The 72,089-nt window shown below is 37.0% G+C and overlaps 3 protein-coding genes and 1 long non-coding RNA gene across 4 annotated transcripts; 2 read left to right on the forward strand and 2 right to left on the reverse strand.

Moving 5' to 3' along the window:
* Positions 1 to 5,760: 5,760 nt before the first annotated feature.
* On the forward strand, positions 5,761 to 7,093 carry LOC110939159. Its single transcript, XR_002592021.2, has 3 exons — positions 5,761 to 6,180; positions 6,630 to 6,686; positions 6,778 to 7,093. It is a non-coding gene; the product is annotated as an uncharacterized LOC110939159 (long non-coding RNA).
* A 10,617-nt stretch (positions 7,094 to 17,710) lies between these two features.
* LOC118492160 (secreted RxLR effector protein 161-like) lies at positions 17,711 to 18,454 on the reverse strand. Its single transcript, XM_035989974.1, has one exon. The coding sequence runs from the start codon at positions 18,452 to 18,454 to the stop codon at positions 17,711 to 17,713; it is 744 nt and encodes a 247-aa protein (XP_035845867.1).
* Positions 18,455 to 21,219: 2,765 nt separating this feature from the next.
* LOC110943613 lies at positions 21,220 to 21,945 on the reverse strand. Its single transcript, XM_022185352.1, has one exon. The coding sequence runs from the start codon at positions 21,943 to 21,945 to the stop codon at positions 21,220 to 21,222; it is 726 nt and encodes a 241-aa protein (XP_022041044.1).
* A 17,103-nt stretch (positions 21,946 to 39,048) lies between these two features.
* LOC110943612 lies at positions 39,049 to 41,673 on the forward strand. Its single transcript, XM_022185351.1, has 2 exons — positions 39,049 to 40,687; positions 41,129 to 41,673. The coding sequence occupies exons 1-2, from the start codon at positions 39,049 to 39,051 to the stop codon at positions 41,671 to 41,673; spliced, it is 2,184 nt and encodes a 727-aa protein (XP_022041043.1).
* Positions 41,674 to 72,089: the final 30,416 nt, after the last annotated feature.

The raw sequence follows: 72,089 nt of genomic DNA on the forward strand, positions 1-72,089 counted from the left end.
CATGGCCCAAAAGTTGTCATGCACACTAAACGAACTAATAACAAGTGCGAAACGTATAACTCATCGAGGCGAAATAGTAAGGAACTAGATTAGAAGGTTAGACGTTACTAACCTCAAGGGTTCGGGTTGTCACATCATCCCCAACTTAAAAGAAATTTCGTCCCGAAATTTGACAAGTAAACACAAAAGGGTGAAGTGATAAATCAAGATTGTTGCGGATTTTTCTCAGGTGCCACAGATACCACTTTGATCGGTTTTGTTGTTTTGTAGGTTGTGAAGGGAACTAGTTTAAAATGATGAATTCATATTTAATATAACATAAATAATAAATTTTGAAAAATCAAATAAGAAATACTAATTGCACTTGATATTCAAATTGTTTTCTTTGTTTTTGGAGTCAACGAGAAAACAAAACAGAATACTGAACAATTAACTTAATTAAAATTGCAATTGATGTATTTCTAATTAATGTTTTTGTTCTTTTGGAATTTTGTAGAGAATGAAATATAAATGGAGTTCAAAAAGTGTGTTGAAAAATGGTTATACAGAAGTCAAATGGAGCATGTGCAATTAATTGGGTTTTCTATTACTCTTGCCCTAAACAATCATCCATAACCCACAATAGAGTTTATCTTATTGGAATTAATTGATACATGTTGACTAAAAGAAAAAAAGGAACAAAAAGTAACAGCAACACTTCTTTTTGGGAGTTTAAAAAAGTGATCTTGGAGCCACAACACACCACCACTTCATCTTCATCCATTCTCCACCATCCAAACCCTAACCCCTAACCCTCAACTCTCCTTCAAGACTCAAGATTATGGTTCGGTGCTCGTATTCATCCTCCGGTGATCGCGCTTCTTTGACCATGAACGGCTAGTCTCTTCGATTTTATCACGGTATAGATTGTTGTAAGAATTTCTAGGGTTTATGCATTTGTATTTTCATTTGATTTTGTGACAAATTGTTTAGTATTTGAAACCTTTAATAATTGTCGTGCATTTGAATTGAACTTGTGAATTGTCGAATGATTATAAAATTTGACTTTGCAAAATGAATTTTTGCACTTATGCCTTATCGTAGGTTTGGATTTACATGTCCGAGGTAACGAAGTGCATTACGGTCCGTTGTCTATGATGTCGATAGCAATTGGCACCTAAGCTTCGTGATAGTAATCCGTTAATCACTATATGCAATTGAATCAAGTTAAAACATGTAGGAACCCTAGGTCTTGCAATAATCGAACCGGATGTGGAACTTGTCTCTAATTTCTTGCTTTAATCATTTAGTAATTTAGTTGCAATTTTAGTTAATCACAAGTGTTTTAGATAATACCAATTGTCGGGTCACTCCGATTTATTTTCCAACCAAATAAACTTATAAAAAAAATTAGCAATCTTCATAATCACATTGTACATTTTTGTAAATTGTCTAACTAGTCGAACAGGTCGTGCGATACTGACCACATGCTCTTCGTGGATTCGATACCCGACTTACCCTAGCTACCTAGGTTTAATTGGATTTTTGACTGATCGGGACGACACGGTCATGTTACTTGTGACCCAAATCGTGTCATTGCCACGTTTGGTCTTAGGTAACTTGGTAATGAAATCCATAGTTACCATTTCTCACTTCCACGTGGGAATTTCAAGCTGTTGTAGCAGTCCTGACGGTTTTTAATGTTCAACATTAACTTGTGAACACGTCAGACACTTAGCTACATAGGTGGCTATGGATTTCTTAATACCCATCCACCAATAGTTCTTTTTCAAATCCTGATACATTTCGTCACCTCTAGGTTGAACAGAATATTTGGAATTATGCGCTTCCTGAAGGATTAGATCTCTAAGCCCTCCAAAGATTAGAACCCGTATCCTATCAATCAGTTTAAGGATTTCATCCTTTCTAGGTGACAACTGATCAACAGTTCCACCCAATCCTTCATTAGGAATGTTAGCCTCTAATAAGGCTTGCTTTTGCGCATCCAATAGCTTCTCATTTAAGCTAGACCTGAGCTCAATGCTCTTGGCATTAATCCTAATCAGTTTAACCCTTTCTTTGTGACTCAACGCATCGGCAACCACATTTGCCTTTCCTGGATGATTGCGAATCTCGCAATCATAATCATTCAGCGTCTCCATCCAGCGGCGTTGTCTCATATTCAGATCTTTCTAGTTGAACAGATGCTGGAGGCTTTTATAGTCAGTGTATATAATACACTTTGTTCCATACAAGTAGTGTCTCTATAACTTTAGTGCAAATACAACGGCACCGAACTCCAAGTCGTTGGTGGTGTAATTCCTTTCGTGCACCTTTAATTGTCGTGATGCATAAGCAATCACTTTGCCTCTGCATCAGCACACAGCCCATGCCGGTGTGCGAGGCATCACAGTACACGACAAAATCCTCAATACCCTCAGGTAGAGTTTGCACTGGAGCATATCTCAACTTGTGCTTTAGAATCTTGAAATATTCTTGATACTTCGGACCCCAATCAAACTTGACATTCTTACGGTTCAAAGTAGTTAAAGGAGTGGCTATCCTCAAAAAGTTCTCAATGAACCTCCTATAATAACCGGCCAATCCTAAGAAACTACGTATCTCAGAAGGCGACTTTGGTGCTTCCCAATTCATGATGGCTTTTATCTTAGTGAGATCCACCTGGATACCACGCTCACCAATCACCTGTCCAAGAAATTGGACTTCTCGAAGCTAGAATTCGCACTTGGAGACTCTATTCATGTCGTCTATGAAGACAATGATAAACTCATCTAGATACGAATTGTAGACTCTATTCATGAGATCCATGAATGCTACAGGTGCATTTGTGAGCCCAAAAGGCATCACTAGAAACTCGTAGTGTTCGTATCTTGTTCTAAAGGCAGTCTTTCGAACATCTTCATTCTTGACCTTCAGTTAATATATATATATATAGTAAACAATGGAAAAATGTGTATTTGTGTATATCTTGTGTGTTATATGTATTTAGTAGAAAGATGTAGGAAATTATATCTAACTAAATACCAAATAAAATACACCTACAAGGACATGGAATGAAGTATGACAAAGTATATACGTATACACATATATATATATATATATATATATATATATAAAACTACAAGGATACATGGACAATATACACATATATACATATCCATGACAAATACAAGGACAATCAGAGAACTGGACAAGCTACAATCAAATATATATATATATATATATATATATATATATAAAAAGTATAATGTACAAAACGGCTTAACCTACATTAACGTACGCGACAAAAAAGATTTTTTTGATCAACTTAATGTGCGTGATTTTGTATCCCATGCGTGATAATAAAAAAAACTGAATCCATGCGTGATTATGTGTTCCCATGCGTAATTATATGTTCCATGCATGATTATAGCCCTGATCTGAGGGTTACTATTGTCGCGTACGTGAAGTATGATAAGGGCTTTTGTATGTTAACCTAACCCTATATATATATATATATATATATATATATATATATATATATATATAATATAGGGGAAGGTTTATTTGAAAAGAAAATTTAATTGAGAATAAAAAGAACAAAGGGTAATTTTGTAAAACATTAAATAGTTTTTTCACTTATGTCATTTATTATCATTTTTGACTAATTAATTAGTTATAAAGACTATTATCCTCCACACTGATTTTTTTTTGCCTACACACATCAAAAGTTATCCTACATATTTCGAAATTCATCCTACACGTTGAAATTTATCATACACAACTCGTACTTTATCCTACACAACTCGTAATTTATCCTACACTTTAAATTGTTTATTTTTTTTTGAAAGATATATATTTTGAAAATAAGTTACAAATTATTTAATGTAGTTAGTTATTAAAGAGGAAGACTACAAATTAATCTAACTAAATATGTGTTATATGTATTTAGTAGAAAGATGTAGGAAATTATATCTAACTAAATACCAGATAAAATACACCTACAGGGACATGGAATGAAGTATGACAAAGTATATATGTATATATATATATATATATATATATATAACTACAAGGATACATGGACAATATACACATATATATACATATCCATGACAAATACAAGGACAATCAGAGAATCGGGCAAGCTACAATCAACAAATATATATATATATATATATGTAAAGTATAATGTACAAAACGACTTAACCTACATTAACGTACGCGACAAAAAAGATAACGTGCGTGATTATTTTTTGATCAACTTATTGTGCGTGATTTTGTATCCCATGCGTGATAATAAAAAAAACTGAATCCATGCGTGATTATGTGTTCCCATGCGTAATTATATGTTCCATGCATTATTATAGCCCTGATCTGAGGGTTACTATTGTCGCGTACGTGAAGTATGATAAGGGCTTTTGTATGTTAACCTAACCATATATATATATATATATATATATATATATATAATATAGGGGAAGGTTTATTTGAAAAGAAAATTTAATTGAGAATAAAAAGAACAAAGGGTAATTTTGTAAAACATTAAATAGTTTTTTCACTTATGTCATTTATTATCATTTTTGACTAATTAATTAGTCATAAAGACTATTATCCTCCACACTAATTTTTTTTTGCCTACACACATCAAAAGTTATCCTACATATTTCGAAATTCATCCTACACGTTGAAATTTATCATACACAACTCGTACTTTATCCTACACAACTTGTAATTTATCATACACTTTAAATTGTTTATTTTATTTTTTTTGAAAGATATATATTTTGAAAATAAGTTACAAATTATTTAATGTAGTTAGTTATTAAAGAGGAAGACTACAAATTAATGACCTATGTAGATTTACCAATGTACCCTTATAGTGACATTAAATACTTGTATTAAATAAAGTAAAATAAAGCATTATTATTGGCTGAAATTTCTTCTTTTTTCTTCTTACAAAAAAAATTATTCTCATTTGAACTCTCCACTATATATATATATATATATATATATATATATATATATAGGGAAAGGATCATGAGAAAACTACATCTAAATGATAAAACTAGAAAACTAACTAAAAAAGCCTAAAAAACATACCAATTTTTTTTTTTACAATTTTTTTTATAAAAAAATCGCTAATTTTTATATATAAACAAAATTCTCAAAAAAAATATATATTTTGTTGTACTACACATGTGCATTATATCCGTAATAGTGCACATGTGCAATACAACAAAAAAAATTATTTATTTTTTTTAAAATTTTTTTCCATGCATAAAATATAGCGATTTTTTATTAAAAAATGTAAAAAAAAAAAATTGGTATGTTTTTAGGCTTTTTTAGTTAGTTTTTTGGTTTTCTCATTTAAACTAAGTTTTCTCATGATCCATCCCATATATATATATATATATATATATATATATATAGAGAGAGAGAGAGAGAGAGAGAAAGTGTACTGTACAAAATGGCTTAACGGGCTATGTACGATATGTGAAATCGCTTGTTATAAACTAACATGGATGAAATCGCATGTGATAATTTTGATGAAATCGCATGTTGGTTTTTTGTAACAGCTGAGATGATCGCGTACGTAATGTAGGATAAGGGCTCTTGTACGTTAACCTAACTATATATATATATATATACATATATATATATATACATACATATATATATATATACATACATATATATATATATACATACATATATATATATATATACATATATATATATATATAGGATAATGCTCTAGAGAAAACCCCTTATTTTGAGAAAACTTTGAAAACCCATTACAAGGCCTACAATTGGCCACGTGTCCCAGCCATCTCCATCTTTCTTTTTGCTTTTGAGGGCACTTTGGTAAATTCAACATTATACTACCTAACTCTAAAAGATAACTTGACTTTTGTCTACTATGATTTGACAACATTTATTACCCATTTATCTTCCCAATGTATCTTTCTAACTCCATATCTATCATTTTCATTTCTAAGAAAGACCTTCATTAATGTCCTGCACATCTTCATTTACAATTTACTTCTTCATTTATTCCTTTCTCCATTAATGTCCATTGAGACAAATCCATCATATAACCCGTTAATGTCGCCGGGTAGATCTTATACTCATTACTTTCTATTGAAGCCACCAAATCTGAGGATCGAAGCAATTATCGAAGCTCTTCAAGAAAAGAAAGTAAGGTGTTGCTCTCATCACATCTTTAATTCTGTTTTTAGCGAGAGAAAACTGATGTTTTGGAGAGAGAAACAACAATATTCATCTTGTTCATCTGGACACCAAGAACATACGCACAAATGTGTGTGAGAGAAACACGTTTTTTTTGCTATTTATGTAATTTGTTTAAATTTATACTTTTTATGATATTTGATAGATTTAAAATCAGAGCTTCTTTTGTTTATTTAAAAATTTTAAATCAAGACCAAGAAGAAATTTTTGTGTGCCCAATTTCTTTCTTCAAAAATCAGGTCTTCTTAGTTGTTTCAGATCTATATGTGTTTCAAACATATGGGTTTGAAGCAGATTTGATGTTAGATTCATTACTTTTGAGTTTTTTTCTGAGTTCTTTGATTTTCGGTGATGTTATTTTCAATAAAATGTTTGTCTTTTTTTTTCATCCTTACCAGGTGGTGATTCTACTAGATGACATATCCTGTTACTACAACCCGTAGCTACCTTACCAGGTGGTGATTCTACTAGATTTTCTGGCTATGAATGTGTTAATAGTTATGTGTGGTTAACGACTTAACGGTTATCTTATCTTTTTGTTATTAGGATGGTGATGGATACAAGGGAAACAAGATCCAATTCTCGGGTCCGTTGGTTTCGTCAAACGTGGATCAGATGCTTAAGGATCATGACCATGTTTATGTTACAGCACAACACAATTAACACGTGTTATAGTTTGAACTTCAGGACATGCATGTGTTACATGTGACATGAAACCCATGTACAACGTAACACGTATTAGTGCTATGTATTTTTGTTTACTAGTAATATGTAATGTGAGACTCTTCTTGTTTTCTCTAGTACACGATGTTAAAACGGTCTAGACTTAACACATTTTCTGTTGGAGGCGCCCGTATTTGTACCTTTACTGTTACAGTTACTATTGAAGTTTATGCATCCATTCTAGAAGTCTTAACACATGTTATAATAGAGGCTTAACACACGTTATATCAGGTTTACTCTGTTGTTATTAAGTTACTATTGGAGTTTATTCATCCACTGTGGAAGTCTTTACACACGTTATAATAGATGCTTAACACACGTTATACATTTCAGTCGCTTAACACATGTTACAGTATGTATATACACATCATGGTGTTTTGGAAACCAATAGCTTATACTCATGTATTCAGGTATAACAGAGGCTTAACACATTTTATTCAGGTATACGGTGTTACGATATTAACTTGTATGTTCCATGTTAACTTGTTCACGTGTTACGGTCAGTATATGCACATCATGGTGTTTTGCAAACCACTTTCATATACATGAATACAAGTCGGGTTATAATGGATGCTTACATGTTATCATATGTATACAAGTGGGGTTACAACAAGATTACGATATTAACTAAGCTCCCCATTAAACTCATCGCCCCCGTCGACTGTTTTCACCCTTGTCACATGTTAAGCAATTACATGTTCCGAACAGACAAATTGTAACACATGTTAGATCAGTATATACACATCATGGTGTTTTGTAAACCACTAGCTTATACATGAATACAATATTATATATTCCAAAATTACCGGTACATGTGTTACCATAAATGGCTCGTTTCATATTACACGTTACATCATGGTGTTCTGTTACAGCATGAACCACCAACACATGCTATAAATGAACGAAGACATCTTTCCCAAAGGATGTGACTTATTCAATGTCCCCGCATTAACGTCGCCTACATCCATCCAGCTTGTCAATTCAATATCTTTTATGGATCTGTTTCTGTAAATCAACACACATTATATATCATTCTAACAGGTGCTTAACACATGTTATGGGTCTGTCTCTGTAAATCAAGCAACCCAACAAAAAAAAAACAATTATTGTTAAGATCAAAAGCCCCAAACCAACAAAAAAACCCGTTCAAAATCTCATCCTAAAGTTTTGGATTTATTTAAATCCATCAAGCTTGTCAATTGAATATCTTTATGGGTTTGTTTCTATAAATTAACACACGTTATATAAGATTCTAACATGGGGCTTAACACATGTTATGGGCCTGAGTCTGTGAATCAAGCAACCAAAAAAAAAAAACACTTACTGTTCAGATCATAAACCCAAACAAGCAACCCAAACCAACATAAGAACAGCTACTGTTAAGATCAAAAGCCCCTAACAAACAACCAAACCAACAAAAAAAACTCGTTCAAAATTTCATCCTAAAGTTTTTGATTTATTTAAAATACATGAACATTAACCATGGATACCCCATTAACCATTACTAAAACACTTTCAGCACATAAAAACATATTAACAACCATTTCAACAAAAAATCAAGTGTGAAATGATATTTCAAGAACACTTACCGGATCTATACCCGTCCGATGAACACGAAGAAGGGTCTTCAAACCTTCTTCTCTCACACACACTTGAACATTCAAATCTCTCTCTCTCTAAAAAAATAAAGATTATAGATGAACATGATGAAGATTGTTGTTTCTCTCTCTAAAACATCAACTTTCTCTCTCTAAAAACATTTATCTTGTCATCGTTCTCTCTCTAAAGGTTATTGTTTCTCTAATCAACAACACCTGAACACGAAGAAGGGTCTTCAAACCGTCCGGATAAGCTTTTATGGTTGTGGCTATGGTTGTCTTCAAGATCAGGGAAGAAGAAATGGGAAAGAGAAAGAGGAAAGAGAAAGAGGTAAGAGAAAGAGGTAAGAGAAAGAGAAGCTTTTATGGTGATTTGATGTTTATGTTACCTACCGAAAATGCCCTTGGATGGTACAAGTTGGCAGTGTTTTGTATTTCCTTTTATTTTTATTAACACCAAAATAATCATGGCCTTTGATCAACTTAGATGTAAGCTAATCAATGGTTCAGAATGGGTTTCCATAGTTTTCTTAAAAAGAAGGGGTTTCTTATCTAACCAAGCCCTATATATATATATATATATATATGTATATATATATATATATATATATATATATATATATATATATATATATATATATATATATATATATATATATAGTTTCACTAAACAAAGAAATCGTGTGGGACACGAGTACAAGGGGCTAGGCCCCGGACATTACAAGAACAAGTACAAAACAATCGTGTGGGACACGAGGTCGTGCAAGGGGCTAGGCCCGGGCATACATAAACAAAGATACAAATGTATGTAGATACATTACACATATAATCATATAGATAATCAATCACCAACGCGTCTAAACAAACAAAGGTTTTCAACCAAACAAACAAGGTCAAGTCTTAACAAGGTTTACGATGAAAGACCAATTACTTGATCAAACACCTAGACCTAAGTGCCTTAACGAAATTAGGACACTTGCAGTTCAGATACAAACAAGGAAACCAAAGTGATTTCTAGCGTGTGCACGAACACAAATTGTGAGTCACGGCCCCTTGTTTAAATATTTTTACTTTTAAAATTTGGGGGAGATACATGTTACACACTGGTATAATAGTTAGGGAATGAAATCACTTAGATCATGTGCGCATAAGTAGTGTTCCATGAGTAGCCATTAGTCACAATACAGACCGAGGAACAAAAGTGGTAGATCTATCGAGTCTAGGCATTCTCCACTCTTGGTCCCTGAGACCCTACGAGAGTGCTTTTGTGTCCAACAAGTCAGGGCAGCTGCATCATTATAGAGTTAGTGCCCCGGTAACGACAAATAACAATGTTGAGATATGGTTACTATCTTATGTCGGCACGTACATTAATGTCCTAACTACACATTAATTGATCCATGAATTTCGTTGACACTATGCATACCGGTTTTCATACAAAATTATCAGATGATTACAAAATTCATTTGGGTCAAACAAAACCTGTGAACTAACCGACATTGTTGTTGACAAATTTTTTCACATGTATTTTAGGAAAATAAAAGCATTTGCTTGATAGGAAGTCAAGGAACAAGGGATACACGGAAGACGCCAACTTTTGAAGGGGTTGCCGCATATATTTCGCCCCAGTGTGATATATAGGTGTCAAAGCCTTGTTTTATACAAAAAAAAAAAAAAAAAAAAAAAAAAAAACTATATTTTGCCCAATGTCATTTTGTGAACATTAAGACCCCTTTTTGGTTCATGGAATTACCTCGAAATGGAATTGGAATGGAAATTAGTTCCATCTGAAAACTTGTTTGGTTGGTCAAGGAAGGAATTGAGATCAGAATTAATTCCAATGAAATCCCTCAATCATAGGAAATCTAAATTCCTTCACCTAGTTGATGGAAATCAAGACGTTCCAACGGAATGTTTACATGTTACCAAAATACCAATTCTGTTTTCAACAAGAATCGATCATCACCAATAAGCAATCCATAGAATGAACACCAATTTGATTATCACAGAACAAATTCAGCTCAAATAAATAAAAAAAAATTTGGATAATAAAAATCGATCAACACACGTTAAACAACCAAAAACTCAGCCATATAAAAACCATTAAGGCTGTAGACATAATATTGGGTAATGGATACTCAATCTGAAAGTGTGAAAAAATAACTTCACCAATATAAAACCATTTTAAGGCAGTAAAGAATGAATGATGAACTACAACACCATAATATGAATGCTTCAAACTCATTGTTATTTTATGTTAAACCTTAATTAAATACTAAACTATGTTAATCAACAAAGAAGGTGGAGAAATGGAGAGGTCAAATTGGACCAGAAACATACAAGAAAGGTTTGAAGAAGATGAAGATTGAAGTGACTAGAGATGAAGGTTCGCTAATACCAGATTGTTTATGACAGATTCGAAGATGGAGATGGAGCATCTGTTATCCGTGGCTCAGATGGAATGGAATGTGGTTTTAGTGATTTGGAGACAATGATACGAGGATGGAATGACTCTGATGAAGTGATAGGGTATTTGTGTTATTTCATACTTTTCAAATTCTAATCCTTTCCACAAATTTATAAACCTAACACGTTACTCATTAAGTATTTTGGGATATGTTGTGAACAAAACACCTACATCTTGTGTTGTTATTTCAAGTAATATATATATATATATATATAGGGAAAGATTCATGCGAGAACCACCTTTATTGCGAGAACCAATGTCAACCTAAAATAGCTAAAAAACTTACCCCCCCCCCTAGAGGTGTACAAATCGGTTATTTTGGAAAATCGGTTACGGTTAATAACCGGTTCGGTTATTTTCAGAAAAAAAACAACCGGTTTTTTATTAACCGGTTACGGTTAATAACCGGTTTTAACTGGGAAATATTGTAACCGGTCCTAACCGGTTGTAACCGGTTAAAAAAAAACCGGTTTATCTGTCGATTATTAACCGATATGTGTGAAACCGGTTAAAAAAACCGGTTAACAGAAACCGAAAAAAAAAACGGAATAATAACCGGTTGTGCAGAAACATGCAGGAAGTTAACAGAATGTTATTTTTTTCATTTTTTCAGCTATTTGGGCTGTTTTTTTTCAGCTAAATGCAGTTTTTTTATAAAAAAAGTTAACAATAAACTCATAAAAAGTTAAACACATAATAATATCATTAGTCTTGGAACATACGGTTACATAACAATGAAATACGAACGATAAACATAACAAACGAAATGCGTAAACTTAAACTATTAATCCGCAAGAACGTCCACTAATATATATATATTTTTTTAGTGGAACTACAATACTAAAATATATCTTGAGAAGCGTCGTTTAATCTTCTTCGGCCGAACCGAACCCGAACTATTGCGTAGGAATTCATCTAATTCGGCTTCTTCGTCGGTCATTGGGGTTGTCAATTCGGCTTCGACCTCGTCCTCGTAAACTTCTTCTTCGTAATCTAATTCTTCCTCGAGTGAACGTTTGTCTTGAACTCTCTCCGCCGCATCCAAGTAATCTTTTAAGCAAATCGACATCTCAACCGCCTTAGGTGTTAGTCGAGTCCTCCTTATCGAAATCACCCTACCACTAATAGAAAAAGCACTTTCCGAAGCTACCGTAGAAGCTTGGACCGTTAGTAAATCTCGGGCCATTGTGGCTAAGATCGGAAATTGATCTTCCTTACTTTTCAACCAAGCCAACAAATCAAAATTTTTAAAATCTTGTGAACTCATCATTTGTAGAAAGTTCGACCCACCATACCGACCGAGTTCACTACTACTAGTGTTACCACGATGCATTTGACTCGACTCATCATACAATTGGTTATAAACATACAAATCGGTATCTTCCATTTGACTTGAACCTTCACCGAAAGCGGCGTTTCTCATTGACGCGTGAATGTGTGACGAGGTTGAACCATATTTTGTTACATAAACATCAAACAATTTTGAAAGTTGATCGTTGAAACGAGATTTTGCGACTTCACCAAAGTTTGATTCTTGAGTGGTGTTTAAATTCAATTGGTGTGCAATTTTTTCAATCAAAGACCCGGTTCCAAAAATATTAAAACAAGGGTTTAGAGCGGAGGCACAAGTGAAAACCGCCGGTAGTTCTTTAAAATATTTTCTTAATTTTTCCTTCATTGTATCCGCCATGTCACAATATGGTCTACCTCTGACAACTCGTTTACTTTCAAACACATTTTAAACAAATTGTGAAGTACCAATGAACTTGTTGGATAATAAACCCCCGATAAAGTCTTTGTTGATGTTTTAAAAACTTGAAGCACTTGTGTAACATTTTCAATAGTTTCCCAACCCGATGGGTGGTAAGGCGAACACTTTCCACGACTAGCCAAAAGGTTATGAAATTCTATTAAACTTTCTTTTTGCAAAATAGCTTTTTCAAACATAATGCAAGTCGAGTTCCACCTATGAGCAACGTCCCAATTGGGTCCTAAGCATATTCGACCCGCTTCCTTACAAGTTTTAATATATTTTGAATGTTACTAAATATACTTCGTAACATTCTTTTGAAAGCTTCTTTTTGTGTTTCAATAACCTTTAAACCGTCTTGAACGGCCAAATTTATGATGTGTGCAACGCATCGGCTATGGAAAAAAGTACCCTCACAAATCGGATTGTATTTTAATTTTAAACGCATTACCGCGCTCGTGTTGTTTGAGGCGTTATCAAAAGATATTGAAAAAATTTTATTTTCCAATTTGTATGTTGTAATACATTTGTCGATTACTTTATATATAGCTTCACCGGTGTGAGGGTAATCGAACAATTTAAACAAAATCGTGCGTTTCATCATTTGCCACGTCACCGGTTCAATCCAATGGGCGGTGACACAAATATACGAATCGGGTGAACCGTGCGGTGCGGACCAAACGTCGCTAGTCAAGTTAACACCGGTTTCTAATTTTTCAAAATAAGAAATTAATTCTAGTTTAGCTTTTTTCCACAATTTTAAACAATCCCTCCTAAGAGTAGCACGACTTACATGAGTGTATCGTGGTTGGAGAGTTCGTTGAACCATCTTTGTATAGCGTTGGTTGTCGAAGTGGTTGAACGGCAAACTTTCTTGGATTACAAACTTCGCCATTTCATCCCTAACCATATTGAAATTGTAGTTGAAAATATTAGCGCCATCACTTGCCATGGAAGCTTGACCACCAACTTGTTGTTGTTTCAACGCCTTGCAAAACGGTTTTTTCGACGTGTTGCTTCAACGTGGAGTTTGCGGTTTCGGCGTAAAAACGTAGACAATGATGACAACGCGCTTTTCTTTTACCGTTGGCCATCTCGCACAAATCAAAATGTGACCAAATCTCGGGGTTGCGTTTTGTTGGAACAACACGAATCACCGTGTCGGTTGTAGACTCGCCAACATGGACCGAATCATGGGCACTAGACGTTGCCATAGCGTTTTGAGAGTTATCGAACAAGAATGAGGGACTTTTTTAGAGTTTTTGAAGGTTATCAAGTGTTGTGAATGAACCTAAACACCCACCACCCTTTTATACTAAGTTTGAGATGAGTTTTGGTCAAAAAAAAAAAAAACAAAAAAAACGGCTATATCAAGGTTCTAACGGTCATATGACCGTTTTTTATAGCTGGGCAAAAAAAACCGGTTTAACCGGTTATTTTAACCGGTTTTTTTTATATCGTTATCGGTTAACCGGTTTTTAACCGGTTTTTTTAAATAATTGATTTTATAACCGGTTTTTTTATAAACCGGTTTTAAAACCGAACCGGGCCAGAAAATATGTAACTGATTAATAACCGGTCAAACCGGTTGTAACCGAACCGGTTATAAAAAACCGGTTTTTAGAAAAACCGGTTCCGGTTTTTTTTCCGAAACCAGTTTTTCTGTACACCTCTACCCCCCCCCCCTCCCTCAAAAAAAAAACCTAACCCCCAAGCTAAAATGCTAAAAACTAAACCCCAAAAAAACCTAAAAAATAAAAAAAAATCTAAATTTTTTTTTCTTTTAATATTTTTAATGTTAAAATCGCTACTTTTAGTAGCAAAAAAAAATTATTTAAAAAAATTAATTTTTTTTGCTACTAAAAGTAGCGAATTTCTTATAAAAAATACTAAAAAAAAATAAAAAAATTGTTGTGTGTTTTTTAGCTATTTTTAGGCATTTTTGGTTGTGGTCACATTGGTTCTCGCGGTTCTCGCAATAAAAGGTGGTTCCTAAGGATCTTTGTCCTATATATATATATATATATATATATATATATATATATATATAAATAACATTGGCATCATGGTTTATTTTATTCATGTAGATTGTTTACACTATCGAATGCTATGCGAACCTTTCATGATCACACCTATGCGCTTCTGCTACAAGCAGGGTGTGACAGATGGGTATCAAAGCGTCAATTGTAGTGAACTAGGATTTCTTCTTGAGTCTTGACTACAATCATCATGTTAGGATGCTCTCATGAAACGATTTTACAAGAGTGAAAACTTTTCATTGCATTGCACCATACAAGGTCTACTACACGAGTTTCATTTCATGGTAACATTCAAGGTCCACTACATGGTTTAGTCTATAATAATAGACAAGATACATTGAGTTAATCCACTTGAAATAAGTAGGATAACTCACAAGGAATTTATGTGATTTAATATATATATATATATATATATATATATATATATATATATATATATATATATATATATATATATATATATATATATATATATATATATATATATATATATATATATATATATATATATATATATATATATATATATAGGGACCCGTTAAAATAGACATCACCCTCAGTTGTAAGAACCGTGAAAACCACTCTCAACCAATCAGAAAAAGGGGTATTTTAGTTATTTACCCCAATTGTCAAATCAATCCTCTCTCTCTTCATTTAATTCACTAACTTTATAACCTCTCTCCTCTCTCATGTCTCCAATCAAACTCAACAATGAAGAGCACTCAAAATCTCCTATCTGTGATGCTCTTCTTCGCTTTCGGTTTATTTTTAGGTGTCACTCTTACTTTCCACCTAAAAGACATCTCATTCAGTCTCTGATTCACCCAATTCTCTCTCTCTCTCCACCACCACCACCCCCTCCGCCACCTCCACCACCGCCCCTGCCGGAGTAGATTTGGTAGCACCACCGTTGCCGGTTGATTTGGGATTTAAAGGGTTTTTGAAGCCACCAGAACTTATGCACCATATGACCGATGAAGAGTTAATTTGGAGAGCTTACATGTTTCCGGCTGAGGATGAGGTTTCCGGTGGAGTCGGATTTGGCTCGCCGGAGTTCACGGCGGTGGATGAGGTTTCCAGTGGTGGTGGTGGCTGCTGTCCGGCGACATCTTCTGCCTCCCTTTCCTCTCCGCCACACCCATTGAGACTGGTGTTTGGTGGTGGTGGCGTTGGGGTTGGTGGCGGTGGCGTTAGGGATGGTGGTTGAGCCCGGGGGGAAGGCGGTGGCTGAGCCGGTGAAGCCGGATGCAGGTTTGAATTTTGGTTTGATCTGTTAAAAAATGTGGGTTTGAAATTTTTGTGGGTTTAGATCTGTTGTTATTTGATCTGTTGGTATTTCTTTGAAATTTTGTGGTATTGATCTGTTGGTATTTCTTTGAAATTTTGGATAGTGATTTTGGTAGATTTCCAACACTAATTTTTGTTGGGTTTTGTTTGAATTTTTGAATGTTTGAACAGTGATTTTTGGTAGATTCGAACACTGATTTTTGCTGGGTTTGCTGGTGATTTTGAATCTTTGAATCTGTGGGTTTTGCTGGTGCTTTATGGTAGTTTTTCGAACAGTGAACTATGTTGGTATTGATCCGTTTTGGATTCGGGCGGTGATGATGCAAAAAAAAAAAAAACGTATATTTTGATGACGATGACGCGGCACGGTTGGTGGATGGTAGATTTTTGAAACTGCAACCCCACTTTGCAGCCTCTGATTATCGAAAAAAATCTGAGCCAAACCCCTATTTCTCAAGAATCCAAACATTGTTTTTGATTTTTATTGTTGATTTTTTTTCCTAGTCGATGATGATGATAACAATATATCTGAGACACCTACCGAGTTGCGATTTCTGGGTGCGTTCGTTTTTGTGTAAAAAAAAAATTGAAAAGAAAAACGCTAAAACCGTAAACTTTTTACGTAAAACGTAAATTTTTTTAACGTAAAACTTAAAAACTTTAACGTAAAACGTAAAAATTTTAACGTAAAAAGTTTTACGTAAATCGTAAAACGTAAAAATTTTAAAAAGTTTAACGTAAAACCTAAAACGTAAAACGTAAAAAGTTTAACGTAAAACGTAAAAATTTTAACGTAAACCGTAAAACGTACAAAGTTTTACGTAAAACGTAATACGTAAAAAGTTTAACGTAAAATGTAAAACTTTTTCTACTTAAGTTGTAAAACGTAAAAAAACCGTGTGATAAAACGGCGCCTAAAACAAGGGGCGTGAATGCGGCGCATAAAAAACGCCGCGAAAAAAACAGGACGTAAAAAATGCCGTGGTAAAACGGGACGTAAAAAACGGCGCGTTAAAAAAATGACGCTTGAAAAAGCCGAGCGTAAAAAACGGCGTGCAAAAACGACCCGTTAAAAAACGATGCGTGAAAAAGTCGGGCGTAAAAAAGGCGTGCAAAAAACGGCGCACAAAAAAATTTGTCTTTGTTAAAAAAATCTGAATTTAAAAATTGTTTTTAATAATTTTTTAAAAAAAAAATAAAAAGTAATATAATAAAACAAAAAAGTAATAAAAAATAATATAGACAAAAAGACAAAATAGAGTAATTTTACTAAACTACCCTTTTGGATTAAAATATTAAAAACATAATAAGATAAAATCTATTTAATATTAATTTTAGTTACTTTCAATCTTATCAATCCATCTTCTTGATCTAATGGCTAGAAAGTGGTTCTCTCGGTTCTTACAACTGGATGTCTTTTCCTTCTTGTGCCTTGTACCCGATCGGAAATGGTTGTGAGGGAGAGACACACCCTTTCGCAAAGGGTGGTAGTTTCCATCTTTTACTTTGTCAACTTCGGCCCTCGTAGTTTATAACCGCTTAAGTAATATATATTTATTCTAACTATCTAACTATGTACGGGATGTTAAGAGATTAACTGGTTTCATTCACCCCCTTAATCTCGAACATCCATAAGTTGCTTTAAATCTTGAATTCTGAGCAGTTCCCTCATTGTAGCAAACTTGATCCTTGCTAGTGCTTTTGTTAGTATATCTGCTCGTTGTAGTTCTCCACTTATGTGTTCCACAGCGATATCTTCGTTTTCCACACATTCTCTTATGAAGTGATAACGTGTGTCAATGTGCTTGCTTCTTCCATGAAAGACTGGATTTTTCATGAGTGCTATTGCTGAAACATTATCTACTCTGAGTGTTATCTTTTCTTCCTTCCAGCCTGTGATTTCACTTAACAATCTTTTAAGCCATAGTGCTTGACATGCTGCTGCAGTGGCTGCCATGAATTCTGATTCGCATGATGATAGTGCCACTGTTTGTTGCTTCTGTGTACACCAGGTTATTGGTGATTCTCCAAAGTAGAATACCAGACCAGTTGTTCCTTTTCCTTTGTCTGTATTAACTCCAAAACTACTATCACTATAACCTGTGATCTTACATCCTCCTTGTCTTTTGTAGATGATTCCATGCTCTTTAGTTCCTTTGATATAACGTAGTATTTGCTTTACTGCTTTCAGGTGTTGTTCCTTTGGTTCTTGCATGAATCTACTAAGTAGACTGACTGGGTAACATAGATCTGGTCTTGTATGCAATAAGTACCTGAGAGAACCTATCAGGCTTCTGTAATGTGTTGCATCTACTAGATCTCCTTCTTCAGTCTTTGTCAATTGAGTTCCTGGAGTCATGGGTGTCTTCGTGTCATTGCAGGATAACATATCGGCGTCTTTGAGTATCTTGTTGATATATCCTATTTGCTTGATGCCTATCTCACCCCCTGTTTAAATTACTTCTATTCCCAGATAGTATGCTAGCAATCCTAGATCGCTCATATCGAATTTGTTCTTCATCTGAGATTTGAAGATGTCTATCTCATTCTTTGATGTTCCAGTGACTATCAAGTCATCAACGTAGACTCCAACTATTAGTGTAGAAGCTTCACTTGTTCTTGTATAGATTGCGTTCTCTAAAGTGCACTTCTTGAAGTTAAGTGACTTTAGGGTTTGATCTAACTTCGTATTCCAAGCTCTTGGTGCTTGTCTCAATCCATACAGTGCTTTTGATAGTTTGTAAACCTTTCCTTCATTTCCTGGCTTTATAAATCCTTCTGGTTGTGATACATACACTTCCTCTTTGAGGTCTCCGTGTAAGAATGCAGATTTTACATCTAAATGATGTACCTCCCAACCTTGATATGCTGCCAAAGCCAACATTAGTCGTACTGTTTCCATACGTGCTACTGGTGCAAAGACTTCGTCAAAGTCTATTCCGTGTTGCTGAACATATCCTTTTGCGACTAGCCTTGCTTTGTGTCTAACAATGTTCCCGTTTGCATCTTTCTTTGTCTTAAATACCCACTTTAAACCTATTGCCTTGTGATCCCTTGGTAATTCCGTCAAGCTCCAAGTGTTATTCTTGTTTATTGAGTCTAACTCAGCCTTCATTGCTTCAATCCATTTTCTATCACTAGATGCTTCCTTGTAATTCCTTGGTTCTTCTTCAGCGAGTAATAATTCATGTGGATCTATTTGAATTTCTTCTGTCTCTTCATACAGGTCTTCGAGACTTTTTAGTCTTACTGGAGTGTTGCTAATACTTTCTGTTGTACTTTCAGAGGTAGATGGACCTCCACTTGATAAACTGCTTGAACTTCCTGCTGAGTTCTGATTGTATGAATGTGCTGGCGGGGTTACATAGGAGTCTTGTTCTTCTGTCTGACCTACTCCTGAATCGTCATGATGTGACCCGCTACTGCCAGGACTACTTGGTTCATTTTCCTCTAACTCTGGTGGGTTGTCATCATCTTGAATAACAAAGTTTGTCCATTCGGGATTCCCTGAATCTACCGTCTCCATATAACTATTCCAGTTCCATGGTTGACCTTCCATGAACTTCACGTCTCTACTGACACATATCTTGTTCTTTGCTGGATCATATAATCTGTATGCCTTTGATCCTTCTTCTATTCCAAGGTAAACCATAGGTGTACTTCTATCATCTAACTTTTTTTGTTGAAGTGGTAGTACCTTAGCATAAGCAGTGCAGCCAAAAACCTTCAAGTGTTCCAGATTTGGCTTTCTTCCTTTCAATGCTTCATATGGTGTCTTGTTCACCAGGGCTTTTGTTGGAACCCTGTTTAGTACGTATATCGCGTGTCGTATTGCTTCACCCCAAAAGTTCTGTGGCATGTTCATTGCCTTCAGCATACTGCGAGTAGTGGATAACATCGTCCTGTTTCGCCTTTCTACTACTCCATCTTGCTGTGGGGAATATGGTGCTGTAAGCTGTCTTGCTATGCCGTTGGTTTTGCAATACTTATTGAATTCAGCCGATGTGAATTCACCTCCTCTATCCGTCCTTAGCATTTTTAACTTGGTCTGCGCTTCCTTTTCCACCTTTTCTTTGAACTCTTTAAATGTTTCGAATGCTTGATCTTTGGAAGTTAGTAAATATGCCCACATGTAGCGAGTACAGTCGTCTACAAGTAAGTATATATACTTCTTCCCAGCATGTGTTGGTGGAGTTATGGGACCACACAAATCTCCATAGACTAAGTCCAGAGGTTTTAAAGATCTGAACTTTGCCTGATTTGGAAATGGTGCCCTACTATGCTTTCCTAATAAGCATGCGTCACAGACTTGACTAGCATGACTTATTTGGGGAACTCCATGTACCAAGTTCTTACGAGTCATTTCCTTAATAGCGTCGAAGTGTAAATGGCCTAACCTTGCGTGCCATAACCATGCTATGTCTTCGGTCTTTGATAGTAAGTAGATTGGTTTTCCAGTTTTCAATTTGACTTTATACAGCCTGTTCTTCAATCTCTTGACTCGCATTAGTAGTTTTCTATTTCGATCTCGGATAGTAAGTAGATCTCCGTCCATAACCACTTTGCAACCGATTTCTGTAAGTTGTCCGAGGCTCAATATGTTGCTTTTCAGACTTGGAATGTAGTATACTTGTGAAACAATCTTTTGTTCTTGGTTCAGACATTCCAGCAGTATTGAACCTTTGCCTTTAATTTCTACGTGTGACCCATCACCAAACCGTACTTGCCCTGTCACTGTTTCATCTAATTCTTTGAAGTGGCTTCGCACTCCTGTCATGTGGTTGCTGGCCCCGTTGTCTAAGTACCAAAGATTTTCATTTTCTGAGGCGTAGCTTGTTGGTTTTATACGTTCCTCGTTTAGCAGAGCCCTTTCTTGAACATTTTCTTCTTGTATTGCCATTAGCAATACGGGTGCTTCGTCTTCCTCGACGAGGTTTGAATGTTCTTGTACTTCGTCTTTCTCAGAACAGTCCTTCTTGAAGTGTCCAAACTTCTGACACTTAAAACATGGGATCTTACTTAGGTCGGTTCTTGCAAACTTCCTCCAATTTCTAGAACTTCCATTTCTAGGTCTAGATGTGGATCCTTTATGTTTCTGGGACTTTGCCTATTTCCGTTGTTTCATCAATTTCCACGTGTCTGGTTAAATCTACCACGACCGCGGTTTCCAGATTGCCTTCCTTTGGTGTTATCATGATGTGTGAACATAAGCCTATCTTGGCTTTCTCCTTGATTTCCTTTCTTTAACTTGAGTCGTTCTTCATACGTCTTTAGTCTTCCGACCGCTTCTTCTAGTGTCATGGTTTCTAGATCGGAGTATTGTTCCATAGAGGCAACGATTTGAGTAAACTTATCCAGTACGCCATTTAGGAGTTTGCATACTAGACTTGGTTGACTCAGTGTCGTTCCTACTTCAGTTGCCCGGGTAACGATACTATTAATCTTTGCGGTAAACGAATCGATAGTGTCGTCATCCTTCGTTTGCAACAATTCAAATTCTGACAACAGCGTGTGCATACGCGCCTTTTGTACCCGATCAACACCAACGTGTCTAACCTTTAGATTATCCCAAATCTCCTTTGCAGTTTTACAACTTGCAACTTGCAATACAACGTCTTCTGGTATTGCTTGAAACAGATATGCAATTGCAGACTTACCTTTCTTAGTTTCTACCGTTGCATTTTCTGCCGGTTCAATCGTTTCCCACAAACCATTCGCTTCAAGAATTGTCTTGATACGAATAGCCCAAACTGTATAGTTTGTTGGTTTCAGAATCGGACACTGAAACTGGGAAAGAGAATTTCCTTCTTTCTGTATTATTATCGGACTTTGTCCGGATGATCCTGCCATATCTTCCTGCCGAATAATCTTCACTTCTAATAAACTTTCTTTTGGTTTCAATAGATCTCAATAACCCCGATTACCCGAATCGTGTTATAATCAAACAACCGAAACAAACTAATTCGCACTGTACCCCGGAATCAAAACAAACCCTAGATTCCTAACCCTTCGGTTCAACCGATTGTACTAGAACCGAAAATAAAAAAAATTCTGAAATTGAACTTTGCGAATTTAAAACGAAAGTGAAACCTGATCGCGAATTCCCTGCGATGCCTTGCGATTCCAACGCTTAGAGCCTGATGCTCTGATACCAATTTGTTGGCCCGAACTGGATCTTGATCTCTAAATGAGCGTGATAAACTTTGAATAACAATAACTTGTAATAACCGAATGAATGTAATGTATGTACAAATCAAAATGAGTAAGTGATTACAAATGAAAACAATCTATCCTATTTATAGTTTTCTACGGGTACGAGTGAACGGTTGCGTCTCTTCATGAAAGGACACGTCTCTTGGATGTATGGTTGTGATTAAACCTTGAAGAGGTATGTCGAATCTAATCCACTCGATCAATTGGTGCGTCTTTTCCTTCTTGTGCCTTGTACCCGATCGGAAATGGTTGTGAGGGAGAGACACACCCTTTCGCAAAGGGTGGTAGTTTCCATCTTTTACTTTGTCAACTTCGGCCCTCGTAGTTTATAACCGCTTAAGTAATATATTTATTCTAACTATCTAACTATGTACGGGATGTTAAGAGATTAACTGGTTTCAATATTTAATAGGCATCTGGTCCACTTTAGTTTTTTTCTTCTAACACATGTTTTCTGCAGACAGTGGAAATAGGTTATTTCTTATAAGTTTATAACTAGATAAACGTTTTTAAAAGGTATTAAGTTAACTCTCCTAATCATGCTAAAAGTTACTAAAACTAACATATCTATAACATGCACATCGAGTTTTTACGTCGTTGATGCAATATGAAAATTTTAGAGGAAGACTTTGGACTACTAACCTAGTTAAATTTTCATCTTTTTGGAAATTTTTATATATACACCAGCACATATCACTTAGCTATATTATATGTGGCTATTATAGTTTACCCATTATTGTATGCTGGACATAATAAACAACTTCCATTACTAGTACATGTGTATGGTTGCTTGTTTTGATTCTTTTAGCTATATTTTATGTTATATATTTTTTTGAATGGTTAACAGAATCAATCCGGAGCACTCTCGGGGTACCCACTAGACCAAACGAAGTACTCTGAAAGTAACCCGAGTCCACCACCAATTCCGGGGAAAACCTAGTAACTCACCCGCCCGTAGGCACAACGATGAAATTACCGGTAAAACCCGTTTGGCTCAAGGATCGAACACAGGTTTCCCTGTTTCTCCTATCGTTGCCCACCAGTGCCTCATTCTGCACCAAGTGGGAGTTGAACTTGCATCTCTCAAAAGAAATGTAAAGCTTCCACCACTTGATCTAGAGATCATTCACACATTTTATGTTATATTGGTTGATATACTTCAAACTATAAAATAGAAAAGTTTTGGAGCCAATAGTCTTAGTGAGAGCTACCTTCTTATCTTCTATTCACCCTCATCACACCATCACAGACTACCAATAGCGTTGCTTTGAATTGGATTACACGAGGTGTGTTTGTTTGTTTTGTTTAAATTAAGTTTTGTAGTTTAAACTTAGAAATAAGTTTTGTAGTTTAAACTTAGAAAATATATGAAAGTTATAAACATTATGTGGCAACCTGATCTATAACCTTTTTTTTTGCTTCCTGATCATATTATATTTTATTGGGGGATACTACTATCAATATTTAGGTTGGTGGGGTTGGTTGTAGGTCTTTTCTCTTAAGTTTGCCATAAGGGGTTTGATCTCACTCCCTCCTCACTATTATATAACCACCACATGTCCATATTTTAATTTACCTCTTATATTAAACAAGATTTGATTAAAGTGCCCTCATGTAAGGGACATGCAACTGGATTTTAATGAATAACATCGGGTTGTGGATGGAGTTAATTTTTAGGGGCTAAAACGGTTAGGAAAATGGCATTGGGGTTTGAAGAGTCAAAAAATTCCTTTTTGAGTTGATATGGTTAAAGTAACTTAACCACATGCATCAGAAACATAATATACTCTTTTCAATTAAAGGGTAAAAAATCCAATTTGCCCTATTAATTTGCAAGACACATGACCAGAATTGCAAAATCATCGTTCGTTAAACAAAAAGACAAACTATGACAACATATGAACATAAAGGATCAACTTTTTCAGTTCTTTATATTTAGGATGAAAAGTGAAATTCACAATATACCTAAAGGCCGAAACTCTAAGTTACTAGCAAAAGAATAACTTTATTTGCATTATGATAGATCAAAATGATACTTTCTATAATAGTAGGGTTCCATTTTGAAACCTCTTAAAATGCTTAGGGTGGTTATAGTAAAATTCGCATTAGGGTAACCCCACACTTCCTATTTAAACGAACACAATGCCATTTTCATTATAATCACTTAATCACTGCCGCACCCTTTCTTCTGTCATTCATCGCCCTAAAGATGGCCTCTCTTCTTTCGTGTAATTGTAAGAGCTTTTATTAATTTTATTTTATCTAATTTGAATTGCCTCATAATCTTTCTTTACATTTTTAAAAATCATTGCTTGTTTTCAAAAGTACGAATTTGAGAATTTTGGTTTAATTAATTTTACAGAGATGTATGCTTTAATTTTGTTTGTGTTGATGTAACATATACACATACTAACTCAGATCTGTTTGAAAAATTAAAAAATTCATTACCAAATACATTTTTTAGAATTTTTAATTTTCTACAGGCATGTTCTAGTATAGATCTATAAACAAATGAAGAAGATTTGTAACAAATATTTTTTTGTTCCTTATTTGATGTGTAGTTATGAGGATTTTTTTGTTCCTTATTTGACATGTAGTGATGAGGATCTTCTGTTTTGTGCTTGTTTTGTTGGTCATAAATGTTAGGTTTGGGGTTATTCACCGATCTCACATCACAAATGGATCTGGCTAACCATTTAGGAGCAGACTATAGCATGTTGATTGTTCATGGAGTTTCAAGGGCTCAATTGAGAAAGGTAAAATCCAAAGCCATCTATACTATATTATAAATCATATTCGAATAATAGCCTAAGGTAATTTGCCACTTTACTTAAAACACCTTTAAAGTATGATGTACAAGTGTTTAAAGCACATGAAATAAAAAATGGATTTCACTTTCCCATTATACCCTCACTCACACAAATGGATTTTAGAAGCTTTCAAACACCCTGAAATCTTTGGGCGGCCAAAATATTCACTCAAATTTTAAAACACATGAAACCCTAGATTTTTGAAATTCAAATCATGCTTCGCTCCTCTCTCTCTCTTTCACCCCCCCTCTCTTTTCCTCTGGATCTGGAACCGGCGACCACAACGATCTTCGTCCATTGAAGAGATTAGGGTTCCGGTGAAGGTAAAGTCATAGGAGGATGAACCACCTCTGATCAAAATGATCTTCATCCATTGCTCTTCTTCTTTCATGTGTAATGAAGCTTCCATAAGAAGAAACATGGAGAAATCTAATGAGCTTCTGGTGCAAGTTCGAAAGCCGCTGCCACTCGGCTTCTATTCTAGTAATAAAGTCATATCTGGATTTTTTGAGATGCTCAGTAATTTGTTCAGGGTGTCTTTTTTTATCAATTAAATCAGCCAAAACAATGATACAGTTACAATCAATTGATTTTGTTCTGCGACTATGAATTTGTGTGTGTTTGTTTGTTCTGTTGCAGAGGAATGATGGAGATTCAGAAAAAGGTTATGCAAATCAAAGCTCCGAAGCCTAAGAGAAGGGTTAAGATGGTGAGAACCTTTTACTTTTCCTTTTTTTGTTGTTGTTTTAAGTTAGACATTTCAGTATTTCATGCATTTAGACATTTTAGTTAATAAGCTTGTAAAAAATAAACTATATGGGTTGGTTAGGACGAAAAATGTGATTCTCAATCCAAATTTGTTGCTATTGATCGAGCAACTGAGCTTCAAGCAAGCCTTTGACCAGAGTTATTGAGTTTTGTTAAGTCTATGTACCGATCAAATGTGATTGTTTTCTTTTGTCTAGTAAGTTATTATTTTATAATAAAGTTATGATCATATAAGCATTATTTGTGCTACATATGGCAGAGACACCCCAAGAAATTATGTGATGCACATATGCCAAAATAGGATGAAACAGTTGTGTTGGTGGATGAAGATGATCGAGAATTCAACACAAAGCTTCTTGTTGAGAAAATTGGATTGAGTGGCGGGTAGAGAGGTTTTTAATATGTTGGAAACTCAAGATTGTGGTTTAACGATGATCTATATATATTACCACCTAAAGCCTTTAGCCATGTAAAATTTGTATTATATAGAAAATAGAAGATACTTCAAATTTTATTTTTGTTTTTATTTTTTCGTATGTGTTTAGATTATCTAAGTGTGCTTGTCATATGTCTGGCTAGTAGCTCTCAAACGGCTCAAAGACTCCCGCTATTGTTGTTGAGTTAGGTAAACACACACCTATTATTGTTTCTTACTTGATAACCTCCTATACATTGCCTACTTACTAAAAAAGTAAACCCTAGGTTTGGACACCCAAAATTTTTAGATTCTCATTTTGATATTTCATGTATTTATATATATATATATATATATATATATATAACAAATATTTATATTTGTAATTGTTTTAATTTACCTGCACATAATAATTGAAGTACGATTTTTCTTCTGGATAACAATTGAAGCTCTTAATTCTATTGAATTCAAAATGATTTGGCTTTCTGGTCAAAGTGGTCATATTCAAAAGCCATATTTTAAAAGAGTATTATTACACTTGAGATGAACACACAAAACCCTAATTTCAAATGTTTGAATGTATTATTATTCACTTTCGTGTATCTTATTGATCCTTGAAAATATATAGACCAAAAAAAGTAAATATGTGGCATTGCAACAGTGTGTTTGGCCATGGCCTTTGGAGCTTACAAATGTGGAACCATTGAGTTTGGCATGGGTCTTCAACCAAACAAATACTTTGTGGAGACGATTAACGTAAGTATTCAGTTTTCGTCAGTTATTTTTCGAGTCGTATGTTGTTATTGATCATTGTTAATTGTTATATTAGGTGAAGCAACCATCCAAAAACAATCAATGATAGACCAATACCATACGGGTTTAATAAGTAACCACTCCTATATATAAGTAGTTGGAACGGGTCCGTGTGAGCTACATCTTGTGTTAAAAGGACCTCCACCACCTTGCCCAGCTAATGTCAAGGTTTCAGATGATAGTGATCATCTATATATATTATCACCTATACCCTTTGACATGTACATTTTGTTTTATATTAGGTGGAGCAACCATCCAAAAACAATGACAGACCAATACCATACGGGTTTAACAAGCAACCACATCTAGATATAAGTAGTTGGAACAGGTCCGTGTAAAGGGCATCTTGAGTTAACAGGACCTCCACCACCTGGCCTAGCTAATGTCAAGGTTTTCAAATGATAATGATGATCTTTATATATTATCACCTATTATAGCTTTCTATATGTACATTTTGTTTTATATAATGAAATACAAAATGATTCAAATTTTGTGTCTGCTTTAATATTTTGGTAAGTGTTTAGATTATTTAATGTACTTATCTCATGTTAGACTAATGGCTTAGAGATCTCTAGTTATTGTTGTAAAGTCAGGTGAACACACAGTTGGTATTATTTCCTAATTAGTTAATAACATGAGATATTATTAAGGTCACCAATAGCAAGAAACTCACATAAAGGTTTTATAGTACTCTAAGAGGCTTCTTTGTAAAATTAAATTTGTAAAAAATCATGTTCTCTTTTCTTAGTCTTTCAATATTCACTAAATAATTAATAGCATGAATAGTTCAATAATGGTCTTGTAAGCAACTTCTTTCTAGTATTGAATTATTGAATATTTGTGTCTTCCTTTAACACTTATGTTTTCTAATAGACCTTTTTAGTCTAATAATCAGATTATTAACGTTCCCAGGAGTTTGTTATCTCATCTGTAGTCGCCTTCCTTTTCATTCCCTTCCAATTTGAGACCACAATAACAACAGGTTAGGTCAGTTATAGGGTCGGTTGGTGATGCAACAGACCCATGACGATGGTTTTAGAGTGTTAGTAACGTCGGTGATAGTTAATGGTGAAACCAATTCGACCGGCGAACCTAATAGCCGGCACAAAGCGGCGGTGATAGCTTATATGTCCCAATCTATTGAATGGTTGTAGATATGCATCATGAAGTGGTTTCATGAGTTTCTTTAGGGTTAAGCGACAATTGGCCATGACAACCTCTTTTTCTCTCTCCCTCGCTCCCGCTCTTGCTCTCGCTCTCGCTCTCGCTCTCGCTCTCGCTCTCGCTCTCGCTCTCGCTCTCGCTCTCGGTAGTTCATAGAGTGAAAAAGACTTGTGTCTCTTTTCTTGCCTCTAACCCATGACAAAAACCATTATAAAATAAACGTGGCCAAATCATTACTTAACACATGCACCAACCAGACATACTGTTCCAAAACTTGCATTTTAGATAAATGTGTAATGTGTAATCCAACAATGTCATTATACTTGTTACTTTATTTATCTGATTTTTTACAACTCGTGTTTGTTAAATTTTTCAGAAATGCTAAATACATGGTAGTAGTCAATTTTGTTTTGATTTGCGAGCGAAAATGGAGGTGTATTAAAAATAATATATTTCTTTGGTATTGAAGTCTATACGAGTGCCGGTACCCTGACGAATCAAACCAATTCCGACCGAGCATCTGTACCATTATTCGTTGTTTTTACAGATTTTGATCCTCGGTCTCCTTTCTTGCATATCACAAATTTCTTTTTTTGTTTACTATTTCGGTTGACATAGCTAGCGCTGATAATGTAAGGGTTGTGGGAGTGGGTGTCACACCCCGATATTTCCACGTATTACCGGTGGGCCCGGTGGGGAGTATCGTGACGTAGTTGATATCATCATAGTCAATTTATCACAGTTAAAATGCACAGCGGAAGTCGAAAGATAAAATATTACAAACCGAATGAAAGTAATATCATTTATTACAAAAACGGTTGTAAGGGATCCACAGGCGGATCAAAGATAAAAGGAACATTGTTCAACAAATTTATAAAAATCTAAGCTTGCAAGACTCTTTATTGATGCTAGGAGTAGCCAGCCTATTCCGTCTAGTACCTGCACTTAGCCTTTTTGGAAAATACGTCAGTTTACACTAGTAAATATACAATTAACCGACTCATTTTGAAAATGTTTAAGAAAATTGATTTGAATGCACAGGGCACAAAATATCTTTTATAACTTGGGACAATTATTTTAAAACGATCTTGTATACAGATTTATATGTTTGCCGTCCGTCAGGGCCGGTAAGAAGAGCCGGGCAAGATAAACTGACACATCACAGGTATAATATCCACAAGGAAAACTCCTTATTGTGGATTACCATTTATACATACGCTATTGTCAGGTGTATGCCTACACCCCGTGCTTAAGTCGTGGCCATTTCAATGAATGAGCCGAGGATATCCAGGACATGGTCATTAACCCCCCAAAGGCCATACACCAAACAAAACAGATTAAAACGGGTTATGTAAATATATTAATCACAATCTGATTTAAATAACTACACACCCGACCAAGCAGAAATATTATAATACCGTATCCCAAGCCCGTATAACGGAAAATAAGTTAAAAGTATTTACCTGAGCAAATTATTCAAATTTATCCCAGCCGTACAAATCAGCAAGTGCAAAGTATCTTTTACTGGTCTCCTAAATCTGGAACGAAGGTTTTAATTAACCTATTAGATTCCTAACGGGTCTTACTTAAGTTTAAACTTAGATCGGTTAGCTTTAAAGAAAGGTATACGATTCAAAACGCATGATTAAGCGATGACCGGAATAGAACGTGATTTAGACCCAACAAGTTTGAAGACTTGTATAATATGGGTAAACTAAACACATTTTGGATTTTGAGATAAAAATGATAAGGTTTGACCCATTTCAGTTAATTTATGCAAACTAGTTACATACACCGCACCGAACGCGAAAAGTGCATAACGGATAAACAAATGAGTCATGAACAGGTTTCCTAAGTTAATATGCCTTAAATATATTGTGATATCAGTAGGGTATTACATATATGTGAAAGTTATCATTTATAACCAAACTATGCACCGAAGGGTCATTTTGGTAATTTCACATAAGCTTAAAAGGTCAAATTTGAAACTCCGAGTTCAAAATTTTTTCTTACTGTTAAAGTATAAAAATTTACTTAAAACATTAGTAGGTATTAAGTCTTATATGATAAAAATAGTTTTAATCCATACTATGCGTTTAAAACGCGTAAAAGTCGGTTTTTAGCGATTTTCGGGTTATAATAGGAAATCTGAGTTTTTGATCAGTTTATAAAGTTCAAAATATTTTATTTATCATATAAATCAGTAGCAAAAAGTTTGGTATCAAAACGTTATGTAAAACTCATTTTATTAGCAAAAAGGGTATTACCGACAATTAACGATTTAAAGCAAGAACCCTATGTTATGCTCAGCTTAAAAATAAATAAAAATCTTTAAAAATCCTAAAATATTATATTACATCAGTGGGTAAAAAGTTTGGTATCAAAATTTGGGTTTAGATAGGCTCTATGCTAATAATGTCGTTTAATTAATAAAAAGCTTTCAATTTACGCTATTGAGCATAACTCCTAACCTAGACCTCAAACTGATGTCAAATTTCTAGGGCAAGTTTACAAATTAGTAACAAAGGTTTTTGTCCTCTCAAATTTTCAAAAATTTCGTTTTAAGGTCAAAAGGGCATAATGATCAACTTTTAGGCATATAACGGAAACATGCAAATGAATCAGATAAATTAGGAACCAAGTTGTATAATCTTAGAGGGTTTTACTAACCTATCACCTGGTCCTAATGGAACTCTAAGGCATGTCTAAACTAAACTAAATCGGGTCAGAACTAAAAGTCAAAGAAAAAGTCTACTTTTGCGACTTTCGGTTCCGAACCGAGCCTAATCTCAGAATTGTCGGATTGAATCATGCTTAGACATGTTCTTACATTAATTACCAAGTTAATTAAGTGTTAAAACAGGTTCCATAGCGTCTACATTTCTAATTATGAATTTATTTGAAAAATAGCTTTCTGTTGATTTTTTTAATATTAAGTTTGACCCGACAATTGACCAAGTTAGGGTGATAATCAGTGGGTGCCCTTTTAAGGGTTTATTACCCACATAATTACCAACTCATAGTCACTTTCAATTCGAAAAATGACTGGACCATTAGTGATTAATCACTAAGTCAAAGCTTAATTACGATGGCTTTGACTTTTGGTCATTAGACTAATAAAACATGAACTAGGAAGGCTAAGAACACTCACAATGGTCCTTAGCACGAATTAGGAGCCTAAGAAAGCTTGCTTGAGCTCCAGGAAGTTCCAGAGAGTGAGTTGGAATGAAATTTGTGAAGTGAGCAAATGAACTAGCAACATCAAGTTCTTATATAGTGAGTTTAATTGCATGAGATCATTACACACAAGTCTAGGATTGATCCCAGATGAATCCAAGTGTTCCCTATGCATGAAAATCTGTTGGCCAAGCTCCTGAATTCGAAAACCATGCTTCTATGGCGGTGTAACCTGCTGTAACAGGCAACTGTCCATTTTAAACTGCCATCGACAGTCTTACGAACCGTAAGCAAAAAGCCTTGCGGTCCGCATCCAACTCTTACGGACCGTAAGTCCAAATGGACACGATCCGCATCCGACTCTGATCTGAAATACCCAGTTACAGCCTTGCGGACCGTAAGCCTTGGGCCATGCGGTCCGCATCCGATGACCAGAAGACAAAAATCTTTAGAATTTCATATTTTGACCATGCAATCTTTATATCTTCGAATCTTATGTCTTTTTCCAGTAGAGGGGACCATGTAGTCAGGCCTTGCATGGCTTGCATGTGTTGCCATGCATTTGAAAGTTCTTGGACTTATTGAAGAAGGTTAATGAATGAGTATTTTCGTAAATGCACCTAAGATTCCATTCTTTGAAATTTTGAATTATTCATCACATTAGTTAACCTGATTTGAATGTATATCAGATGTTTATAAATCATTTTAAGGTTTGGGATTTATAAAAAGGTCACTCAGAGGTATTAATTAACATGTTGACACTTTTTAATCCTACCATACATCTTTCAACCTGATCCGGGTTTATAACACGTTTACCTTCCATGACACGTGTCTTTATAATATTGGTCGTGATTTTACGAGGTGTTACATCCTCACCCCCTTAAAAGAAATCTCGACCTAGAGATTTACTGAAATAAACGAGGGTACTTCTTTTCATTGTGGACTCAACCTCCCACGTATACTCGGGACCTCTACGGGCATCCAATTTAACCTTCACTACCGGCACGTGCTTCCTTCAAAGCTTCTTAACCTGTCGATCCTCGATCAACAAAGGTTTTTCAACAAACTTTAAGCTCTCATCTATATACACATCTTTATGTGACATGGCTAGCGATTCATCAGCTAGACACTTCTTTAAATTGCGGATGTGGAACACATTATGAATTCCACTGAGCTCTTCAGGCATGTTTAACTTGTAAGCCACTGCTACAACACATTCGATGATCTCGAATGGTCCTATGTATCTGGGGCTTAACTTTCCTTTCTTACCAAAACGCATCACCCCTTTCCAGGGTGATGCCTTAAGTAACACTTTGTCACCTACCTCGAATTTCAGAGGTTTACGCCTTTTATCTGCGTAGCTTTTCTGCATATCCCTGGCAGCTTTAAGACGATCACGAATCTGTATGATCTTATCCGTCGTTTCTAGGACTATATCAGGTCCTGATAATTGGACATCTCCAACTTCTGTCCAGCAAACTGGCGTCCTGCACTTCCTTCCATACAAGGCTTCAAAAGGTGCAGCTTGAATACTCGAATGATAGCTATTATTGTACGAAAATTCAATTAATGGAAGATGATCATCCCAACTTCTGCCTAGATCAATAACACAAGCTCTTAGCATATCCTCCAGCGTTTGAATTGTGCGCTCACTTTGACCATCCGTCTGAGGATGATATGCAGTGCTGAAGTTTAATCGAGTGCCTAAGGATTGCTGAAAGCTTTTCCAAAAAATGCGACGTGTATCTCGTATCCCTATCAGAGATGATAGATAATGGCACTCCGTGAAGAGATACAATCTCGTCCACGTACAGCTGAGCTAACTTATCTGAGCTGTGTGTTTCCTTAATAGGTAGGAAGTGTAACACCCCGTGTTTTTGAATGTCAAAGTCAAAGTCAAAGTCCAAGTCAACTTTGACTTCTTTGACTGTAATTAGTCTATTTTATGTTTTACTTGTATTATGTAGAGTAAGTGTTGTTAACCAGAATGAAACGAAGTAATCGAATGTTTAATCGACGCGAACCGATTTACGACCGTGAATAGTAGGAAATAACAATCGATAAAGTTAACTAATCAGTAATCAAACCGATCTAACCATCATCGAACTCGAATCTCGAATTACGCGAACTTTGGTTATTGTTATACGTGTGTGTGTGCCTTATGCGTTACCTGTGCCTGTTTACTTTATGTTTTGTGTGGTGATCAATCGAATCAATCGAAACTCGAATCGAAACTCGAAACTCAAATCGAATGCAAACGAAATCGAATTATGATGAATGGTAACGGAAGGATAGGGTGAAATATAGATGATTGTATGTTAGATATAGTAGTTGGGACTGAAAGTAATTTGAATAGGAAACTCTATCGTACTCGTATCGTCTTCAATCGAAATCGAAATATCGAAAATCGTCGCACCAAACACTCGAACCAGGCTGTGGATCGTCGCACCAAATACTCGAACCAGCCGAATAGTCGCCGAGTACTCGGCCTTGGAATCCAACTTTTACAACACTGCCGCCACCACTGCATCCCCACCCTCACCCACCACCATTGTAAACAATACAATCTAGCCATCCTTTAACCACCGTCTTTACCCACCTAATCCCGCCACTAGTACCCTAGCCTCACATCCACCAACATCCGACCACAACCTCCACTCACCACTGCCCTAACAAGCTGACGAACCCCCACCGCTTCACCTCCTAAACATCCGACTCACCACCACTTCCACCTCCCTTTTGTATCCTCTGGTCACCATAAACCCCAAATTTCAATCACCCGCCCACCTCAACAGTAGCTACACCACCACAAACCTCCAATTTCAATCACCCGCACCACCACTTACATCACACCAGGAAAGTTGTGGGTGTTTTGAGTGCAACTGTGGTTTTCCAGGTGATAATAATCGAGTTTTGGGGTACCTTTGCGAGTACGTTGCCGTTAACATTCTGACCGGGTTTACGAGCATGCCAATTGCGGTGATCTTGAAGATGATCCCAGTTTGAGATTGCATCAAGCAGCTAGATGAGTTCCCATCTCCACTGGTGATAGGTCGGCAATTGTGAACGATTTTGGTGATTGGAACCAGATCTAACCTGTCGTGGCTGTTTACGATGGTTATCTAATCAGCTCCGATGGAGTTATCGGTGTTTTGTTGTTGTGACTTGTAACATCCTTTTTTTAGTCGTTGGTTAAAGTTATATATAAAAATAATTTAACGGGTAATTAACAAGTGAAAAGATTGTTGAAATAAGGCATCATGATGAATAAACAACATTATATATACACATGTACTGTATATATACATATTTAGATAATATATCATTAGGGGAAGATTCTCTGTAGAACACTAAATATTGCGAATACACGCATACATAATGAATCACCATTTTTTCAATTCGAAAAGCCTATGAAGTAAATAAAATGTTACAAATGTAAGATTTATTGTTTCCTACACCTTAATTCAAAACAAAATATGAAAAATTTTCACTTTTTGTATAACCTACACATATGTAGGTTATTATTTGTTAAATTACCAACATGTATGTTGATGTATAAGAATTTATACATCTTTTAAACGTCAAATACACCCCGTTTATGCGAAAACTCTTTGTATTTTCATTGATTTTGGTACTCATTTGAGTTGTTTGTGAAAGTACTAGTCTGGCTTCAGCCCGGTGATGAAACAGAGGCTTTTGGAGCAAAATGGAGTGAAAATGGTGCATTCCAGCAAACTGCCAAATATGGCACTACCATGCCAAACAGTGGCACGACCGTGCCAAGCCTTCCGACATCGGCACTCTCAGCCAGCACTAGCATCTATCAGCCAAATCATCAAAATTCAGGGGAGCACGACCGTGCCAACCACTGGCACGACCGTGCCAGGCCAAAATCAACTCCTGATCAGCTTGTTTCCGAGAACGATGTGGTTGTTACCGAGCACTATCAGCTCGCACGACCAGACCATGCCCGAGCACGGTCGTGCGACCTCGGGAACATTTGAGCGGGATTTTTCCCAAAATGGTAGCAAACAGGGTCAACAATCAAGAAAGTGGTTCTGACACTTGCCAAGCACGACTGTGCCAAAAGGTGGCATGGTAGTGCCAAACGCCCAGAGTTCAAATACGAGTTCCTAGCTCATTTGCAAGGGAGTTGGAGCATTTTGGTGACTTTTTCTCTCAAGAATCTGGTCTTGGAAGCTTGTTGGAGCCAAGAGGAAGCCTTGAATAGGATTAAATCACATGAAGATCTACTCAAACACAATTTTAATCTTGTCTTTAACTTGGTTAGCTTACTACATTATGAACAATTTATGTTTCTTTGCATTTGATTTGGTAGCCATGAGCCTTACGGGCTAAACATTTGAGTTGTCTAAACTTTGTTGAAGCTAATGAATATGTGATAACATGGAAGTAGATGTGATGATTGTTCTTGTTAATCTTCATGTTGACATTTAATCTTGTTCTTGGAGTTCTTGCACATGCTTAAAGTTCTTGTTCTTGTATGTTTGCTCATAAGTATTTACATGTCGTGTTGGAAAGCCCATGTAGAGATTATGATTATTGAATCTTGTTAACTTGTTAGTATGATTCATAGCATGAAACTAGGAATGGTGAGTGCCAGGGGCGGCCCTGGAGGTGGGCGGGGAGGACCACCGGCCAGGGCCCGAGATTCCGAAGGGCACGTTTTTTAAAAAAAAAAACTTATATATGTTATAATTTTTTTAAGAGCCTTCCAATATAATTAGATGAATAGCTAAGTGGTTAAGCTCCCCTATTCCAAACTTGAGATCCCAGGTTCGAGGCCTGCTTGCAATTATATTTTTTGTTGTTATAGTGGTTAAGTTCCCCTTTTCCCCTTTTGAAGGGTTTTTTATTTTAAATCTAAAATAGATGATATTAGAGAAATAGGAAATGTGTTTGCTACTTTCATTTTTTCCTTGTTCTATCGTGTTTTTTATTATGTGATAAACCTTATTTGGCCCGAATCGTTGAACCGACCCGCAACCCGAAACACATGGCCGTAGTATCTTTGTTTGGTCTGAGCGAACACTACGATTTCGTGAATAGTTATATAAAAAAACTAGTTTACATTTATAGGGCCGAAGGGTACATTTTTTCGAGCTTGAACAGGGCACACGAATTTTTAGGGCCGGCCCTGGTGAGTGCTAATGTGATATGAACAATGATTTGAGCTTGTGTGTGAATTCTTGCATCTAGATTTGGAAAGATCAAAAGTATGTTTATATGGATTCTATAGTTTATGTTCATGTTAGGTTGATGATTTAGGCCAAAGTTGTTAGCTAGCATGACCATGCTTGTGGTTCATATCAAGAACATGATGATAGTGCCAACTACTTGAAACCAAGTTAGGGTGATTAGTGTGTTTCTCATATTAGTTTTCCCTAATTTGTAGAGTTAGGAGTTTTGACAAACAAATAACTGATGATTAAAGATTAACATCAACTTAGCAAGTGAGCTTAAAAGAATAATTTTTAGGTGATTAGAATGTTAATTCATTTTTAGTTTTCCTAAGAATTATAGACTAGGAAGCCTTGATTGGGGACTTAGTCAAATTTAGAGCTTGCATCATCACAAAACCTTCCACCTTGTTGTCATATGTTTGTTAGTGGAGACTTAGTATAGGCAACCCTTTCTTAGATATTGTTCTTGTTAGAATTTTTAGTAGTTTATTTATTTGCATGCTAAGTTAGAAAAATAAACCCAAACATTTGAAAAGGCTTTAAAGTAGCAAAAGTTTAGTATCGAGACACCGCATCCACGGATTGATATCCGGTTCTTACCGAATAGCTATATTACCACCCGACGGGTACACTTGCCCTTTTCTGTGTGTAGTTAGTTTTTAGGTGAAAACCCATTTTTAAAACTAAATTTGTGTGAAGAAAAACTTAATTAAAAATATATATAATTCACGCACATCAAGTTTTTAGCGCCGTTGCCGGGGATGCGGTCTTCTTGAAAACGATTCGAGTTACTTATTTAGCCATTGTGAAAAGTGTACAAAGTTTTTGTCTACTTGTTTTATTTGCCTTTGCTTGATTATTTGAAAAAAAAGAATATGATTATTTGCTAGTTGTTTTTGTTTTTGTATATATTTTGTGCATTGTGCTCCTTATTCCCTACAGGTCGTGCATGTCCTCAACCCCCGCTGCTGATATCGTTGAGCCTTCATCGGAGCCGGAGCGCGATCTTCACCGGAGACTGCGGGAGCGGTTTCGCTTGGTAGCCGAGACAATTGAGACAGACGCAGCGGACGACGAAACCTTCTACGAGGTTCGGGTAGACATGGCGGACGCGGAAGAGAATAGGATCTTGAATGAAATTGGAAAACCGTCACTCGATGGTTTGCCTGCGAGCATCAATGCACCGACAATCGACAATAACAATTTCGAGATCAAGGCTGGCACCATATCGATGTTGCAGAATGTGGTTCAGTTTTATGGCAAGGATCACGAGGATCCTAGTGTTCACATCGCGGGGTTTCTAGAGGTTTGTGCCACATTTAGGATTCGTGATGCATCACCGGATGCTATCCGCCTTCGGCTCTTTCCGTTTTCCTTACGGGATGGAGCCAAGGAGTGGCTTCTTTCACTTCCAGCTGGATCTATCACTACATGGAATTAATTAGCTGAGAAGTTCCTTCAGAAATATTTCCCTCCAGAGAAAACTGTTCGGTTGAGAACCAAGATTCTGAACTTTCGTCAGGACGAGGACGAGTCCCTTTACGAGGCATGGGAGCGGTTTAAAGAGCTTATGAGAAAGGTCCCACATCACGGGTTGCCCAAGTGGCAACAATGTCAGATCTTCTACCATGGTTTGGACAGTCAGGGACAGATGATGGTTTATACATACTTGGGTGGAGACATCGGCATGAAAAATGCCACCGAGGTATTTGAGATTCTTGAAAAGTGTGCCACGAAAAACCGGACACAACAGCCCCCGAGGGGAAAGAGTTCTCAATAGGGAGTTCATCATGTGGACGACTACACAGCCATGACAGCACGTATGGATGCCTTATCTTCGAAATTTGATCGAGTGATGGAAATGCACTCGAGAGGTTCTTCGAGTGGGGGAGCATATCAGGTAGGTGATTTTTCGACGGGAGAGATGTCACACGAGCATGTTGATTTCATGGGAAACCAATACCGTCCTTAAAACAATCCCTACAGCAATACTTATAATCCAGGGTGGAAGAATCATCCAAAGTTTAGTTGGAAGCCCGATGCTTCTAACCAGCATCCACCCGGATTTGCTCCACGTCCCACAGCTCCGACTCATGGAGCATATGGTCCACCTCGACCTCAGCAGACGCCTGCTTCTAGTGATCCTAGTGTGCATGATATGCTTAGTCAAATCTTAGCTGGTCAAAACACTCAAAAGGCTGAGAATGAGAAGCGTTTTAAGGAGTATGACAGCCATTTCACGAGGCACGAGAGTGAGTTGAGAAGCCAAAAGGCTTCCATGCAGACCATTGAGAACCAAGTTGGCCAGATTGCCAAGATGTTATCTGAGAGACAATAGGGGGGACTTCCAAGCAACACAGAGCCAAATCCAAATGCTACTGCAAAGGCCATGACGTTGAGAAGCGGCAAGACCGCTCAAGCCATCCCTCCGGCTGTTTCAGAAAAGCCAGTCGATGACGAGGAGGTTGATGAGGAGATTGAGGCTGAGTCTCCGGGTGAGGTGCAACAGAGGCGAGTCCCAGCAAGTACCGCACGACCCAAGGAGCCAGTGAGAGAGTATGTCCCTCCCATTCCATATCCGAGGAGGTTGAAGAAGCAGAAAATGGAAGAACACTATGGTAAATTCCTCGAACTTTTTAAGCAACTTCATATAAATTTACCATTTGTCGAGGCACTTGCTCAAATGCCTAAGTATGCCAAGTTTCTGAAAGATATCCTATCCAACAAAAAGAAACTTGAGGAGCTTTCACAGGTGACCTTGAATGAAGAGTGTTCAGCGGTTCTTCAGAACAAACTACCGAAGAAGATGAATGATCCTGGGAGTTTCACTATCCCGTGTTTGATCGGTAGTTTGTCGGTCATCAATGCCTTGGCTGATCTTGGAGCTAGCATAAACCTCATGCCATATGCGGTTTTTGCTAAGCTAGACATGGGAGAGCCCAAGCCGACTCGTATGAGCATTCAGCTAGCCGACCGTTCAGTGAAGTACCCTCGAGAAATAGTTGAGAATATGCTGGTGAAAATCGACAAGTTTGTCTTTCCTGTCGATTTCGTGATTCTAGACATGGATGAGGACAAAAATGTTCCACTTATCTTAGGTCGCCCATTCCTGGCCACTGCGAGAGCCATGATTGATGTCTGCACTGGTAGACTTACTCTTAGGGTTGACGATGAGGAGGTGACCTTTGACATTGGGAAATCCATGCAACACTCACAAAGTCAAGATGATACACTCTACTTCATTGAGACTATCGATACGTATGTGAGTGATCATCTTCATGCTACATTCGAGGAGGATGTTGTGGACACACAGCTGCTAGGAGGGGACACTTTTGGTTCGCCCCGTGTGGACCGATTAGTTGAGGAGGTGACCTGTCTGATAGGTCACGCGTCTCCCCCGTGTCCCGAGGTTTTTGAGGTTGTGGATCGCGTTACTGAGCCTAAAGCACGCCCTTCTATTGAGGATCCACCTTCGGTTGAGCTTAAGGAGCTCCCAGATCATTTGGAGTATGCTTTCTTGAAGGGTGAGACTCATCTGCCCGTTATTATTTCTGGCAAATTGTCGAAGGAAGAGAAGGATCGATTGCTTGAAGTCCTGAAGCAGCACAAGAAGGCGATTGCTTGGAAGATTATGGATATAAAAGGGATCAATCCATCCTTTTGTACCCATAAGATCTTGATGGAGGAGAACTTTAAACCTGTAGTACAGCACCAGAGGTGTTTGAACCCCAACATGCAGGAGGTTGTGAAGAAAGAGGTTATCAAACTACTTGATGCAGGTTTGATATATCCGACCTCTGATTCACCGTGGGTTAGCCCTGTACAGGTAGTCCCGAAGAAAGGAGGCATGACAGTGGTGACCAATGAGAAAAACGAGTTGATTCCTACTCGTACTGTCACCGAATGGAGAGTTTGCATTGACTACCGCAAACTCAATGATGCCACGAGGAAGGATCATTTCCCACTGCCTTTCATTGATCAGATGTTGGAGAGGTTGTCGGGAAGGATGTACTACTGCTTCCTCGATGGTTTTTCAGGATATTTTCAGATTCCCATCTCTCCTGAGGATCAGGAGAAGACGATATTCACATGTCCCTATGGCACATTCGCCTACCGGCGGATGCCCTTTGGACTGTGCAATGCCTCGGCCACATTTCAGAGGTGTATGGCGGCCATTTTTCACGACATGATCGAGGACTCCATGGAGGTTTTCATGGATGATTTTTCTGTGTTTGGAAGTTCTTTTGATCAGTGTCTTGGGAATCTAAAAAAGATGTTGGCTAGATGTGAAGAAGCCAACCTTGTGTTAAACTGGGAGAAGTGCCACTTCATGGTGAAGGAGGGCATTGTGCTTGGGCACAAGATTTAACAGGCGGGGCTCAAGGTCGACCGAGCCAAAGTCGAGACTATTTCAAAGCTCCCGCCTCCCACATCCGTGAAATTTATTAGGAGTTTTCTGGGTCATGCAGGTTTTTACTGGCGATTCATAAAGGACTTTTCCAAAATCGCTTTTCCCATGACTCAGCTCCTCGAGAAGGATGCCCAGTTTGTTTTCTCCGATGAGTGCCTTCGGGCATTTGAGCTGTTGAAGGAGAAGTTGGTGAATGCCCCGATCATGGTTGCTCCCGACTGGGAGCTGCCATTTGAGTTGAAGTGTGATGCGAGTGACTTCGCAGTCGGGACTGTCTTGGGTCAAAGGAGAGATAAACACTTTCACCTGATTTACTATGCGAGCAAGACCTTGAATGACGCTCAGGAGCACTACACCACGACAGAGAAAGAGCTCCTAGCTGTGGTCTTTGCCTTCGATAAGTTTCGGTCATATCTTGTCCTTTCCAAGACCATTGTGTACACGGATCATGCAACACTTCGGTATCTTTTTAGCAAGCAAGATGCTAAACCGAGACTGATATGTTGGATTTTGTTGCTGCAAGAGTTTGATATTGAAATCCGTGATAAAAAAGGGGCTGAGAAATTGGCAGCCGATCATTTGTCTCGACTTGAGCATTCCTAGAAAAAGGAAACTCGTGGGCCTAACATCAATGACAATTTCCCCCACGAGTTCCTCATGAGGATCGAGACTAGTGATGATTCCCCATGGTTTGCTGACTTTGCAAACTACTTAGCTAGTGGCATCCTGATCAAGGGGATGACCCACCAGCAGAAGCGAAAGTTCTTTGCAGATGTCAAGCATTACATCTGGGATGACCATTACTTGTTTAGGGTAGGAGCGGATAGGATGATCCGGCGATGCGTGCATGGTGACGAGGCGAGAGATATCTTACGCCACTGTCATGAAGGACCCACGGGAGGCCACCATGGAGCAAACAACACGGCGAGGAAAGTGTTTGACGCCGGATTCTTTTGGCCGACTATTTTCTGTGATGCCCATGAGTGGGTGAGGTCCTGTGATGCTTGCCAGAGGGTGAGCAACATTTCTGCACGCCATGAGATGCCACAAAACGGCATCCAAGTTTGTGAGGTTTTTGACGTTTGGGGGCTAGACTTCATAGGCCCCTTTCCGACCTCTTTTGGCAACCGCTACATCCTAGTCGCTGTTGATTACGTTTCAAAGTGGGCTGAAGCACAGGCTTTGCCCACTAACGATGCGAGGGTAGTGGTGAGGTTTTTGAAAAAGTTGTTTGCTCGCTTTGGTGCCCCGAAGGCATTGATTAGTGACCGTGGGACGCATTTCTGTAATGCTCAGCTTGAGAAAGCATTGTCCCGATATGGTGTGCAACATCGATTCTCTACACCGTATCATCCCAGACAAGTGGACAGGTCGAGGTTACTAATCGGGGTATCAAGCGGATTTTGGAGAAAACGGTTAATTCTAGCCGTAAGGATTGGTCCGAGAAATTGGACGATGCACTGTGGGCTTTTCGGACAGCCTACAAGACTCCTATAGGCACCACACCGTTTAAATTGGTCTACGGGAAGTCTTGTCATTTGCTTGTTGAACTCGAGCATAAAGCATACTGGGCTTTGAAGACAGTTAATCTTGACATGGCTGCTGCGGGTGAGAACAGGTTTGTGCAGATTCACGAGATTGAGGAGCTTAGGCATGATGCGTATGAAAGCTCCAAGCTATACAAGGAACGTACTAAGACGCTCCATGATGCCCGCTTGAAGGACAAGAAAGAATTCCGAGTGGCTGATCGTGTGTTATTGTACAATTCACGTCTCAAGTTGTTTCCTGGTAAGCTCAAATCTCGATGGTCGGGTCCCTACACTGTACGATCAGTGTTTCCTTACGGGACCTTGGAGATAGGCCATGAGGATGGCCGGTTGTTCAAAGTCAACGGGCATAGGCTAAAGGCTTTTGTTGGAGGGCCCGTTGACCCGAGTGAGGAGGTTGTTACCCTCCACCCCAAGAACAAATGAATTCGGGGTGGTGAGTCTAGCTGAAGACTCGTAAATAAACTTAGCATGTTTGTGTGTTTATTATTTTTGTTATTATTTTTGTGTGTGGTTATCTATTTATTTTCAGGTTGCGGTTCATTCTGGTCGCGAGGGATGTTAGAGCTTGTTGCTGGCTCTCAGGTATGTTAGTTCGGTTCTTTTTCTTGGTAGGAGATGCTTCGTGAGTGCCCCGGGTTCAAGGAGTTTGTCTATAAAGATGTCCATTTTCTACACCCTAAAAAAAATTAATTTCAAAAATTCTGCACTACCTGCAAAATCTCGCACCACCAGACACCTTTTGCAAACCAATAATAGAACTTTAATAAAATCAACCACCCACTCTTCATCTTCTTCATAACTCCTTCATCATCTCACTTGAACCCACTCAAAGCACTCACGAATCCTCTGCATCTCCTAGCTTCCTCCAAGAAATTCTTTCATCCCAACATCATTCCAGGTACGGATTCATCCTTTTTCTAGTTAGATTCATGTGTTTTGTTGGCATGTTCTTCATGTTCTTCATAGTTAGTTTCTTTAGGTTTTTAGGGCTTGGTCTAAATCACCCGATTCAAGCCCGTTTTTAGTGTTTTTAGTGTTGATTTGAACCACAATGGACCGATTTACAAAACCCCTAAACAAAAAGTTGAAAAAAAAATCGGGGTTTTGGGGCTGTTTTGAGCGTTTTTCCGATCTGGGTTCCGTCACGCACGGTCGTGCCTCGTGGGAGCACTCTCGTGATCTTCAAAAACTCATAAAAACTTCATAATTTTTCCAGAAATTCAAGATGGCACGATGGTGCCATACACTGGCACGGTGGTGTTCTTCATAATGTTCTTCGGATCTTCATAAATTTTTCCAGATCTTCAAGTGGCACGAGGGTGCCAATATATGGCACGTTCGTGTTTCATGTCAAATCGCTCATCTCAGTTCCCAGTTATCGGTCCGGCACGATGGTGCCGTTGGGTGGCACGACAGTGCTTCGCAAAAATGTTGGTTCAGATCCGAGCCATTTACGGCCGAGCACGATAGTGCCGTGGGATGGCACAGTCGTGCTCCTGGGGAATAAAAACCCATACTTCATAAAATTCCCAGAAATCTTCATAAACTCACTGATTTGCAGGTCTCGCACGGTAGTGCAATATGGTGGCATGACCATGCCATAATGCTAGTCCCAAAATTTTTGCCTGTTTATTTTGGCTGTTGATTAATCTCGTCTCAATCTTGCAGATGGATCACCCGTACTTGCGGTTCCACAACAATGCTAGGGAAGGGTATTGCATCCCGAAGGTGGAGAGGTTATGGGCTAGGAGACACCTTATTGAGCCCATGAGGAGGCTACAGATGGTTGATTTGGATCTTCTCGGACAGTCCGAGAGGTTCAATGATCTGATGACTCCCCCTTAGTACCGCCTTTTTGAGATCACGGAACCTCAATACGTGGAGCTGGTTATCGAGTTTTTCGCATCCTTCCGATTCACTTTCCCATGCCCGGATATCTACGACAAAAATGTTTGTGTTAAATTCCGGTTGGGGAGGAAATGGCAGCACCAATCAATGAGTCGATTCGGAATGGTGTTGGGGTTGTACGAAGGCGATGAGATAGACTCGGAACTGTTTCATGGGAGCTTACAAGATTGGGAACCGGACACAAACAAGGAAGCTTTTTGGGAGGAGATCACTGTGCCGGGTCGGATTTGGGACCCTCGTAGAGCCAAGGCTACATGGATACTTGACCCGCTCCATAGAGTCATCGAGCGCGCCATTTTCCACGTGATCGGAGGTCGGGGTGATAGCATAGGAAACATCACCACCGGTGACCTCTTTCACCTATATTGCATCATCTCTGGTTCAAACTGCAACCTAGCGGTCATCGTTGCAGAATCGATATTTCGAGGCGTTGGTTCGACACCCACGTCACAGATTTGTGGAGGAGCCTTTGTGACTAGACTTGCCAAATTCTATCGGGTTCGGTTAGACCACCTGACCGAAGCTTGCGACTACGGCCTTCTCGATTTGCAACAGTTGAACTCGATGCATCTGACCAGGAAAGTGAACGGGATTCCGAAGCTTGTTGACCGAATGGGAAGAATTTGGGACCCGCTACCTGTAGTTGAGGAGGGTGATGGTGGTGATGATGGTGATGGTGGTGATGGTGGCGATCATGACGTGCACATGCACGATATCCCGGTTCAGGGGCAGGCTGGGGGCGCTGGAGGAGCGGACCCCCACATGCAGATTGGACAGGTGGTTCACGGGTTTGATAGCCCGAATTGGGAAAACGTGTATGGTGGCTTTGGTGGTGGAGGTTATGAGCATGGTGGTTATGGCACTTACGGTCCTTCCGAGCCGTCATCGATGGATCTCTGGTGGCGCATGGACGGGCTGGCATTGGACCAAGAAGAAGTGAGGCGAGATGTGGGTCTCATACGCGTGGAGCAACACCGGCAGGGCAACTTTTTTGGAGGAATTGCACGAGCAGACTAGACGCAGCATGGATTGGTTGTTTGGTTCGCCGCAGCACATCGCGAACTCAATCAACCATCCATACACACAGCTGCCACCACATTTTGCGCGTAGATCCAGGTTTGATCGCAGGGACGACGCCGGTCCTTTGGGAACCAGTGGGAGGTTTTAGTCCCGCCCCCATCTCGTACTTTTTATTACTATTTCGTGTTTGAGGGGTGTGCCATTTTCCGTCGTACGTACACCCCTCCGTTGTAGGTATTAGTTTTTTATCGCTTTATTAGTGGGTTAAATGAATAAACAAAGGCAAAGGAAAAATATGGGTTGGGTAAACTTCTTATGTGTTTGATCTTGTTTGCTACATGTGCAGTGTTGGTTCAAATGAGGTGTTGGCTTAGTGGAAGGGTTGGTAGTTCATTGTGGATGCTTATAGTTGCTTCATCTTGTTCCGCTTCTAGCTTCATGTTTCAGGGGAGTTTTCGTGTTCCCGCCTTCCTTTATTTGTATTGAATTCGCAATTCTTTTGCTTATTCAATTTTTTGTTGTACATTGAGGGCGATGTACAATTCAAGTGTGGGGAGGTGGTCTATCGCTTGAGCTTTGTTGTTGTCAATAATATAAAAAAATAAAAAAAATAAAAAAAATAAAAAAAATAATACTAATAATAATAATAATAATAATAATAATAATAAAATAAAATAATAATAATAATAATGCAAAGCTCTCTTTTAACAATTTTTGTGGCATATAAATCAAATCAACATAAGTATCTAAATAAGCACCAAAATTTTTGATAAATAAATTGGATTGACACAAAAAGGGGGTTCACTCGTGTAAGAAAAAAAACCGTGAAGTAACTTGTTTTCTGTATAAAATTGAGCATGAGAAATCAAGCAATTGACCTACTTGTTTGCCTTGCATATTTACCCAATACGCCCGTCTCACGTGAGTTATTTTTGAGCCTTATAGCTTTAGAATTATTTTTGCTCATGTTTTTGCGGGCAAAGATTGAGTGAGCCGGATAACTTTTGCGATTTAGAGCTTGTGTTAGGCATGCATTTCGAGGCCACAAAGCAAGAATACAAGCATAGAAGTGATTGAGGCATTAGGAAACCCTTTTCATTTTAGCCATATTCATTCACCTCCCTACCCAAATTATTCCCCTAGTTAAACTAATTTGAGCCTTTCCCGTTCGTTTCTTGAAAACCCCAAAACATTAGCCACTTAGCCAAATTAGCCTTTTATATTTTTAACCCATTTTTGGTTGGAAGCCCGGTTCAGTTAATGATTAACTTGTAGCTTTTGTATAGTTCTTCTTAGTTGAGTAGACGTACTTAGTTCTCTCCAAAGCATAGGTTATTTATTTATAAAAAAAAAAACCCAAAGAAATATAGTTGAAAAAGCCTTATCAAATGGCTTTGTTAGAGCGATTTTGTGACAACCCTCACTAAACCAGGTATCCGTACGATTAAATTAATAATTAATTACTGCTTAATTACTGTGCTTAACTGAAATTGCTGATGAACCGCTACTTGACTTTATTACTTGAACATATCTGCATCATACTTTACATACCGTCACTACATTATTTTACATGCGGAACCTTAGTGACAAAGATGATGCACAAAAGCACAGTAGCATTAGAACGGATAAGCTATTGAACATGCTGATAAAGCCAGCATCAGGCAGACACTGCCTCTAAGGGCCTATATGAGCCAGAAATATTTTACTACACCCATAGTGAGTGTAGGGATACAAGGGTTGTAGAACTGCGTCTCTAGGAATAAGATATAATGACTGGATGTGCCTAAAACGTACTCTAAGCATCAAACACAGCACTTTTATTAACATATCAGCTTCTGGCTAACTAATAAAGTGCCAAAACATGAGGAAAATATTCCTGACACTTTGGGAAATAAGTTGTGTCACTAAAAATTTTATTTACGACACCTAAAAGCTTATTTAAGCACTTTAACGGATTACTATCCAACCGAACAACCGGACTTTACCCGGAACATAAAAATATTGACATTAACAATATTGGTCTTTTTCTGAGCCAGTTAGGGTCCCTGAATACCCTAACACCCGCTATAGAGCACATCACACCACTAACCGAGTTAACCCTAAATCTAACTTGGTTTAACTTAACTAATCATCAACTATCTAGTTAAAATCAAACTAGAACCCCCCCCCCCCTTTAGGCCGATCAGCCACCATGTAACTAGAGGGGACACCTCTAGTACAATCTTGATTATTTTAATTGTTTGTGCATAAAATCTAGGGGACATGTAATCCCTTGGTCCATAGCCTAAGAGAATGTCTATAAAATCAAACATTTGCACATCATGATCCACACTCCACATTCACCAACACACCTCTCTCTCTCTTGCTCCCAAGCTCACGGCCGAACACCCCCCTTGGCACCCCATCATTTTCGGCTCTTGATCCTCCCATTCCAAGGTTATACAAGTCTTACGGGTCACGCATAAGGAGTCTTGGAGCTAACGGAAGGCGAAGGACCTTTCTACTTTGCTTTTATCCACCTCTTCTTCGCATAGATTCTTCCCTAGCCCCGAGCTAGAGGTATAACACTTAAAACTCATACTCGAACTAATCTAAGGTGGTTAATAAGATTTGTAACCGTTAAAAGTCGGAAACTTGCGTTTTGAGACATTAAAGTCTACTAAAAACATGAATCTTGTTGGATAAAGGCATAATGGTTGTGTAAAAGTTGTAGTACTTGAAATTTGTGATTATTTAGGCCCGATCTACGTTGTGGTAGCTCGGATCACCATTTAACCCGGTTTGGTTAAGATCATGGATCTTGACATAAGCTTGTTTTGAATGGTACAAGGGTTAAAAGGTGAAACTCTACCACACGAGAAACATGAACTTGTGTAAAAGTATTTTTACTTGAAAAATAGTGTTTAAAACTAGCGGATCTACGTATCTGCAAGTGGTATTTTCAAAAGACCAAGTGTCGAGAAAATCATGTTTTCTAAAAGTCGGATAACACACTAACAAGCATGATTTTTACAAACCACAAGTGTATAAACACTTGTGAAATGAAAAGTTTCGACAAAATAACGATCTTTGTAAAAGGTGACGTGAAGATGTAAAGATGGATTTATTCTAAAAACGAGGTTTTTACGAGATTAAACTATTTTATACAAAGATCCACAAAATATAACGGGATCTACACTATAGTTTTCGGAAAAAAAACTACAAGTTCATGCGATTATGCAATTTACATACTTGTCGACTAGTTTGATGTGTCAGAAATTGTTTGATTGAATCAAGAAGTTGTTGAAATGATTTTTGTAAAAGAAAATGATACGCTTGGAAGCGTGGCCACCTCCAGTTACAGGGGAAACTCTGGCGAAATTTTTCTAAAAATATAACACTTAGAATTATTTACAAGTGTTAGAATTATTTTTGATATGTTTTCAAAATATATTTCGCCATGACTTTATTTACAAATATTCGGAGGTGGGATTTTCACAAAATTAAACGTGATAAATATATATTTGGTAAATATAATTTTTCACAACACTGTTTATGATTATTTTGTGAAAATACACAAATATTATTTTTAGAGTAAAAATAATATTTACGAACGTTGACAGATCCAAAATAACACGAACGCTTTCACGATAAACATATAAGTTACAATGGTAATTATTATTACCACACGATTACTAAAACGTAACTTACGCATTATACGGAAATGATTATGAACGAATATTTTATCAACGTATTATTTTTGGGGAAAATTATGTGAAATGGAAATATAATATTTTGAGAAAAATATTTATATTTTGGAATTGGAAATGAAAATATATTAAGTGAGACTTAATATTATAAATTGAACGCACATGTATTAAATCCCCCATCCTTGGGAAGGAGATTAACTACCAAGTACATGCAAAATATAAACACGAAATAGTTGTCTAACTATTTCCCAAAAACCTAAACTATAAAGCTAAGGCACGGCCATCCGTCTAATAGAATTAGTACATGTAGGTCGTCGCACAGCTGACATTCGGAGTACTTGGTAGAGACGCACTGACTGTGAGTTCATGTCCCCCTTTTCTCTTAACTGTTTTCAGTTTTCTAAACTGCGGGGGTGAAATACATGTTACTATTTACGAGTACTTTATACATGGTATGGTTAGCGTAAGGAGGGTTACTACTTAGATCATGTGAGTGGGTAGGCGCAACTTGAGGCCATTAATCATCATTGTAGGACCGAGGGACAGTAGCGGTAGATCTATCTGGGTGTAGCGAGCCCAGCCCCAGGCCCAGCATAACGGACCTCGGGGTGACTTTGTGCCCAACGCAAAATCCGCTAGGTTTGAGTCTTCCTACTTGCACTTCACATATATCAATGGCCTTGCAAACCATTGGTGATCTCTTTTTCCTTATTTGCTACATACCAGGATTTTTTTGATAAATACAAAGGTTTATTTACTCACTTACACATGAACTCGCTCAACATTATTGTTGATTTTTCAACTTACATGTATTTCAGGGAATTAAAGATCTGGCACGGTATGACACGTTTTCCCGCTGCACTAGTTTCCAAGGTCATCCGGGGTTTAGGGAATGTGACTCTTTCCTGGACAAGTCACAGTCCTTAAACTGTGTTTATGTTATGTTTAAGTTGTAATGTTTGTTGAACAAGGTTATGGTTGTTAGGGCGTGATCCCGTTTTAAACAATGATACTGTATTTGGTTTTTAAAACTTAATGGATGATTCTTGCATGTTTTTAATTCATATAGCTTTGTTATGATTAAGCTATGGTATTAAGAAGTCACACCAAATCAACCACGCTTCCGCAAAGCCAGGGTGTGACAGATTTTGGGAGCGAAAAGAAATACTTGTTGGTTAGCTCTCGGTTAGTTATAATTTAGTTGTATAGTTCTATTTTTTTATGCCTTTAAGTTAGTCAAACCGTCGGGTTACAACCGTTTTAGCCACTTTTCAAAATTCAATTCCACACCCTTAACCCAAGCCAAGTTACAACCCAACCAAGACCTCATGATTTATGCTATATTTTTGCCAAGTGATTAGATTTGATCCTTCCACAAGCTTATGATATCGCATAGTTATCGTCTTGGCATCGAGTGTTCTAAACATACTCCATGAATTGTATGTGCACCTATATTAAGCCGGGTGTGTCTGAACATTGTGAGGATGCTTGGTGAATTGGTAGGGATTTCTAAGATGGACCATTGCTCATAAACTTATTTACATATCTCTTTTCGGTTGTTTCTTTATATTGAGCACTCCTTGATTGTTTCGACCCAAGTTATTTGTTTGTGCTTATGAAATGCTAGTTGAGATGATTGTCATTTAGAGAGTTTTGTTGATTTTAGTTTGCTTGAGGACAAGCAAAGTTCAAGTGTGGGGATGTTTGATGTATAAGAATTTATACATCTTTTAAACGTCAAATACGCCCCGTTTATGCGAAAACTCTTTGTATTTTCATTGATTTTGGTACTCATTTGAGTTGTTTGTGAAAATACAGGTCCGGGCTTCGGCCCGGTGATGAAACGGAGGCTTTTGGAGCAAAATGGAGCGAAAATGGTGCATTCCAGCAAACTGCCAGATATGGCACTACCATGCCAAACAGTGGCACGACCGTGCCAAGCCTTCCGGCATCGGCACTCTCAGCCAGCACTAGCATCTATCAGCTAAATCATCAAAATTCAGGGGAGCACGACCGTGCCAACCACTGGCACGACCGTGCCAGGCCAAAATCAACTCCTGATCCGCTTGTTTCATAGAACGATGTGGTTGTTACCGAGCATTATCGGCTCGCACGACCAGACCATGCCCGAGCACGGTCGTGCGACCTCGGGAACATTTGAGCGGGATTTTTCCCAAAATGGTAGCAAACAGGGTCAACAATCAAGAAAGTGGTTCTGACACTTGCCAAGCACGACCGTGCCAAAAGGTGGCATGGTAGTGCCAAACGCCCAGAGTTTAAGTATGAGTTCCTAGCTCATTTGCAAGGGAGTTGGAGCATCTTGGTGACTTTTTCTCTCAAGAATCTGGTCTTGGAAGCTTGTTGGAGCCAAGAGGAAGCCTTGAAGAGGATTAAATCACTTGAAGATCTACTCAAACACCATTTTAATCTTGTCTTTAACTTGGTTAGCTTACTACATTATGAACAATTTATGTTTCTTTGCATTTGATTTGGTAGCCATGAGCCTTATGGGCTAAACATTTGAGTTGTCTAAACTTTGTTGAAGCTAATGAATATGTGATAACATGGAAGTAGATGTGATGATTGTTCTTGTTAATCTTCATGTTGACATTTAATCTTGTTCTTGGAGTTCTTGCACATGCTTAAAGTTCTTGTTCTTGAATGTTTGCTCATAAGTATTTACATGTTGTGTTTGAAAGCCCATGTAGAGATTATGATTATTGAATCTTGTTAACTTGTTAGTATGATTCAGAGCATGAAACTAGGAATGGTGAGTGCTAATGTGACATGAACAATGATTTGAGCTTGTGTGTGAATTCTTGCATCTAGATTTGGAAAGATCAAAAGTATGTTTATATGGATTCTATAGTTTGTGTTCATGTTAGGTTGATGATTTAGGCCAAAGTTGTTAGCTAGCATGACCATGCTTGTGGTTCATATCAAGAACATGATGATAGTGCCAACTACTTGAAACCAAGTTAGGGTGATTAGTGTGTTTCTCATATTAGTTTTCCCTAATTTGTAGAGTTAGGAGTTTTGACAAACAAATAACTCATGATTAAAGATTAACATCAACTTAGCAAGTGAGCTTAAAAGAATAATTGTTAGGTGATTAGAATGTTAATTCATTTTTAGTTTTCCTAAGAATTATAGACTAGGAAGCGTTGATTGGGGACTTAGTCAAATTTAGAGTTTGCATCATCACAAAACCTTCCACCTTGTTGTCATATGTTTGTTAGTGGAGACTTAGTTTAGGAAACCCTTTCTTAGATATTGTTCTTGTTAGAATTTTTAGTAGTTTATTTATTTGCATGCTAAGTTAGAAAAATCAACCCAAACATTTGAAAAGGCTTTAAAGTAGCAAAAGTTTAGTATCGAGACACCGTATCCACGGATTGATATCCGGTTCTTACCGATTAGCTATATTACCACCCGACGGGTACACTTGCCCTTTTGTGTGTGTAGTTAGTTTTTAGGTGAAAACCCATTTTTAAAACTAAATTTGTGTGAAGAAAAACTTAATTAAAAATATATATAATTCACGCACATCATATGTAGGCTACGTGTAGGTAAAAATATATGGTTTTTTATGTATATATAATATACATATGAATGTAAAAAAACAAAAAAATTTATAAATATTAACCTTAAATCCAAAAATTTAGTGTTTTAGAGTTGTTCTTTTTATTCTCGCAATATTTAGTGTTCTGTAATGATCCTCATCCTATACCATTAGTAGTTTTATGTAGTATCTAAATATATGAACAATTACTAGTTTACTAGTAATATATATATATATATATATATATATATATATATATATATATAATATATAGTTACTAGTAGTTTATATATAAAGAAAAGAGTAAATTACAAGTTTTGTCCTTTTGTTTGTACGAAATTACAAGCGGTATCCTTTGTCTTTAAATTTGACGAGTTTTGTCCTAAACGTTTCAAAATCCAGCACGTTATGTCATTTAGCCCTAACTCAGATAGATTGTTTTTGTTAAATATGGTCATGTGCCTTGCACATGAGGGTATTCTTGTCATTTTACTTCTCCAGGGACTATTGAGTAAATAACTTATATCAAGGGACTAAATGTTAAAATGATTAAATAATAATATATAAATAAAAAAATTAATAAAAAAATTCCCTCTCTCTCTATCACACGCCTCTCCAATCTCTCTCTAAAACCCTGCAACAATCCCCTTCTAACCTACACTACAAAAGAAATCAAGGGTTTCTTATAAACCCCAAAGAACCCACTTTTCTTCATCTCAATCGCCATCTGATTATTCATTCAAAGATAGTATACTCAATCTTATACACAAATGCCACAACTTGACCCGATTCTACCAGATCCAGACCCGTTTTATAACCTCCGAATTGCTCCAAAACCCATCAATTGCAGGCCGAATTTTGATGCTTTCTTTAACCTTTTGCGACACTGATTACACTTTACTTCTGTTCAAATGTATTGCATTTACTTCTGTTCAAATGTATTGCATTTCCAGATACTTATTATGTGAATACTGTAATCAAGGTCTTTGCCTCATAAAGTTGTGAACTTTTATTGTGAAATGGTTAGAGATGATGACGTTTTGTTTAAACCCAATAGTTTTACTTTTCCACCTTTGATTAGTGTGTGTGGTAAATCAGGGGATTTGTTGTTGGGTCAAGAGTGTCATGGGCAGGCTGTGAAGGTTGGGGTTGATAGAAGTTTACATGTGGAGAATGCTTTGATTCATATGTATGCAGGTTGTGGGCTATTTTTGGTCTGTTTATAGAACGATTTCATTGTTTTAAAAGTGTACAACAGGTCTGATATGTTATCTAGATTCAAAAATCAAGTTTAGAAACAAGATCATATTGTTCTGGTGGAGTGGTATTGGTGGTGGTGGTCGGCAGCAGGTGGGGGTGGGAAGTGGCGGCAGTAGTGGTGGTGGTGGCGGTGGCCGAAGGAGGTATAACAATGATGCTGGAGGTTGTTGTAGGGTTTTTAGAGAGAGAGAGAGTGGAGAGGCGTGTGATATAGAGAGAGAGAATTTTTATTAATTAGGTTTTTTATTTGTATCTTATTCTTTAATCATTTTACACATTTAGTCCCTTGATATAAGTTATTTACTCAATAGTCCCTTAAGAAGTAAAATGACAAGAATACCCTCATGTGCAAGGCACATGACCATATTTAACAAAAAAATCTAACTGAGTTAGAGCTAAAGGATATAACATGCAGGATTTTGAAATGTTAAGGACAAAACTCGTCAAATTTAAAGGCAAAGGATCCCGCTAGCAATTTGATACAAACATGAAGGACAAAACTTGTAATTTACTCTAAAGAAAATATAGATTGTGAGTTGGCCGTCAAAATGGATGGGCACATAGTTAAGGATTATTTGTGTGGATAATTTTAACTATATAACATTATTAATATTTAAAATTTAAACTCTACACGTCATCAATTAGACTAGAACACCACGTTGATAACTTAAGCTGCAAGCTTATTGTGGTGGCAGTGAATTTAATAGCCACGTTTTATTGTTTAATACCTCATGCTTTGAAGAAAACTTGGGTGTGAAGAGAATAAGAGGGTACACACACAAATATATATATATATATATATATATGCGCACATAGCTTAAGTTTTGAATGACAGAAAAAAATATATACACCATGGGAATTTAGAGTAACTGAGAGTGTACAAATATCCGTGGCATTAAATTCTGGTGTTATCATGGTGGTCGGGTAGGTAGTGGCGGAATTTTGTTAAAATAATTAGTCGAGTAGCAAGCGCGGGTTTCACATAATCGAGACATCGATTTTGAGAGGAGTTAAGGAGCATTTGGAAAAGAGTTCATAGATTATATAAACTAGGCGATCAGGTGAGTTCATACGACTCTCCTAACATCATTTAATGTACTACCAGTTGTATGCTATGCGTGTAGTATAGTTGGTGTAAATGTTGTGATTTTATATAATTAATTATAAAATGGTTTAGTTGTAAATAGGGGAGAAAACAGTTGATGCCATGGAATTCACATGGTAAGTTGTTAAAATAACCGTCGGGTTATCAATCGTTATGTTACCATACGTTAACTAGTCGTTTAACCACCTTTGAGTGGTCAGTCTTTATATCACCATCGGGTGAACACTTGTTAAAAATCACCGTTAATTATTACATTTCCATAGGTGGAATATGGTGGGGTGGATAAAAATGTGATCTGAAAAACATTATAGTGATCTGAAAAACATTATAGTCGATTTATGAACTCAGTTAGCATTGGCTAATAGTTGTATAAATAATGTTTTTTAGGTAAATCACCAGTGCGGGGTTGAAAGAGTCAAGTCGGGCTTCAGTATGTTTAAGGATCGAACATATGTTTATAACCCACTTTTGATATATAAATTATGGGTTATCTAAATAAGTTGTCCTGATGTAAACTTACTCAACTTATCAAATAAATATATAATGTGAATTTTAAAGATGGTGGTTTTGTCACATTATTTTATTATGAATGCTTCCGCTGTTGTTTAAAAAGAAAAAATCTAGGACCGGTTTTGGTGGAAAATAATATAAAAAGATGTAGAAAAATACGGTTGTTACAAGCTAGTATCAAAGCAATGGTTTAAGTGAACTAAGTATTTAATAAGAGTACTTGGACTTAAACCGTGTGCTCTTGATATGTTGAGTAAGTAATGTTCGATCCGAGGCTCGAAGTGGGATGGGGATTAAATTTAGATGAACTATTCTAAAATTATATATTAAAGTCGTATACATACATTAGTCGTACAAATTGTATGTTAAATTGTTAAATAGCATATTTTTGTGTTAAGATAATTATTTGAAACGAAATTTGTGAATTTGGGCATGATGTGATAACAACAAGAATGTACTACTACAGTGTATAGACAATCACACCTAGCTAGTGATGCTTGTAAATACATGTTACTTATACAAATCTTGATGTGGTCATATAATTCCCTAAATGAACAAAGATTAGGTATGGTGGTAGATAAACATGCATGTGCATTGCCTATTAGATAATACTTTAATATAAAGGACAAAAGCATGCAAAACCAATCTAGTAGAGCAACAGTAGAAAGTATATAATTTGAGAGTTAATAGGATATAATAAGTATCCTAAAACTTTATCGTCATTTCAGACGTAAGAAATAGCAACTTCACAACACGATAATGAAATCTTAGGTGAGGGCGAAGGAAGTCATCATTCTTGCACTCATGAAACGGAAAGGCCAAAAGGAAACAACGTTTTTCATAATGATGATGATATCATTAATGAAAAGACTGGAAAAGCGCTGGAAAACTCTCTTCCATTCATTATTGCCCAAGTAATCAATAACATATGAACGATTGTAAAGGAAGAACTGGAGAATCAGTCAAACAGTAAGATGATGACTACTGGTGAAAGGCATACTGATCCAAATCAAAATATTGGACCAGGAAAAGTTGGTTGTACTTACAAGAGATTTTCTGATTGCAACACTTCACCGTTTTTAGGTGTAGCAAATTCTATTGTCAGTCATCGATGGATTATAGAAGTTGAAAGTGCTTTTGAAACTAGTCCTTGTGATCCAAAAGATTTCCTGATTTATGCTTCGAACCTGTTGAAAGGTCGAGCAAGAGACTAGTGGGAAGTTTTGAAATCAGACTAAGGCCAACAAATGATACGTGAGATGACCTGGGAAGAATTTGAGGTCATATTTCTGAAACAATATTGTCCACAAGTTTCAGTGGACAAGATTACTGAATAATTTCTTCATATGTCTCAGACCACTGAGTCAGTTGAAGAAATTACTGGAGAGTATTTCGATAAACTCTAGTTTTTCCCTTATATGATGTTGAATGAAAGAATGAAGATTAACCAATACCATAACATGCTGAAGAAGGATATTCGTGAGTTTATAAATCCTTCTGGGTGTGAAACCTTGGGGGAACTTATAAATTGGGCAAGAGAAAGGGAGGCGGAGCTGAACCGTCAAGTTGTAACTGGTGAGAAACGAAAGGTGGAGTTTTCTAATCCTCTATCAAAGAAGGCAAAGTCAAGAGTTTCGTTCAAGAAGTTTGAACCACGGTCTGGAACTTGTCAATGCAACATGTGTGGAAGAAACCATCCTAGAGAGTATCGCTTGAAACAAATGTTCTGTTTTAGGTGTGGCAAAGTGGGTCACACCACCCCACAATGCCCTAGTCCAATCAACGTCTGTTATAATTGTAATCTGCCAGGACACATTAAAAGCCAGTGTCCACTTCTACACCGAAACACTGGGAAATGGGCAAATCCTAAGCCGGTGCAATCTATTAGTGGGAAAACAAAGGAGAGAGTAGTCGAGCGCGTGGAAGAGCCTTTCAGATCACAACTGAAGAGGCAAAGGTAATACCTGACGTGGTGACTGGTGCTTTCCTGATAAATAATATTCCAGCACATATACTATTTGATTATGGAGCGAGTTATTCTTTTGTATCGACAAACTTTAGCATATCATTTGCTTTCCCTAGTATTAAGTTGGCAAATCCTTTAGAAGTCGAAATAGCAGATCGTAAGAATCGCTTAGTACTTGATATCTATCCAATTGGGAGCATCCCTTTGAGTTCTATTCAGTCCCTAGGACCACTTGTAAGTGTTCCTTTCGTGACTTGTTTATTTATTAGTCTTTTAAATCCGAAAGTCAAGCGTAAACATGTTCGACTCATCAATTCCAGTTTTAGGGTCGGTTCGCAACCGAAAGTCGCAAAGTTTGACTTCTGCTTTGACTTTTGATTATGAATTGAATTAGACTAGTATGCTACTGATTTAAGGTTCCATTACGATCGTAATATGATGTAGCATAACCCTCTGAGGTTATATTACACGATCGCAATAGTAATATGAGTTTTATGCAAGTTTCCGTTAATCTGCCATACTTTGACTATTTTGCCCTTTTTATTAAAAATAAGGTTTTAATCGTTAATGAACTTCCAAATGACTTAGGTACTGATATGTTAACATGTTTAACATATTTTGATGTTACAAATCTGATCATAAAGCAAGTTTTCGTATAATATCGTAAATTACGCTTAAAAGCGACCGAAATGCCCTTCCGGCGCATAGAACGGTTTTAAACGTAATTTCTTATACCAAACTCATTACCTACTGATGTAATATCATAATTAGGATACTTTGGGATATCAAATCAGATTATAAACTTAGTTTACATACAAGTTCTTATATTACGTTCTTAAATGACGATAATGCCCTTATGACACATAAAATGGTTTTAAAGCATAATCTTCATATAAAACCTTTTACCTACTGATGTGTTATACTAAATAGCATATCTTGACCATATAAACCTGGTCATAACATCAGTTTTCATAAAACATCGCAAATATCGTCATTTAACGACTTTAACGCCTTTTCGGCGCGTAGTATGGTTTTAAACCATATTTACCAACCAAGACTTGTTAACTACTGATTTTATAACTTATTTAAATTTTTTTTACAATAGGTACATGATATAAACTCAGATTCCCAAATTAGCTTTTAAACTGTGCGTGAAATGACCAAAATGCCCCTACAGTGCATAGTTTGGTCTTAAATTATAAAACACGCATATGTTTGATATTCTACTGATATTATATCATAAATAAAGTGTTTTTACAGAATGTTTATGGTCGTAACATCAGATTATACGCAAGTTCCTTTTATACGTCGCTAAATGACCAAAACGCCCTTATGAGGCATAGTTTGATTTTAAAACCTTAACGGGCATACAAGTTGATATCCTACTGATATTAAAACTTGTCTAAAGTATATTGGCATATGGAATTTTTTCATGACTCATTCGGTTACCCGTTATCGCCTATACGCGTACGGTTAGACTTACTTAACTAGTTTACATAAGTTTACCGAAACTAGTTTAACCTTATCATTTTTATCTCAAAATCCAGAATGTACCTTGTTTACCCATATTATATAAGTCCTAGTACTTGTTGGGTTTAAACCACATTCTATTCGGTATACGCTTAATCTAGCGAACCTATTCTTAAGTATCAGGTCATATCTAAAGGGACTACCTTTGGCCCGTATACATTCTAACAGATAATAAATCTGTTCATTCCAGACTATAGTACCCCCCAGATAATTGGACTTGAGTCAATAGTACTTAGACTTGAAGCTTTTTGCTAAATTATAATCTTATTGATTGGAAGCTAACAAAAAGTTAAATACTCTTAACTTATTTTAGTATTAAACTTGGGATGGAAAATATGCCACTTGGAGTGGGTATTACTGTCACACCCCAACCGATGGCGGAAACATCGGAGCGAGACGAAATAGATTGCAAGAGACTTCATAACACTATTTGTGACAAGTATTTAAATAATAAATTTTCATTTCATTTCTAAAGAGTCAATTACAAGGATTTGAAACAATACAACATAAATAACGAAAGACAATACAACAAGAATACAAGTTTAAAGTATGTATCTAAGCATCCTACTAGATTCCATGCATCACCAACATAATCGCTAAACCTGCAACATGTTTTAAAAGTGTAGTTCAATACAAAAGTATTGGCGAGCATACAAGTTTGGTGCGTAGTATATAAGTATAAAAACGATAAGGAACAACCCACATGGCAAACCTAGTTATTGAGAATAATGTATAAACTGGCATTCGATTAACAAGTCAACCCTCTGTTTACGCAAGTATGAAAGAATAAACCTAGCATGACCTCTCGTTCACGGGTGGTGCGTTACCCCTATAGCGCTATACATGTTAAGTGGAGGCTTGTACGAAGCTAATGACAAGTTCATCACATAAGAATCACCCAGAAAACACGAATCAAGCATAACAAATAGTAAGCATGATTGGATTGTTTGTTTATGTATTTGCATAAGAGTATGTATACTAAGTGTGTTTTGTATAAAAATATGTTACACCCAAAAGTGTGAAAACGGTAAAATGGGTCAAGTATACTCACAATATTGCTAATTCTTCTGATTATCCAAGTGTTGACGAGTGTATGAGATTGGGAGGACAAATGTATAAGGGTTAAAGTTCAAGGTTTGTTTAGAGTCGAGATTCAGAATTTTAAAGGAATATGGAAAGTACATATGCAAAAGTAATCATCTTTAACACATAATGTTTTAGATGATGTAATTAAACACCTTGACAAATGAACACAAATTCGTCATCAATGGTTCGATTATTTGGAATATACATATAAGTAGTATGTAGTGTATATTATATCATATAGGTCAAGTAGAAGGTAGGAGGATAAATCCACCATTTAGGAACCTCTTTGTATCATGGAAGTCATGTAGGTGGTAGGAAGAACAAGTCTTCCATTTAGGTACCTCTAGATGTTCACCACTACACTTGATGTTATGAACATTCAAGGAGGGTCATGAACTTACAAGTAATAATGGAATGAGAACAACTAATCTTAGAGAAAACATCAAGCAATGTGTGGATTTTCAAGTAGGATAGCCCAAGCTAATCCTAAATCACACATTCATCAAGCTTAAGGCTTGAACATCACTTGTGGGTTTAAACCCTTGACCAAAACAGAAAGTTTGTGAGGTTTGCACCTCTGATTTTACATGTCTCAACCTTGTTTTTAAGCCTAACTAACCATAGATGTGGTTATAAGCATAAGGACACAGGTTTGAGATGAGTTTCCTCAAGTTTAATCAAGTTTATCAAAGTTTGAATCAAGAACAGAAAAATCAGTCAACTTTGGAGCCCTCTTGGCGACATTCTAGGGCCTGGTTTTCCAGGGAAAACCAATGGAAACGTAGCTAGGTCAATATAAAGAAGTAGGAAAAAGAATCGAGTGAATCGGATAAGAAATGAGTGAGTTATGCTCACGTTTGTGAATGTTGGTATTTCTACTCGAACTTATGGAATCAGCTACGATTTGGAGAGAGTTTGAGAGTGTTTTAGTGTTGCAAAAGTGGTAGGGAGGCTGGTTATATGTGGAAGGAGAAAAATCATAATATTGTATTGTCAGTCAAAATAAGGACAGTTGTGGTCGTATGACTCCCTGTCCATGGTGGTGGGCCATGCCCAAGCCTCATAGTCTATATGATCAGTGCGATCATGACTAATATCATCAATATGATGATCTTATTTAACATCCTTGGAGATGTTTTGCCTACGGGCTATATTATATTGTCCATTTGTGACAAAGACAGTTGTAATCTTTTATGATTTCCTGTCCAAGGTGGTGAGCTATGCTCAAGCCTCATAGTCTATATGATCAGTGCGATCATAGCTAATAACATCAGTATGATGATCATATTATTAACATCCTTAGTGATGAAGTGCCTACGAGCTATACTTTACTCTATGTTGATAAGACAATGACAGTTGTGACCTCTATGGTTCCCCGTCCAAGGTGGTGGGCTATACCCAAGCCATATAGTCTATATGATCAATGCGATCATGAGTAATATCATCAATGCGATGATTATTATTATTAGAACATCCTTTTGTGATGTTAATTGAATTGCCTACGGGCCATATTATATCGTCAATTGTTACAACAGTTGTGGTCTACGACCCCTTATCCAAAGGTAATGAACTATGTTCAAACCTTAAAGCCCTTTGATCAAATGAGATCGCGGCGTATATATTTTAATTGTCCTTTGTGACAAGGCCTTGTGACATATTTTAACGTCCTTTGTGACCAGGCCTCTTGTGCCATATATTTTAATGTCCTTTGTGACAAGGCTTTAGTGCCATATCATTTAATGTCCTTCGTGACGAGGCCTTTGTGCCATATCTTTCACAATCTTTGTGACAGGCCCTTGTGCTATATCTTTCATCTCCTTTGTGACAGGTCGTTGTGCCATATCTCTTAAATGTCCATCATAACAGGCCTATGTGCCACATCTTAATGTCCATCGTGACAAGCCTATGTGCTACATCTATATGTCTTTCGTGACAGACCAATGTGCCGTATCCTAAATGTCCTTTATGACAAGCCAATGTGCTATATTTTAATGTCCTTCGTGACAGGCCAATGTGTCGTATTTAAATGTCCTTTGTGATAAGCCAATGAGCTATATAGCTTAGCCCATTACCAATTGTGGTAAGCGGGGCTAGTAAAATTGATATATACATATATAGATCTGTAAGATCTAATGTAAATAAATTGATTTGCTATTTAGTTCTCGAAATATTACTGATGGCTATATTATTTCAGTTAAACTTATGGCAAGCCCCAACATTGGCGAAGCAAGTAAGAAAAACGGTGGTGACGACTTAGAGAACCAAATCCGTAATGACGAAGAGAATCGTCTTCGATCCATAGTTGCCGATGAAGTCGGTAAAGCCCTGGCTGGATTTATGGCCACACTTAAAGGGCCAGAGCCATCAGTACAGAAAACGGACTCTGTTTCTAAACCCCGTTCTAATACTCGTAAGACTGAAAGGTCTTATTTCTCCTCAACTAAGAGTGAGCAGAATATTAAGAGTATCAAGAAAACTGAGTCTCATAACTCTAAGAAGGGGTGTACTTATAAATACTTTGTTTCTTGTAAACCCCGTGACTTTACGGATGAGAATGGAGCTATTGATGCTTTAAAGTGGCTGGATGAAATGGAAACCGTTATTGATATAAGCGGTTGTGCCACAAGGACATTGTTAAATAAGTCTCCCAATCCTTCAAGGAGGATGCTCTGACTTGGTGGAAGGCACTGATCCAATCCATTGGCAAGGTTGCTATGCACAACCTGAGTTGGTTTGAGTTCGTGGAATTGATCCGCGAGACTTACTGTCCACCTCATGAGGTGGAGAAAGTTGAATCTGACCTTCTGAAGCTGACCATGAAAGGACTCGAATGTCGAGCCTATGTATCTGAATACAACTCCTTATCAAGACTCGTGCCGTATTTAATTACCCCCGAGCCTAAGCGCATTGCGCGATTTATTGGACGACTCGCTCCAGAAATCAAGGGGATGGTTAAATCCTCCAAACCTACGACTTTTAGATCCGATGTGGATCTGGCTCTATATCTCACTGAAGATGAAATAAGAGCAAAGACGATTAAAGCCGAGGAGGATCACAAGCGAAAGCGTGATGATACCCCAATTAAGGATTACAAAAAGGGTAAGACCGGTTCGAATTATAACCAGTCCAAGCTGAATGAGGCAAAACCTAAATGTAAAACCTGCGAGAAGCAACACTTCGGAAAATGTCTTCGTGAGTAGATCAAGGGTTGTGGCATCTGTAAGGAGATGGACCACAAGTCTCATGAATGCAAAAACATGAAAGACGCCACCTGCTATGGTTGTGGTGAGAAAGGACATATAAAGACCCGCTACCCAAAGAGGGCTACTGACGGGAAGAACAAGGCCACTGATGGTAAGAAAGGCAATGCTTGAGCCTTCCAATCTGCTGCAGTAGAAGCTATTCAAGTCATATCATTACGAATCTGTTTCCCGTAAATGTTTTATTTACTAGAATCTTGTTTTGAACTCTGGAGCTAGCTAGAGCTTCATCGATTGTAAATTTAATAAAATTTTAATTTTGTTCTTTCAAGGCTTAAATGTCATTTATAAAATCAAGTGACCAATCTAGATGGTTTCACATATAATAAATATATCCTTCTCAAAGCAATTTGTCTTTTATAATCTTTTATCTATAAATCTTGCGGGGATTCGATGTGTTTTTAGACTTGGATGGGTTAGTTCAAAAACCAAATCCACATTGTCTGTAGTAAGAAACTTATAGAAATTAAAATCCCATCTGGTGACATACTTACCATTCGTGGAAGAACAAACATTATGGATTACCCGAAGAAGCTTTTATGCTTAAGGTATCCAAGTGATTGAATGGAGGATGTGTCAACCACATGACACAAGTAAATTCTTATGAATAATAGTCGAAAACTGAAGACCTTGTGTGGATGGACATGAAAAGTCCATAGCCACCTAGGAAGCATAATGCTTAGAATGTTCGCGAGTGAGTCGAACATCGTAGACTACTTTTGTCTGCATAATGAACTCAAAAATCCCACATAGATTTGGGAAATGGTAATAATGGATCTAATCGCCAAGTTACCTAGGATAAATCATGGCTATGGCGCGATGTGAATTATAGTCGACAAACATACTAAGTCGACGCTTCTTGTCAATTAAGGAAAGCTTATAATTCTGACAAGTTAAGCTATATAAAGATAACATCGAGTCTCTTTATGGAGTATGGTTGTCTATAGTATCGGATTGAGATACTAAATATACTCTTACCTCTGGAAATTTCCACCAAAGTGCTTAGCTGATAAGCACCTGTCATGTTTTGCCATGACATTTAAACGTGAGCTTAAGGTTTATTGAAATACCATGTCCATTATGGACCATGAAATTTAAAAGCTCCAAGTTTTCCTCTTAAATGTTAAATGGGATTCCCATTGCGGCCCAGGATACTCTTAAGAGGTTAAAACTAGGGGTGTCAATCGTGTCGGGTTGGCGGGTTGGTGGGTTACGGGTTGGCGGGTTGGCAGGTTGAATCCTCGAACCCGAACCTGACCCGTATTATTATTCATGTCAAAATTATCAACCCTAACCCGGACACGTATAAAATTGAATAACCCGAACACGACCCATTTAACCCGTATTTTAAACAGGTCAAACAGGTTAGCAGGTTATGGACGGGTTGACGGGTTAAAAAATAAATAGTTTACAAAATCAACAATAAAGCTAAAAAATCAAAGTCACAACGTTCAAAAACTTCAAATGAAATTCAATAACCAAATTCAAGTCAATGTTCCCAAAAGCATAATAAAAAGTTACAGATTACTAATCAAAAGCGTGAATGCTAAATCAAAAGCGTGAATGCTAAATCAATGAAAAAGTAAATAAAGTCTTCGTTTCTTCTTTCTTCTCCACACATTCATTTCTTCCACAAGCTAAAGTTGATTCAATTTGTCATCCCCAATAGCATCTTCATCAATGTTGATTGCCATAATGTTTGGAGTTACTTCAGAATCATCATGTGAAGTTGCTACACAGAAAAAAATGATCAGTATGAACTTAAATCATGATATTAAGTAAACAGAAATTATAAAAACTACCTTTTCAAGAAAACAACCAATCTCTAGTACATATCAAAGCTTCAGCAGTGGAAGGCAACGTTGAACTTCGATATTGATCTATAATTCTTCCGCCAAGACTAAAAGCAGCTTCAGATGCAACACTCGAAACCGGAACACAAAGAATATCCATGGCTAACCTAGCAACATCGGGATACCTATATTGTTGAGCCTTCCGGTATTCGAGAATACGAATAGGAGAAGTTATTTTGGTCCTTGGCTCATCAAGGTACTCGGTTAGTTGACATTTTTGCTTGGCATTAGAAGATGAAGCCCTATCATATAAATCGAACTCCTGTTATACAAAAAAAGTTGAAAAATTAGAAGGTTTTATAATTTGTAAGCTGGGAATGGTTGATTTGAAAAGTTGACTAAAGCTTTGAATATTGTACCTTGAGAAAACTCTTGCTATTGTTTTCTTCTCGATAATCCGTTTCTTCACTAGCACCGCATGAAGTAGAGTTTTTTGAAGATTGCATATATACATTGAAGAGGGCGTAAAGTGTAGTCTTAACCGTTTGAAATTGTAGCGAACAACTACCATAAAGCTTTTCATAGCTGAAGTCAACAAATGAAAGCTTGTACCTTGGATCAAACACTACGACTATGTCTAATAAAAGATTAAACTCAGCCCAATGCTTGTTAAACTTTGCCCACATTTTTTCAGCTATCATCTTGATATAATCATCTTCACTTTTCAACTCTTTAACCAACTTCAAGTGGATATCAAGTATGTTAGGAAAAAAACAAATTTGAAGTAGGATAAAGAGATCCCGAAAAATCTAGAGTAGCTTCGTAAAAGACCTTTAAAAAGTCACAAATCTTCTCAACCCTTTCCCATTCTTCAATAGATGGACAACTTTTAAAATTAGAATCACTCAAACTAAGATGACAAAAGGCAAGACGATAATAAAGTGCAAAAGAAAGCATCTTATATGTAAAGTTCCACCTTGTATGAACATCTTGCGTCAAAGCCTTTTTACAATCTAGATTAGTTTGTGCGCAACACTCACTAAACTTATCCTTTCTAGCTTCAGAACCCTTGACATATTTCACACATTCTCTAACTTTATCCACAGCATCATCAATTTGTTTCAACCCATCTTTGACTATCAAGTTAAGAACATGACAACAACATCTAACATGAAATAGTTTACCATCCAATACTAAAGAATTCATCAAACGAAACTGGTTTCTTAGCACATTGACACAAGCATCATTTGAAGAAGCATTGTCTAAGGTAATAGAAAATAACTTCTTTTCAATTCCCCAACTTTTTACCAAACCACTAATTTTTTCAGCTAGAGCAATACCGGTGTGTGGAGGAGGCATGTATGAAAAGTTCAAAATTCTTTTTTGTAAGACCCAATTGCTATCAATATAGTGGGCAGTCAAACTCAAATAACCATCGGTAACAATTGACGTCCAACAATCAGAAGTTAAACATATTCGACCAGGACACTTAATCAATTCACCACGAAGTCTACTTTTTTCACGCTGATACAACTTTCTTATATCAGATTTTGTAGTATTCCTAGAAATAAAAGAAACACTTGGTTCCAAGTATTTAAAAATGTTCCTAATTCCTTCATATTCTACAAATGAAAATGGTAGATCATGTCTAGCAAGTGCATGTATTAATAACTCCCTAAATCTTTCTTGATTGAATTTTGAAGTTCTCATGTCTAACACACCGTCATCAGCAGCAACCATGTACTGACCAATTTCTTTTGTTGTAGACTTAGTACATTTAAGTAGATGACAACTTAAATTACCAGTTCCATTGGTACTATCAACTAGATATTTTTTACCACATTTATTGCACTTACAGTATAGCGGCTTGTTTGGTTCTTGTTCAAGAATGGTGAAACTTTTCCAAACTTTAGAAGTTAGCTTCTTTTTTCTTTTCTTTTTTGGATTTTGTGATGAACTTTCAACATTTTGAGATCCAGTTTGTGGGTTGTTATCTTCCATTGACTGGTCATCTTCTTTGCCATCATCGGTATGCATGCGACTATTATCATCAATGTCCATAATATAACTATAAAAAAAGTATTCTAGTTAGAAGATATAACAACGACACTATATGTTAAAAGATAACAGGCAAAGTTAAAACTAACTTAAAGTTATCATCTGTTCTAGTAATTTCAACTAAAAGGCACATAGATAATAGATATGAAATTTTCAACTGTTGTAGTATCTCATATAAGAAATTTTCATATAAGACATCAACTGTTCTAGTATCTCATATAAGAAATTTTCAATTTTTCAAGAAAATCAATATGAAAGATAACTCATTTTAAATTAAAAATTTTGAAAATCAAAATACTGATTGCTATTATCTTTTTTTATATGATAAATTTACAACTTTTCAAACAAATCTTTGAAGATAATCTAACACACTAACACTACTTGTTCATACACATGTCAGAAACATATTAATAGATCTAAAACAACCTAAAAATAAAACTAAAAAAAGTGAAAAAAATAGTAGTACAGGACTAGTCGACAACTTGGAGTGAAAAAAAAATAGAAATCCCACACCAAAAAAAGCCCTAAAGCCCCAAAATTTGAACAAAATGATACAACTTTTAACAATTATATGCCAGCAAATTGAAACAGAATATATAAATTCGATAAGGCCAGTAGGGTTTTGTCAAATAGCAACATGTGTTTACATTAAAAGATTGTTGAAGACATCAATAATATAATCTAAAAGTCAGAGCACTGGTGAATGGTGTTCGTAGAAGATCTTTACATACACAAAGGAAATGAATAATAACAGAAACTTACCAGCAAAGAAAATGATAATCACTTTGAGAGGACCCAGTAGAAGAATCGATTTATGTGAGAGACTAAGAAACATGATGGGGGATTCAGAATTAGGGCTTTAGAATATGTAAGTTAATTTTGGTTGCTGGAGAAGATAAACGTTTAGAATTCCGATGGAATTCAAAGGGGCTTTCTGAAAAGGTTTGTTGGAAAATGAAATAATAATTAAGTTCTATTGTACACTTTAGGATGGAACGTAACTAAAAATAATTATAAAATTTCAGAAAATACTTTTTTAATAATATTAACTTAAACGGGTTAACGGGTCAACCTATTTTTTTTACGTGTCGACCCGAACCCGACCCGTTTTTAAACGGGTCGTGTCAGCTGACCCAAAACCTGTTTTTTTCGGGTCAGGTTCGGGTCGGGTTTCTGGTCGTGTCAGGAATTGCCGCCCCTAGTTAAAACCTAGTATGATATAGAACTAACCGTATTACTCTGAACAAATCTCGAGGTCGAGATTTCTTTTAAGGGGGTGAGGATGTAACACCTCGTAAAATCGTGTCCACTAATGATTTGACACCTGTCCTTAATCCTAAATTATGTCAATTGTTGACTGGGAAGGGTTATTGTTGCCAAACAATGAAAACTTCGAATGTGGAAGGACTAAAAGTGTCAACATGCTTAAACTAAGCCTCTGAGTGACCTTACACGGTGTTTGTATAATTTATCGAGCCACCTGTTGGACGAACGATACCGTTTGTGATTAAATTCAAGAAAATTGTGAAACGAAGGGTTAAAAGCGTCAACATGTTAATTCTTACCTCTGAGTGACCTTTTAACGAACCGAGAGCTTTATGATGTTCGATCATACTCTCGGGAATGACTAATATTGGCCGTTTAGGGCTTTTATGCCGTTAAACGATAATATGCGCAAGTTTGCAAGTTAAAGGGGTTAAAAGCGTCAACATGTTAATTTATACCTCTGAGTGACCTTTTAACGAACCCAGAGCTTAACAATGTTCGGCTATATTTTCAAGAATACCTAAAACTTAACTTGAAGGGTCATAAGTGCCAAAAGCGAAAGTTATTGTGAGTTATAAGGTATAGGTACTGAACATGACAACTTTAATACTTGTTTTACTGATATTGAGGGTGGTGGTGTGCCGCGACGGGGTCCCTGATCCCCCGTCGCGCGACGCGAGGGCACGTTATGTGCAGACTTGTGTTGCCAGCTGCAAGTTATTCACTTTTGGACACCACTCAAACCTTCTTCACTCACAAACTCGAAACCATGGCTTTTTTGATGGTTTTTAACACTTGTTTAGACACTTGGGGTGATCTTGGAAGCCCCTTAAACACTTGGCATGATCCTAAGAAGTTCCCAAACACTATAAATAGGTGATGAGTTTCATTTGAAAACTTGCACCTTTCTTTACAATTCTTCTATACTCTCTTGTGGAAGTTCCTGAGCAATTGGGAGCATCCCTTTGAGTTCTATTCAGTCCCTAAGACCACTTGTAAGTGTTCAGTTCGTGACTTGTTTATTTATTAGGCTTTTAAGGCCAAAAGTCAAGCGTTTTTAATAAATGCTTTGACTTTCGGTTTAGACCTTAATGGTCCAGCCATTGTTTGCAACGAACATGGCTACGTGATCGTAATTAGGTAGGTGTTAATCCCTCAAAAGGACACCTCCTAAGAATCACGTTTGCTTGGTCAATTGATGAGTCAACATATGAATGTTTTAAAAAGTCAACGGGTCAGATTTTGAAATAATTACGATCTGAGTTTAAAGGTGTCCTAAAATACGTTTTAACACATAAACAACTTGGTAATAATTATTAGAGTTCAGAAGTACTGAGTTATATGATTCCAAGTTATGTTCTTTAGTCTAGTTCCCAGTTTATGTTAATTGTAATGTGGGCCTAGCCCAGTTTTCATGGCCGTGTTATATATGCAGCCTTATGCATTAGTGTCACACCCCAACCAATGGCGGAAACATCGGGATGAGACGAAGTATGAAGATTGCTAGAGACATCATAACGCTATTTGTGACAATATTTAGAAAATCCAAATTTCATTTCATTTCATAACTTCAAATAGTCAACATTACAAGAAATTCAAATACAACAAGTTTAACTAAACAACATGATAACATAACAAAATTTGATACAACATATTAAACCCTAACGTCTATATGTGTATCTAGGCATCAACGCTATTTCTTTTCTTAGCATCGTCCTCATCAACTTGTAACATGTTTAAAATAATTCAATGCAAAAGCAAAGGCGAGTATACAAGTTTGGTACATACATAGCATAAGATAAAAATGTGAACAATTCCTCATAGCAAGCATGCGATTCAAGATAAACATTAAATATGGCATGTGTATAACATATCAAACCAAGAAAACGCAACTTGCTCATGACATAACCAAAGTTTCAGTAGAGGCGGGTCGTTAATCCTATAGCGCTACATATGTCAAGGTTTGGCTCATACGAAGTTAATGATAAGTTCAACACATAAGAATCACCCAAATTTAAAGTATCAAGCCATCACATATACAAGCATTGTTATAGGAATGTTCGTGTGTTTAGACAAAAGTTCATGTGTAAGTTTCAATAGGTAAACATGTTACACCCCAAAATTGGTAAAAGTAAAAGGGGAAAAGTACGAGTATACTCACAAAGTTTGCATATGTTTTCCGATTATCCAATTGTTGACGAGTTGATGAGGTTAGAAGGTTGAATGTGTAGGGTTAAAGTTCATGTATGCTTAGAGTCGAGATTCGGTATTTAAAAACAACATAAAAGTAAGATATGAGAATAGCATGTGGAAGTAATCATCTTCAACCCATAACACTTGTATGACACTTGGTAACCACAAGGGTTATGATAATATTTTCATGAGTTGAACACCCATAACAATCACAACAAGGTTTAGGTCTTAGGTGATGTTCTACTACTTTAACATATAAACATGAGTTCAACATTAAAGGTTCGAATGAGTGTATATATATATCTAGGTTAAGTACTACATATTATTTAGTCCAATAATTCAAGTAGGAGGTAGAAGATTAGAATCTTCATTTAGGCACCTCGTGTTATCATAGATGTCATGTATGGGGTAGGAAGGACATGCTTCCATTTAGGAACCCCTTGAATGTTCACCACTTCACTTGGTGTAACAACAACCAAGGAGGGTCACGAACTAGGATTTGCACAATAACATAAACAACCTAACTATTGAGAAATCATCAAATCATGTGAGGATTGTATGTAGGACAACCCAAGTTGTTCCATAATCACTCATGTATCAAAGGCTATGTGTGACATGATTTGTGGGTTGAAACCCTAAACAAAACACCAAGTTTATGAGGTTTAATCCTCTGATTTTAAATGTCTCAACCTTGTTTTTAAGCTTAACCAACCATGGGATAAGTTGTAAGCATTAGGACATAGGTATGAGATGTGTTGAACACAAGTTACATAGGTTTAAACAAGTTTTTGATGAACATAAAAACAAACAGAAAGTTTATGGACGATTTCGGGGCATTTCCAGGTCTGATTTCTCCAAGGAGAAGTCTAGGAATCGAACCCCATGATTATACAAGCAAGTAGGAAAAAGAATCGAGTGAATCGGATAAGAATTGAGTGAGTTATGCTCATTTTCGTGAAGGGGTGTCAATCTACTCGAACCCTTGCTTTCAGCTACGGTTTGGTGGATGTTTTGTGAGTTTTTAGGGTTGCAAAAGTGGTAGGGAGGCTGGTTATAAGTGGTATTTATAGGGGGAAGGATTAGGGTTTCAATGGGTTGGGCTTTGGAAGTGTTTAGAAGGGGTTACACCTTGAAACTAGCCCACAAAACCCAACTATATGGGGCTGAATTTTGCTGAATTGGGGCTGCCATATTTCTTTATTTTTTTTATTTTTTTAAAACATTATAATGAGTAATTTTGTTAATTAAGTTGTGTAATAATAT

Source organism: Helianthus annuus, chromosome 5 (genome assembly GCF_002127325.2).
Source record: "Helianthus annuus cultivar XRQ/B chromosome 5, HanXRQr2.0-SUNRISE, whole genome shotgun sequence".
Lineage (NCBI taxonomy): Eukaryota > Viridiplantae > Streptophyta > Magnoliopsida > Asterales > Asteraceae > Helianthus > Helianthus annuus.

What these genes read in the sequence shown, in the direction of transcription:
- LOC118492160 (XM_035989974.1), bottom strand. Translation starts at nt 18,454, where the DNA reads ATGACTCCAGGAACTCAATTGACAAAGACTGAAGAAGGAGATCTAGTA.
- LOC110943613 (XM_022185352.1), bottom strand. Translation starts at nt 21,945, where the DNA reads ATGGCAGGATCATCCGGACAAAGTCCGATAATAATACAGAAAGAAGGA.
- LOC110943612 (XM_022185351.1), top strand. Translation starts at nt 39,049, where the DNA reads ATGACGTTGAGAAGCGGCAAGACCGCTCAAGCCATCCCTCCGGCTGTT. An exon ending in GTACTACTGCTTCCTCGATG is followed by an intron (nt 40,688 to 41,128) that starts GTTTTTCAGGAT and finishes TGGGTCATGCAG; the next exon opens with GTTTTTACTGGCGATTCATA.